General features: G+C 33.2%; 6 protein-coding genes across 26 annotated transcripts; 1 reads left to right on the plus strand and 5 right to left on the minus strand.

The window, feature by feature from the left end:
* The first annotated feature begins 5050 nt into the window (after nt 1-5050).
* Nucleotides 5051-14998, plus strand: LOC100798576 (protein RIK). Of its 6 annotated transcripts, XM_041018392.1 has the most exons (14): nt 5054-5401; nt 5737-5959; nt 7888-7989; nt 8076-8110; nt 8197-8272; nt 8631-8762; nt 8844-8921; nt 10002-10095; nt 10203-10320; nt 11484-11692; nt 11876-11881; nt 11984-12123; nt 14291-14519; nt 14666-14998. In XM_041018392.1, the coding sequence occupies exons 1-14, from the start codon at nt 5322-5324 to the stop codon at nt 14788-14790; spliced, it is 1647 nt and encodes a 548-aa protein (XP_040874326.1). In that variant the 5' UTR covers nt 5054-5321; the 3' UTR covers nt 14791-14998. The 6 variants fall into 6 exon arrangements, with proteins under 6 accessions (XP_040874325.1, XP_040874326.1, XP_006585772.1 ...); XM_006585709.4 differs by having other exon boundaries at nt 11484-11881; XM_006585710.4 differs by having other exon boundaries at nt 11876-12123.
* Nucleotides 14999-17998: 3000 nt separating this feature from the next.
* LOC100818300 (glycine-rich RNA-binding protein 4, mitochondrial) lies at nt 17999-22174 on the minus strand. Of its 15 annotated transcripts, none has more exons than XM_041018401.1 (7): nt 21317-22174; nt 20882-21038; nt 20264-20354; nt 19943-20087; nt 19803-19871; nt 19240-19346; nt 17999-18585 (listed from the first exon to the last, which is right to left on the minus strand). In XM_041018401.1, exons 3-7 carry the CDS (start codon nt 20264-20266, stop codon nt 18160-18162), a joined length of 750 nt encoding a protein of 249 aa, XP_040874335.1. In that variant the 5' UTR covers nt 20267-20354; nt 20882-21038; nt 21317-22174; the 3' UTR covers nt 17999-18159. The 15 variants fall into 15 exon arrangements, with proteins under 15 accessions (XP_040874335.1, XP_040874330.1, XP_040874336.1 ...); XM_041018396.1 differs by having other exon boundaries at nt 20264-20368; XM_041018402.1 differs by having other exon boundaries at nt 20264-20392.
* A 3658-nt stretch (nt 22175-25832) lies between these two features.
* On the minus strand, nt 25833-28630 carry LOC100799102 (exocyst complex component EXO70E2). Its single transcript, XM_006585715.3, has 2 exons — nt 28363-28630; nt 25833-28200 (listed from the first exon to the last, which is right to left on the minus strand). Exon 2 carries the CDS (start codon nt 28016-28018, stop codon nt 25973-25975), a length of 2046 nt encoding a protein of 681 aa, XP_006585778.1. The 5' UTR covers nt 28019-28200; nt 28363-28630; the 3' UTR covers nt 25833-25972.
* Nucleotides 28631-32878: 4248 nt separating this feature from the next.
* LOC100799618 (serine carboxypeptidase-like 25) lies at nt 32879-39912 on the minus strand. 2 transcript variants are annotated; one of them, XM_006585716.3, is made up of 9 exons: nt 39753-39912; nt 39386-39675; nt 37481-37684; nt 36623-36798; nt 35699-35995; nt 35045-35175; nt 34825-34920; nt 34306-34411; nt 32879-33239 (listed from the first exon to the last, which is right to left on the minus strand). In XM_006585716.3, exons 2-9 carry the CDS (start codon nt 39645-39647, stop codon nt 33096-33098), a joined length of 1416 nt encoding a protein of 471 aa, XP_006585779.1. In that variant the 5' UTR covers nt 39648-39675; nt 39753-39912; the 3' UTR covers nt 32879-33095. The 2 variants fall into 2 exon arrangements, with proteins under 2 accessions (XP_006585779.1, XP_006585780.1); XM_006585717.4 differs by having other exon boundaries at nt 39386-39672; nt 39753-39833.
* Nucleotides 39913-60561: 20649 nt separating this feature from the next.
* Nucleotides 60562-62767, minus strand: LOC100818841 (probable endo-1,3(4)-beta-glucanase ARB_01444). The gene has a single exon (XM_003531807.5). It carries the CDS (start codon nt 62704-62706, stop codon nt 60748-60750), a length of 1959 nt encoding a protein of 652 aa, XP_003531855.1. The 5' UTR covers nt 62707-62767; the 3' UTR covers nt 60562-60747.
* A 3715-nt stretch (nt 62768-66482) lies between these two features.
* Nucleotides 66483-68650, minus strand: LOC100819378 (probable endo-1,3(4)-beta-glucanase ARB_01444). Its single transcript, XM_003531808.4, has one exon. It carries the CDS (start codon nt 68555-68557, stop codon nt 66584-66586), a length of 1974 nt encoding a protein of 657 aa, XP_003531856.1. The 5' UTR covers nt 68558-68650; the 3' UTR covers nt 66483-66583.
* Between the last annotated feature and the right edge of the window lie 3439 nt (nt 68651-72089).

Consider the following 72089-nt stretch of genomic DNA (forward strand, 5'->3'; position numbering starts at 1 on the left):
TTTTCCTAATTTATGCTTTAAAATGACAGGTTTTGTAAGATGTATTATTTATGTGGTAATAAATTTTTTATAGAAAATAATTACTTATTTTCATAGAAATAAAAAAAAATCTGAAATAAGTATAAGTTTAATACTTTAGTATAAATATTATTAAGGATTTAAATATGTTCTTATCCTTCAAAATGTATCATATTTGATATTAGTCCATGGAAGAAAAAAAATCTTTGAATTTCATCACAAAAATTTAGAAATACTAGTGACATGGGAAAATATATGTAGGAAGAATGAAGAGGGTGGGCTACGGGTTAAGAATGTAAGGACTTTTTAATTTGGCGTTACTAGAAAATAAAGGTGGTTAATGAAGGGAAAATGACAAATTTAATTTCTAATATAGAGTAATCAAGTGTAAGTATGAGATGAAAGATGGAAGACAGAAAAATAAAGGCATAGGGTGCTTTAGGTGGTGGATAAACATAAACTTTATGGAGGAGGATTGCTACTTACATCAAAGTTAGCTATCGAACAATATTCGTAGAAAGGTAAGGGAGACAAGGTTATGTAAAAGGTTCATATAATTATAAATGATTTAGGTGGTTGACAATATGGGATAAGAGTATGGAAATAAAGATGGTTGTTTTAGTGATAACAAAAGCTATTGGGTGAGTTGGAAGTCACATTAAAGAATACATTTTTTAGAGAATGGGAGGAGCATGGGTGGGAGCAAAAAGTAGAGAAATCAAGTATTTTTTCAATCAAGTCAACATATTAAGTAATTGTGTTTAAACTCAAGGAACATGCATAGGAGTTTTTCAACATGCCGTGGGTGAAAAGTGTACCTCCAAAAGGTACAAATAGTTATATGGAAGCTTCATTTGGATATAATATCATCCCTTCAAAACCATGGACAAGGAAAATGTAATTGACCATAGTTAAGAAGGAATGTGATAAAGAAGTAGAATGTTCAACACATTTGTTTTTTGAATGTGTAGTCTCAGCTAAAATATGGATGACATGTTTTAGTTGGTGAGGAATTACCATAGTTCTACATAAGGATGTACATACAAAAATCCTACAATTTTATAGGGTTTCTTAGATTGTGAAGGGGCAAGAAAATGTATTTGAAAGTCAAAGTGGTTGGCTTGTAATTCCTTTTTTTTTTACATCAAGTGTTATATATGAGGAATAGCTAATTGAGATAATCAAGATCCATTTTTGGTGATGGAATAATGCTAATGGTGGGTTGAATTATCATCTCTTTGGTTGAATGGTGGGTCCTAAATCATGCTCGGGGATTAAATGAAAACATATGGATTGACAAGATTTATTGAACAAATCATGTCTGACAGACAACTATGACACCTTACCACAACGTACAGTGTGACATTAGCACGTTCAACAAAAAGTATAAGTTTTTATTGGTCTATTTGGTACAAATGACACTATTTCACTCTAGTTCACTTTGATTTTTTTACCAATTCAATGGTTTCAATATTGAGTCAAAGACATATCCAATCGAAAAATTAAATCAAGTTCGCTATAGGGTAAAATTTTGATCAAACTGATTAAATTAGTCAGTTTGAGTTAAGTTTCAAAACATTACTTTTATGGAATAAAATAATATATCTATTGAATAAAATAACTTCATTCTTTCTTTTGTTATTAATAATTGTTGGCTAGGAATTTCTATTTTGATGCAAAGCTAGTTTTTAGCCAAGATTTTTTTTATCGGCTTTTAGTCAAAATTGTATTACAAGGATTTTAAACATACCAATCACATTAACAAGTGATGTGAATTTGCATTTAGGGTTGAGTTCAAATTCTTTCTTTCTTTCCTCATTTGTGCTTTTACATGACTATCAAGAGAAAAAGAACGAAAACATATGAATTAAGAAGGCAATGGTAGGAAAGTTAGCAACTTAGTATATGTAATCTACCAAATAATATTTTTTAAGGGACACCAAAGAATGTTTTAATAACACTGAAGTACATATTAATTATCATCAAAACGGAGGAGTTAGTGATTATAACATGTGTAAAAAAACAAAAATAAATTTATAATGACAACATTTGTAAGAATTAAAAAATACATAACTAGTTTATAAATAAAAACTATGACAACAATATTTGTAAAATCCAAAAAATTGAATTACCTTACGAGTAGTGAAACATTAGTGTATCTTCTAAAATGTAGCACATTTGCCAATCACCATTTACCCTTTATAATATATAAGGACATCCATGATAAATTTTTATAGAGTAAATTACACAAACTTTTCTTGATATTTAAATTTATTACACTTGATATCCCTCTGTCTTAAAACATTACTTTTAGTCCTATCTCTGTAATAGCTTTTGATATTTTTTTAAAAGAGTAAATTACACCTACACCTCCTGTATTTTTCTCAAATTGCACCTGATACCCTTTATTTTTTATATTACTTTTACCCCCATTTAATCAACGTCGTTAACTAATGTCATTTGAAATATGTGAGTAGACGAAATTGTCCTAACATCTTTGTTACACTTGCACCCCTGTGTCTTTCTCAAACTACACCCAATACCTCTTCATTTTTTTTACATTACTTTTACCCCCCTTCTGTTAACATTGCTAACTAATCTCAATTGAAATATGTGAGCAGACGAAATTGTCCTAACATCTTTGTTAAATACTCAATAACAAATTAACAATTGACCCTGTGAGTAGACCTTTCTTAAGGCAATAAATTGTTTTCCTATAACATTAGACTCTTACTTTATTGTTGCTAACATTTGGAGAAGAAGCAGCTTTTGATTGAGACATTATATCAAACATCTAGCCATCAAAAATAAATATTTCAAAGAAAGCAGTTAAAAACACAAATGCAAGAGCAAAACACTAAAATTTGAAGCAAATGATCATATCCAATCAATGAGCATTATTGGTAACACATCCAACACAAATGCAACAGCCAAACGACCCAACACGCACAAAAAAATTGAACTAAAAGAAGAAGAAGAAGAAGAAGGAAGGATGTTAGCACATGCGTATCAATAAGGTGGGTTCACGTCCAACAAAAAGTTGGGTTCATATCCAATTAGAGGAAAAAGAAAAAGAAGGAAGAATGTTAAAATATTTTCAGGTTGAAAATAGTGTCATGTTTTTTATGAAGTTAAGAGGAAAAAAATGAAGGTATTTTAGACATGAATTTTCATTAAAAGTCATGTGACCAACATGTGTCTACCTTCTATTAAATTATTAAACAATGTTTAGGAGGGAGGGAGTCTAAGTGTAATATGAGCTAAACAATTAAGGAGTTTTTTGTTGGGTACAAAAAAGAAGGGGTGTCAAGTGTAATTTGGAAAAAGCACAGGAGATTGCGACTGTGAGAAAAAATATAAGGGTATTTTAGACAAAAATTTTAATTAAAAGTCATGATACCAATATGTGTCTATTTTCTGTTAAATTACTAAATGGTGTTTAGGAGGGAATGGGTCTGGGTGTAATGTGAACTAAACAATTCAGGGGTTTTTTGTAGGGTGCAAAAAATGAGGAATTTCGGGTGCAATTTGAAAAAAACATAGGGGGTGTGAGTATAATTTACTCTTTTTAATAAAGGAAAACAAATAAAATTAAACTTTATGGTAATCTGAATTTGCCCCTCTCAATTAGCATGGTCAGATTAAGTTTAATCCTTCTCCATTGCACCTCACTCCCATCGTCATCTCTAACCTCATGAATCAGCAGCGGCGATGGAGATGGAGATGGAGATGGAGATGGATGCTAGTTTTGCGACTATGGAGCGAAGGCGGTGAGATCGGAAGAGAGAAGCGTTGTATCTAAAGAGCGGAAGCACCTATGCAAGAAGGAGATGAGATATGAAGAGAGAGGTGTTAGATCTGAAGAACCGCCATGGACGCACGTTGTAATCAAATTGAAAACAAATTGCCCAAATCCTTGTTTGCAAGCAAAAATATTAAATGTGGTTGATATTTATGCAAAAATGTTATCTAATGTGAAGTTCATTCTAGAGAAGCGGTTGAAGACACATTGAAGGTTCTGGAGATGATGATTGCTATGGAAACACAATTTGTCTTTGAGGTCGAAGACACATTCAAGGCCCTTGCTTGAGTAGTTTGGGACCTAGTACAAAATATTTGGATGCTCGTTATGATCCTTTGGATAAATTTACATTCATCTTGGTCATAGTTGTTTTTAGTTGGTTCATATAAAATTATGGAAATTTCTTGATTTAATTCATTTGATTCTATGTTAGTTTGTGCTGAAGAGTTTTATTATAGTTTGATACTTTTATTTAAAGATCTTGATGTGTAATTATTTGATTTGAAGTGGAAAATTGTGATTAAAAGCAAAAATTTGAGGTGTTGATAAATTTGAAATTCATAGAATGCTTGGTGTTCTTGAAGTGTTCTTCAAGTTATGAAAATAATCCTATGTGTGAACGTTAATTTTGTTTCTCAAGAAACCAATGTTATGTCAAATAAAAGAGATGATGACATTTTTGAAAAAAAAAGTTCATGTGCCAATAACATGACCTTTTCCCTTAACATCTTTTATATCTAACATGCTTAAGGGAACCTAGTGTAACAAACAAAAAAATTAAGAATTTTTTTTTTTTGTAAGATTCTAATATGAAAGGACATCTAGTGTAATAATTGTAAACCTCAAAAGTAATATGTATAATTTACTCATTTTTTATCATTTTGTTTATTTTCTTATTAGTACATTATAGTGTAAAGTCATGTTATTTAAGGAGAAAATGACAATAGAAAATTAAAATTTTTGTTGTCTAATCTTCAATTATGGACTAAAATTATACATTAGTATAATGTACTAATAAAATGAAGATCAGATTAAAGTTACAATTTTTTAAAAAAATTTATGAACTAAAATTAAAAATTAAAATAACATGTCAGAAATTACAATTTAGTCAAGAAAAAATGAATGTACATGGAGAAGGACTTGCCGATTAATTTGATTTTTTTCTTCATAAAAAAACAAATGTTACAACAAAATTCATTAAAAAAATAATACTCCATAATTGCACAACTCATCTTTTACTATAGGAGTACGAAACAGACGACGACGGTTTAATCTCTGCATTGTGTCGTTTAACCCATCTTCCGTAACGCATCCGTACGACTTTGGGCGTTAGGCACAAAACCCCGTTTCACCGACCAATCACGTTCGTTCCAACCTACCGACGCTCGCGTGAATCCTTTTTCGTTTTCGGGTATCGAAAACGAAGAAGAAGCATAGAGAACCAAAACGCGACGCAATTGCACTTTTTCTTCTTCTTTCGCAGCTCAGAATCGCTCAAACAATGACAGAGGATAGCAGCGTTAGGGTTTCTTCTTCCGACAAAACCTCCGCGGCCAACGATGCTTCGCAGACGCGGCAGAGGTAAAGTCTCCTTCACTGTAATGCCTTCCTTTTCGTGTTTTTTGCAAATTAAGTGAAATTGGTTTGAATTTTGTTTGGTGTCGATTCTATTGATTTATTTATAGTTCTCCTTTGTTTTTATTTGGTGCATGGAATTGTGATTATTTGTTTGGTGTAGTGCTTGAGATTTTAGAATTAGGGTTACATTGGCATCCGAGCTGAATGGTGTTGTGTGATCCATGTAGCTGATCTCAGCTATTGGAACAAGAAGTTGTTGTTGGTTTATTGATATGTGATGGAAATGCTAAACAAATTTGTCTCTGACGGATTTGGTGTGTGTTTTGGTTTCTGTGTAGAAAGAAGAGAAAGTGGGATCAACCGGCGGAGTCATTGATGCCAGTTGGGATGGCAGTTCCTGGAGCACTCCCTTTGAGCAATGCCGTGTCTCTTGGAGGGGTTGCATTTCCTGCCATGGCTCCGATGATCTCCGGAGCTCTTTTGAGGAATCCTCTGGCAGCTTCTTCTCAGCTTCCGCAACACACAGTTGCAGCTGCTGTTGCCGCACAAAAATTGAATCAAGTGAGTGTGGGATTTCTAATCTCTTATGATGTTTATCATATTTGTCGGTGCCCTTTCTTGATTAAACTGCTATGCCAATATTTTATTTTTTTGGTTTTGGGGAAGTTGAGTGTGTAGTTGTTAAATGAAATTTTATCCTAGGATTTGTAATATGGGAATGGTAGGGAGATCTTTGAAGGTGCAATAAACACAATAAAGGGGGATAGAAAAACCAAATCCTTGGTCCAATTAAAAGCAATATTGCAGCATAGAAATTTATAGTGAAAAGTTACAAATATGCAGAAACAAGGATCTGTCTGATGTTTAATTTTCCAGTATTAATAAGACTATGGGTGTGTTTGGGTTACAGTTCCAGTGAAGTTTACCCACACTTTTTCCGATCCATCAGTGTTGTTGCTTCTCTGTTTTGTGCTTTGGAAAGTGAAAACAGATGTTTAGTGCCTTTGAAATGGCAATCACACACTATATGGAAGTCCAAGTAAAGTGCAAGCAGAGATTACCTGAACCTGATTAGTAAGTTATATAAGCAAAATATTTTGGGGGGAGGGGGTTGGAGTTGGAATATAAGTAATACTTATTAGTTAGTTATAACAGTCAGCCATTAGAGAGAGGACAAAAAACCTGGCAAAACAGTGGAGTGCTAGGAATCTTATTTTCCTCCTGGGTTTTTAGATACCCACTGAAGCAAATTTGCATAAACAGAACTAAAATGAAGATACGTTGCAAAGATGTAAACAGAAACAAAATGATAAACAAGAGTTTGAGCATTCAAATATATATTGGTTTTGCCGAAAATGAGCCTACATCTAGTCTCCAGTTGAAAACCAGAGATTTTACTGAAGCTGAGTTGTATTTCTTCAACCTTACTCTTTCCATTTTAGAATAAGTTATTTCAAAGAAAACTCTCACATTTTTTTTTCTTTGAATAATGTATTTTATTATACAGATGAGAGCCACTTTGTTTCTGTTCTGATGCGACAATGTTTTTCCCTTCCGAGCTCTGATAACATGGTATAATCTAAATATATGGTGAAGAGAGTATTTCTCAGAGAATTCTCCACATTTCTTCAATTCATGTTTTGCACTATTTGGTGATCAAAATCACTTATAAATAGTTATGTAATGCCATTAAGTGCAGTAGAACACCTTTTTCACTGGACATTGTACACCCTTGTCCATGCATGTGGAACTTTGTGTCACAGGGACTGTGTACTAATATTATGGAATTGATGAGAAGACTATTGAGCTTAGCTCTACTGAGTTACACTTAAAGTGATCTTCTCTAGACTTAATCCTCTTGGAACTTGCTCTATCACGAGTTCTTGATGTCAAAACTTTAGAAATTCTGCAAATTTAATTTTGCAGTTTGATAATAACATGATTTGGTTGATCTTGAAACTTTTTAGGCTGGTTCTATTTAAGATCAAATATATTTTCAAATTATAAGTTTTTAGCTTGTACCCATTATCGCAATTTTTAATTTAGCCTGATTCATTTGTACTTCTCAGAGTCAATGCTCATACATAGGTTTTCAGAGTGGGTTTTGGGATGTGGGGTGAAATCAGTGACTATATTTTTGTCCTTTGTTATCATCAATATACTATCTCATTGATTATATATATATATTATTTCATTTTATGTGATAGTGTATGTTTTGAGAAATGCGTGTTCTGCGCATGTCACACACTCATATGTATTCTATTCTTTTTCTTCTAGTTTCCTTAGAATAATTGCTTAAGAGTAGATGGATGCTGTATAACCTGTCTAATTAGTAAGCTTTTATCTACCTAGATATTTTGCAGTATGCTTATGATGCCTTTTTCCACTACACTTTACATTTTTTTTATTATGGATTGCTTTTGTATATGTTAAATAATATTTCAAATTTCAAGTTCCATATCTTAATTGTGAGATGAATTTTCTTGTAGCAAAAGATCCAAGATGAATTAATAATTGCTCGAGAAATTGTCATAAATGATGCAGAGTCTTCTGTTCGCTACAAGTTGACAAAACGCCAGACACAAGAGGAGGTGAATTATGTACAATCAGTTCTACAATCTATTAACATCAAACTCTTAATTTTTATCTTTAATGATGGATCTTCTTCTTCATGCAGATCCAGAGGTGCACTGGTGCCATAGTTATAACTAGGTTTGTTGGTCATTTAAGGATTTATAAAATCCTTTTGGTGTTTTCTATACTCCTGTATGTAATGTATATCCTGAATTTTTCCATAGGGGGAAGTATCGGCTACCTAATGCGCCACATGATGGAGGGAAGCCGCTGTATCTTCACATCTCTGCAGGAGCTCATGTAAAAGCTGCTGCTTGATTTCATATAGCATGATGATTGGGTTAAATAATTGAATTTCATTAGATATTTTGTGTAATTCTTTGTTTTGATACTAAGTAAACAGTTATTACTTTATAGATTGGAAAGCTTTGAGAAGTCAAAAGAAAAATAATGTCTAATCAAAGGAATTAATGAAATGTCATATGAAAGGGATTGATGGATGTTTGTAACTGAAAATGTTTTCTTATTCTTTAAAAAAGAAGCACATGGCTTGTTTTCTGTCATCACTCATGACACAGTAATACACAAATGATAGTGTTTGTTTTTGGTGAATTATGTAATTTAGTTTTGCTTTTGGTGACATCAAATTTTATTGCAGATAAAAGAGACAGCAGAACGGATTTTAGCTGTTGATCGTGCTGCTGCAATGATTGAAGAAATGCTTAAACAGGAGCAAAATTCACAGTCAATTTCTTCCGCCTCACCTTCTGCTTTGGTTAATATACTGAAGGTAGACATTCATTTATTACTAGCTTATGCACATTGTTGTGATGTGTTAAATGTTAACAACCAAAATTTCTTACTGTATCAGATGCTGAGTACATGCGTGTTTTTGGGCTTTGATGCTGATCCTTCTTTGAACATTGTTGCTCGTATACGTGGACCAAATGTAAGCCCTTCCCTACCCAATTGATTTATCTAGTCACTCTTGGAGGTTGGGTTCATCTATGACCTGATGTGGTTTAGTCTGCCACATTTTATTAGACAATTGCCACAGTCTAGAAGTTTTTTTTGGTCTCTTTTGATTGTGATGTGACCCCTTGGTCATCTGCTGTTTTTGTTTTCATACTATTCTAGTCTTTCACTCACTAGGATTACCTGTGTCTTTGTTCTCAACTTATGATTTGATGGTGCGAAAATACTTGGGTGTTACTAGGAGTACTGATTTTCCAAGAGTTGATTAAGCAATAAAAGGGAGGACTGGGGAGACTGGAGGAGTGTTGTTACAGTTTATGGTTACATGAGAAATACTAGGAACACACTCTTTTAAACACACCCTCTTTTATTTGTTGAAATTTATTGAAAATGACTAAATTTTGTGTGTCTCACATCATATTTAATGATTCTCTCTCTTGATTTTGTAGTTTCAATAATTTTTAACCAATTAGAGAGTGTGTTTCTAGCACTTCTCATGTTTACATATGGCATTGTAATACTTGTTAGGTGCTGAAAGTGATATTCAGATGGATGGAATTGGAAAATGGTTCTTCTGATGACTTTTGAAGCACATTTTGTATGTGAATACTTTAATCCAAGAGACTGGGGTGAAAGTATGTCCACACATACACTCAATCACAAGTCACAAGAACAAATGATGCTTATCAAATATTTCTTTACGAGAATAAAAAAATAGATACTGAACATTCTCTGATTCATGCCGAACACATCAATCATCAATGAGTAAAACAATATTTATCCCCCCCCCCCCCCCCCCCCCCCCCCCCCCCAAAAAAAAAAACATCTGGACTTGTGCTAAATTGTAGTCTCATCCTACACTTCAGAAATACTTAGCCTGCCTAGGCTAGTATTTTTTTCTTCAATATCGTGCATCACTAATTTTTATTTGTATTTGCTGGATATAATTTTTCTGAAGTTGAGATAATCTAATGTTTCAAGCTTTCTCTGACATCTCCATACGATTGGGAGAAATTGTTTTGGTGTTGGTGGTGGTTTGGATTTGAACGTGCAGGACCAGTATATAAATCACATTATGAATGAAACAGGAGCAACAGTTGTACTGAGAGGACGTGGTTCAGGAAACAATGAATGCTTGAATGGAGAAGGTACCTTTTCATTTCTGTGATCTGGACTTGTTCAGGGCATGATATTTCAGCATAGCTTATGTTTTAATTGTATATGTTTTTTAATCTAGTTATGTTTTTGCTTGCAGATGGACAGCAGCCCCTGCATCTGTTTTTGTCTAGTAACAATGCGAAAAGTCTTGAAGATGCTAAGCTTTTGGCTGAAAATCTTTTGGATACAATCTGTACGGAGTGTGGTGCTTTAAGGTATTTATTTTTATACTAATAGGGGAATGGGATCTGTGGCCAGATGTTTCTCCTCCAGAGTGGAAAATTTCTGAAATTCTGTGCCCTCGTCAGATTTTAGCCCTTGCCGAGAAGAAATTATTTTTTTTCTTTCTAAAAATTCCTAATTTCTTGCATTTGATCATTCATGGAGCATGACACCTACCTTTTGATAATTCAAATTCACAACATACTATTTTCAACATGCAACATACCTTTTTCATTCTTGGATTATTTTTAGCACTTGTGCATTTGCTGTGAACTATTGGTGTATTACTTTGGTTCTATTGAGGAAAAGGGGGCCTAAATAGTAAATTTTTCTCTGTCTGTCCTGGAAAACCATAGACCCTCTTTTTAAAATAAGGGGTTTGACCTCATTTTAAGCTAGATTAGAAAGATATTGATCAGAGACTCAGATGCCTGGTTGTGCACCTGGTGCCTGACAAGAGGTCCTCGCCTCTGTAAACAATTGCTGCTTTAAGGTGCTCTTAGTAATTTGAAAAAATTGATATACTTTAGGATGAGACATAAGTAGAAAATGAATATTCTAGGTTTTGCACAAGTCCTTACTATGAGGGCTAGCCTAACCCTGTATACCCTAGAGGCTAGAGTTGAGTTTCAGGTTGTCACCTAGGAGCTTTTGCCCTCCATTCAGTCCATGCCAGAATCTCATCTAGGGTTGCATAGATTTTTTGTCATGAATGTAGGTTCTCTCTTCCTGCTGCTGTCTTTTTCACTGTCACAGTCACTGTTATAATTATCTTGCTGTCACTATTATTTTGTTTACAATTTGAGTACTTTGGGGTTGCAGGTATTCTTTAATATAGCTGTGCACTTTAATTTGGCAATTTAACTCTGGATTTCGTTGGATGATTCATATATTAAATTTCAAAGTTTTGCTTTATATTGAAATTTAGTTTTAATTTTTTGTGGAACTGAGATTTAGTTTAAGTGGGCAGTTTGTGGGTGGGAAGTTGAGGTCTGATACATCTGATTTGTAGTAGAGCGAATTTCCCCTGCCTTCTGCCATTTCAATGCTTTAAACTACTGTTGTTTGATTATATTTATTGTTGGTACGGTGATAAACTATTTTATGTTGGATTCATATAAGTTTTAGGGAATAACTTATGATTTAACTGTCATAGGGTTTCATCATGTAAGGTTTATAGTGCTGTTCCACCTCCACAGCAGGTATACACTGCTGTTCCACCTCCCCAGCAGGTTTATAGCGGCCCTTCTTTGTTGAAGCAGATTCCTACTGCCATTTCACCCCCACAACAAGTTTATAGCGCTGTTCCACCCCCACAGCAGTTGTTGACTGGAGTTCAGAGTTCTGGAATTGACCTAGAGGCAGGTACTAGCCTAACCTCTAGTTCAATGTCAGCAGCTGGGGTCTTGACACCGGTTCCTCCAGCTTCCTTGGTTGGAGTGACTGGTGTCACTGGTTCCCTCACTTTAGGGACTCCATCACAATCTATAGGACATTTAAGCTCTGGGCCTCAAGCAAACATGATTGGTTATACTCCTCCCCCTTTAGTATCAGGTGGTACTAGCTATATTGGATATGGTGGATTATATCCTCAAGCTACCCCTTTGCAACAAGTTGCCCTTGCCTTGAGACACTCACCTCCTGTCACATCTACAGATGCTCCCACAACATCAGCATCAAATGGAGAATCCAGGCCAACCTCAAGCTCTGATCTTGAAAAGGAGAAACGGCCGCCTCAGAGACGAAAATTTCAAGAATTGCCAGTTGGTTCAAAAGGCACAACAAAACTCAATCAGGTCATTGTATTGTCATTGATAAATTCTTTAAATACATCATTGCATACATCAAGGGAAATATCATTCAAGTCCCTTCATTTAATTGTAGTTTCTAGTAAGCTTGCAAATGAATGAAGGGCTTGGTTTATGGAAATTTAGATTTATTTCTACCTATGCTCTTTGGATTATGATACACTCTTTGAAATTTGAATATTTTATAAAGCATCAAAGCTGGAGTTACCTGCCATCAGGGCTGTAAATGAGGAGCACCATAAAAAATCATTGTCATTCCAAATTGGAGAAATAATTTTTAAGAATCTTGATTTCACTTAAAATAATAGCATACTTTCTAAACAACACAAAACCATCCCAGAAACTCCATTTTTTTTCAAAACCTTAGTTGAGTTGACACCAACTCCTAACATTTTTATGCAGAGGGTTAGACTGCCTTTTTGTCAGTTATATGTAGACAGGTTTGTGGTATGATTATTGTCTCCAAATTGACTAATTTGATAGCAATTAATCCCCCCACTGGTGGGATAGAACTATAGAAGTACTATTTTGTTGATTTTGCCCTTTCACTATTTTTCCTATCTTCTGGGTCTTCTGATTGCAGCATAGGGAATGATTCTTATACTTACATGACGCATGCATTTTGTATGTTCACTTCCAGTTGTATCTTGTATGTTTAGATAAACTTTTGCTATTTGACAAAGAAAAAATGAAATAAATTTAACCACTTGTGGATACTTATCTGGAACAGGGAGCCTTGTTCTTTTATTGTTTTCCTTTGGCTAAAATGTAACTTTTGTTCCTCTATTTTTCCAAATTTGTAATTTTAGTCCTATTTTTTAATTGAGACATTTTGTCTCCCACTTTTAAAAAATCCTTAATTTTAGTTCCCTATTTTTTAATTGAGACATTTTGTTCCCCACTTTTTAATAATCTGCGATTTTAGTCCTCTTTTTCAATTTCAGACTTGACTATGTACCTTTTTAAATAAATTAAGCTTGTTAGTAATTAAATAATTAAAAAAAAATTATCATGTAGATAATAAATAGACACGTGTCTGTTAAGGTTTACAAAGTATATATATCAATGTTTGAAATTAACCACAAAAACTAAAATTGTGAATTTTTTTAAAAGTGGGGGACGTCTTAATTAAAAAATGGGGGACTAAAATGGAAAACTTTTTAAAATGGGGGATGAAATGTCTCAATTAAAAAATAGGAGGACTAAAATCACAAATTTGAAAAAATAAAGGGACGAAAATTACATTTTAGCCTTTTCTTTTTAACTACATTTGTAGCTTTCTATCGATACTTTACCCTCCAGAACTGAATTCTTATAACTTTCTTGAACAAAGAAAAATTAAGTGCAAAACTTTTCTCTCAAACACTGTTGATCTGTGGCTCTGTTCTGATTTAAATATGTTATCTTGTGCTGACTGTTAATGCTTAATATTCCAGGTATTTTCTCTGACCTTCTATGAAGCTAAAAGCCTGACACTGGACCTGTCTGTTGGGCCATTGGTTTGTATGTTTGACAGGGTTTTCAGTTTTGGAGGAGTAGGAGGGTGCTTGTGGCTTCACAGCATATGCCCTGTCCAATCCAAGATGTTATTCTGATATTTTCTTTCATTGGTAAAATTGCTGCAATATATTTTGTGGCATGCTTTTCAGCCATGCCCTCCTCTAGTCCTGCATATATGGACTGTCAATTTCCTGAAGAAAAGGGTTTACCATACCAGCACCAAATTGATGCCAATTCGTTAAATTGAAAAAAAGACAGTTAGAGATAGGAGAAAATATAAAACTAGAACATGAGATATCATAGCAAGGTATAATAAAAAAGGAATAAAATAAAAATTGTTTGTATGGGCAAAGTAAATTAAAAAAGCTCTTTCCCTTGATTGGTTATCCTTTGAAGAGACACTCTTAGAACATCTTACACCACCATTAATTCTTTTATGCTACCAATCAACCCATTGCTCACTAAAATATCCAGTTGTGTGCAAGATTTTTTATCATGATATTTTACATCAATGCTACATTTGGTATTGCTTTTATCATTTGCAGTTCAGTCTTAATTTGACTTTGTAGTTTGGCATGTTGGAACAATTAGTAAAGTATCTGATTCAAAAGTTGTGTTTGGGTTTTTGTTTTCTCCCACTCTAACTCAATTGCAGGGATTGCAACCTCTAAAACCTTATGAACAATCTGACGGTCTGGTTGTGAGGAATATATTAACAATGCCTGCCCCTAAGAAGTTGGTCCCGCCATCATCCAATGGAATGCCACCTCCTCTACTGAGAACCATGCCCCCACCACCTCCGCCTAAATTTTCTGATCCATTTGAAGTTAAAGTACACAACAAGAACAAGACTTTGCTTAAGACAAAATCTGATGCAGTTCCTGGTTAGAATTAAGCCTGCTTTTACTATATTTGGGTCAATGTTCTCTCTATGGAACATTTATCTTTTGTTTTGTCTGACCCTGTAATTTAACTTACAATGCCATCTTTTGTTAAACATCTTTATACTGTTTTTATGTATTTATTTCAGATACATTGGTCAACCTAATGGAATATGGAGAGGAGGATGATGATGATATAGACGATTCTAGTGAGGAATCACTTCCTCATGACACCCGAGCAACTGGGGTTCAAAAGCCTTTCTGGGCTTTATGAGCTACAAAGTGCATATTGGACGTAGATATGTAAATATTTATTTTTTGGGTTGGAACTAGTTCTTGCTGGTTACATACTCTTCTTCCCCGGGGTGGAATGGGAAGCCCTTAGCATGATTTTTGGAGTGAAATAGTTGGTTTAGTAGCATTTTAAAGGTTGTAATTGCTCATTCTCATATGCTTCGCGAGAGTAGATTTGTATGTTGTAATTTTTTGTCCCTATTTGAGTATGCATGTACACTGGTAGTCTCTTTTCAGTGGTTTAGTAGGCCGCTAAAGTAACGATGCTGTGATAAGGAACTGTTTTTTCCTTCTTCCCCCCATTTTTATAGTCAGAACCCTGTTAATTGTTCATCCTGGGCCCCTGGCTGAGTGAAACTAAGCTTCCATGTTAGATTGAACAAGCAATTGCAAAGCTTGTATTATTATTATTATTATTATTTTTTTTTTTTTACGTGGGTTACCTACCATCTTCATACATATCCGCACCCGGTTCAACGATTTAAAAACACAAGTTGTATTGGATGTGATATAAATTGCTCAAAATTCTGTGTATAATCTAAATTTAAGTCATGTGGCAGTGATATATATTTTTTTTTTAATTTGATTTTAACATTAGTGTGGCTGCTCATCTAATGGTCACGAAATCAAAGTTACTGTCAAAGAAATGGTCAGCGGTAGGAATTGAGTTAAATTTACACTGGTGCCAACTGAAGCACCTAGAGCAACAAAGAAGCCAATTCCCCTTGACAATAAATTAAAGCTTAAAAATTAAAAGATAAAATATGCTTTTGGTCCTCCAACTTTTTAATTCTTGGTTTCTGTCCTTTAACTTTTCAAAGATTAGTCTTTCTCTTTATACTTTTTTTTCATCCAATATTTTGGTCCTTGTCATCTATTTTGATTGTTAGTGATGATGTGTTACTATTTTTATTATTATTTTAATGTGAATCTTTTTTGACAGTTAAAAAGATAGAAATTGTTAAGATAACTTTTTTTAGAAACATCCTAAACATATTTTTTTTGGGGGGCGGGGGGGCGGGGGTGGGTTAGCGGCCAGATTTTGATATGTCCCAAAATTAGATTCAAGCTCAAAACACGCACACTTGTGGACGGGTGGTGGTGGCGGTGGCGGCGCATGTAAACAGTGATGTAGGGGGAAGGGTTGCACGCAATTACAGTGGTGTAAGGAAAGGGGCCGTGCACATTTACGGAGGTGGTAGTGTCTTGTGCGGCACAGTGGTTGGGTTTGGTGGCTGAGGACATGAAGGTGGTGGTGGCTTGGGTTGCATCACTTTGTGTCAAAGATGACATTGTCGTCACTTTGGTTGGAGCACCTCAAGAGAAACAAATTATATACCACAAAGACAGAAACTTGGAGATTCACTTGGTTCTGAAACCGCAAGAGGTTCAGTTGTTGATGTTGGGGTCAAATTCGTTGATGAAGGATTGGAAGGTGTTCCAACACGATGAGGGATCTAGTGCAAAATGGAGAGGAAGAAGGGGGCGTGAAGTGGAGTGAGAGAGGAAGAAAGGTGCGTTGTGCAATGGTGTGTAACTTTTATGTGATGGTAGTCAAAACACATCTTGTCCCTTACAACATCCATTCTCATGAGATCTATAGATCTTAAGTGGCAATTCAATGGAGATGAAAATTTTTGGAGATGTTTTGTTTCTAGGTTTGATGTTCATAGATCAAGAATTTTTTATGCCTAAGCAAGCAATTTCTGGCGGCTAAAAACCTTCAAAATAGAAAACTTAATAAAATAATATCAAACTTAATGTCACGTCATTACATAACGACTAAAATAGATAATAAGGACTAAAATATATGACGAAAAAAAGATAAGGATGAAGACCAATCTTCAAAAAATTGGAGGACCAAAAGCATGAAAAGTTGAACCAAAAATATATTTGTCCAAAATTAAATCACATCCTTAGAGGTGATAGCAAGTGGGTCATTTTGAGAAATAACATATAGAAATTGTCTTTAGGCTACCAATGATCTTTCTAGTTAGAGCAACTTAGTATTAGGTCTTGAGCTCAAGATCTGTTATTCACTAGATCTCCCAATAAAGGAGTTAGACATCTCTCTAGCATAGAGAATGAGTTCTTGTACAAGAAACCAGATCTACACATTGTTAAAGAAACAATTCTTTTTACTCTCTCTCCCTAACAACAAAACAACAAAATGCAGGAGGAGAACAGAGACAAAAAAAAATAGGACAAAAGGAGATGAAGAAGAAGAAAGCAAAATATAGACAAAAAATAAAAAATAAAAAATAGACATACTAGCAAGGGGGTGTCGTGGTGGAGGGGAAGGGGGAAGGGGGGCTCACGGTTGAGGATAAGGCGGAAGGGAAGGAGGCCATGATAGAGGAAGAGAAGAAAAAAGAAAGAGAAGAAGAAAGTCACGACAGAGGGGAAGGAGGCCGCGACGGAGGAAGAAGAAAGAAGAAAAAAGAAAGAAAGTAGTGTATGAAGAGAGACCGAGGAGAAAAAAAAAAGGCAACTGAAAGGAAAGGGAGGGGAGAAAAAATTAATTACTTAATTAATTATATTTAATTTAACAAATATTTAAAAATGAAGTTGATGTGAAACCTATAAAAAATCATCTAAGATTCCAAAATGAGATCTATCACTAAAGAAAAAATGAGAAATTTTAAGAAATCTTTAATCCTACATGACACACTAGGATCCATAAAAAGTTATCTAATATATTAATTTGAGATCTACCACTAAAGTTACTCTTAGAACTATCTAAATCCCGACGTATTAACATTGAGTATATTGATGCCTTCTAATGTTTTGTTCTTGATCATATATTTCCTTTATAAGAAAAAAAAAACTGATTTTACACTTATTGTCATTATTGTCATAAAGGGATAATGAAATAACATCATAAGACCTTAATGGCTTTGAAAACTATTTTAGGTCGTCCTTGTTGATACGTGAATTCGTGCTACCACAAATGGAGCTAGTTAGCATTGCTATAGCCATTGCTGCCACAGCCCACAAGTTTCATTCGTGTAGTTATCATCATCTCCATTCTGCTAACAATCGACTAAACTCCATCGAATAGGTACCAGCTTGAATAAACTGTCGTCCAAACTCTTGCTTTCCATTATTAAAACATGTCAATTTGACTATATATATCATTCCAGGTGTTGAATGGTTGAAAACTAAAATCATTCTAAATGGAGTTCAACTAGAAAAATCTTATTTTACATCAGTCGTTGAGCTGACAAACTATCAAGTTCAAGCCAATGAACATATGAAAATCAAGAGGGTGAAAAAGAAATTGGAAACACGTTTGTTTATCATAAACTCCAGAAGAAGTAACTTGCTCTAGGCAAGGTGAAAATTCTCATCAGCGGTTCTGAGCGTAGTCAGTAGGTTCATCATTGTTCTCCCTCACATTGTCTTCAAGTGGCTCAATGAATTCATCATTGTCTGCACCTGTTGCGTCATTTTGGTTGCTGCTGAATTCACCGCTAGCTGAGCCAAAAACTCCACCAGAATTTTCATTGAATTGGTAATTACCAGCATTAGCACCACTAGTGTAACTAGTTTCAGCATTGCCATCACTATAGCTGCTTGTAACATTATAATTGCCACTTCCATAGTTTCCACCCCTATTGTAGCCATCGCTGCCACTGTTATATCCACCTCCATAGTTTCCACCCCTATTGTAGCCATCGCTGCCACCACTGCCCCTATATCCACCATCACCACCAAACCCTGGACGTGACCTTTCTGTAGCATAATTCACCCGTATCCTGCGACCATGAAGATCCTGCAACAACACTATTATTAGAGATGTTAAAGAAACATTGCCTACTTTCTAAAATTTGCAGACATCAGCAAGATTAACCTACTGAAGAATTGTATCCTTATTCTTTCTTTCCTTATTTAAATAGACAAGATTAAATTTTAATTGGTAAAATATTTTAGTAAATCTTTATACAATTCAAAATTTCAAATTATCAATCTAGGTTTTGAAATCCAATTTCAGTGTAAAATTTTTAAAACCGACTCTTGGAATAAATAATTTTTTTAATAAAGAATAGTTAGTGAAAAGCATTCTTGATAACAATACTATTATGTAGGTAACAATAGCACAAGTTATTTACACTGAAGTTCAAGAAGCCTTAACCGTTTCAGAATAAATGCTTTTGAGTTTGAAGCTTAATTTCTGAATCTGAACTCTCAAGCCACTTGCATATGCACCAAAATTTATCACCTTGGCATTCAACATGTCTGTCTTACCTCGGCCAAATAACAGCAATTGCTTACTCCAGGTATGCACACAAGGTTTTTTTACTACTTTTTTATATAATATGAAGACAACTTTATAATTTTTTCATATATGAGGATATAACATCATGCTTACCATGTGAAAGTGTCATGAAAGTCAATTTCAAAAGTTAGCCCAGAAAACAGATAATACCTGACCATCCATGCCCTGAATGGCAGAAGATGCATCCTCACTTGTTGCAAAAGTTATGAAGCCAAAACCTCTTGACCTGCCAGTTTCACGATCCATAATGACCTTGACTGGTAAAATATCCAAAACAAACAGTTTCAGCTTCATATTATGAAATATGAATGCTTGGCAGCCAATTTTTTTAATTCTTCTAAATTTGATTGGCACTTGCCAGTCAGTCACAAAATGCTGCTGGTGGATTATTAAACCACTCTATCATCACCAACAACTACAATTGTGAAATTAATTTTAAAAGGAACAAAGTAAAGTACAGCCACAAAAGAAACAGCGACACAAGTACACAACTATAAAATGAGTAACCTCTATTTTATCAAAACAAAAAATGATAACCACTCTAACAAACTATATACATAGTGAGCATCATATGGGATTCTTTGGCTCACTTTGTGGAATTTGGGGAAAAAAGTTCACAATTAGATTTTTCTTATTTTCTTTTTAGTATGATATTATTACCTTTACCTGAAAAAAAAAGAAAAAAAAAGGAGACTGAGTAAGTAAGAAAATACCATCTATTACTTCTCCATAGCGAGCAAAAGACTCTCGCAAACTCATATCATCAGTGCTGTAAGAAATACCTGCAATGAAAATTGAAAATTTGAAGCTATGTTCAATTCTGAAAAAATTTCAGCATGATCAGCTAAAGTACCTCCGACAAAAAGCTTTGCAGATGACATGGATCTAATTGCTTGGAAAAGTGATGGGGTAGACACTGAAAAATCTTGATTGATGTGCTTGACAGCAGAATTCTTGACCAGATTTCCAATTTTATTTAAGAACGCCATTGCTGAAACCTATAAAAGCATGACAAAGCAAAAAGTCCATACATTATATTAATTGTTCAATGTAACCTGTGCTCTTCTGCATACAGAAGTTCCACCCCCGGTCACATTCTTACACATTATAAAGAATCATTTATACAATTGCAATCTAATTTCAAATTAGCTACAGCACAAAAATTAAAAGTCACCATTAAAGGTTTTGGACTTGTGGTTGAACTCCACTCTCCACAGCATCAAGTCTGAGGGGGGGTGTCTGGTTCATTCCACTTGGTAGACAGACTAGAGATCAAATCCTAGGTGAGAAAAAAGCATCCTCGCTTCATAGCAGCGATGATCTCACAGTAGTCATAGATTCATGAATAAATTCTTACACATCATCATTGGAAGCAATTCATTCCAATTTAAAATTACAAACTTATGATAGCCTCTTGCACTCAAAATTTAGCTACAATAGAATGACACTGCTTCAGCAAAACTCTATTTATGCTTAATATATGTTCATATGTGCAATATATATGCCAAAAAATTCTAAGCAAAAAAGCCCACAAGCCAGAAAGGCATAAAAAAGTAATCAGAAACAAAATTGAGAATACTCACTTGTATTTTAAACAAAAAGAACTCTTGCGGACCTTAAAAATCAAATCTTTCACAGGATAAATAATAACCAAGGAGAAAAAACATCCAACCGCTACAAAGCCAATAACAAGAGGTTGCGAGGAAAAAAAAAACGAACCAAAGAAGCTTTCAGAGAACAACAGTGAAATTATGATGGAAATAAGAAAATTGAAAGGAAGTTGAGATCTCACCGTCTTTGAAAAGCACTGGTGGTTCTGTTCTGTTCTTCTGAGGTGTGTGCAGAGACTGAGAATGTGAAGATGCTAAAATCTAAAACCCTTGAAAATCCACGCTGACCTAAATTAAGGCTTTGGCTATGCAAATTGACACGTGGCTACTCAGGTGATGCTGCTGCATAGTAACACTAAACCTTTTAGATTTTTTATTTAATTAAGTTTTTCTTAATGGTCGTTTTCAAAAACCTAACTACCATTCATTTTTTGCATTTTATTTTATTATCTGCGGTAAGATAATATCCACTAAATGATGATATAGTAAATAAAATATCACGTCATTATATTTAGTCACTAATCACATAACACAATCCTCTTCACATCATTCATTTTTGTTTAGTTTTTAATTTTTAAAAAATAATATTAGCATTTGCGAAGGAGATTCTCCAACACCTTAAGGCAAATTGGGTTGTCATCCACAGCAAGAACACGCATACCCACAGGAAAATGATCACAACCCCCATCTTCCCTTTGGTTTTCCACACTCATATCGAGCCAACAGAGGCAAAAGCAACACACCCAGATGAGAAAACAAGGTTCTTGTGCAGAGACCAAACCTCAGAGACCCAAAAGCTTTAATTTTGAAAACGGGAACTTTGTTCTCTAGGCCTCTCTTTCACCAACAACAAAAACTGGCAAGAAAGAAAAGGTGGAAGAAAAAAATGTGGAACTGGAACAAGGTTGTACGAGTAATCCAACTGAACCCTATTCCTTCTCTCTGCATAACTCTGAAAGTGCTCCAGGGAGAAATCGGTCGAGAAATCGTGCTCCACGTCGCAAATCTACTCCTCCAACTCCCGCTCCACTCAGTCGTGGGGCAAATCTACCTTTGCAGTGAATGCGCGCGGTGTCTTTGTGTGCGCCAGGGTGGCCGTGAATCGCCTCAAGCGCAGCGGCGGAGGGCGAATCATTCTGCTCATGACGTTGTAGGTGGTGGTGCTGAGGCCGGGCTTTAGTGCGTACACGATCTTGAAGGCCGCGGTGAGAGAAGGGGAGGCTCTTCCGAAAAAGTTCATTAGGGTTTCAATATGGAAGCATATCCCAAATGCTTGTTGTGCATTATTTTGATTTGGGTTTGAATTTGGAAAGTTTCGAGTGAATTCTTTTATGTTGTTGGTTTGAAGACGGGGAACAGGATGGAAATAAAGATAGTGGCGGTTTTTAACCACCGTTATCTTCAATTCAAAACAAAAATTAATGAAGCGGATAGACTTGTATTAATGATTAAGTTGAATGATAGATATTTTTGTTTGTCACGTGGATGCAGTTTGATGACAAATATTAAAATAAAACAATTTTTTAAATATATGAGAAAAAAGATGAATGTTATGTAATTATTTTTAAAGAAATATTATATTATAGGTAGGTATGAAAAACTTAATTAAGTTTAGATTTTTTATTCAAGATTTTATTTTTAACTAGCTATATTGAGTTCAATAGACATAAAAAAGTTAGTAATTATTTTAATATAATTTTTAAAATAATTTATTTATTTATAGCAAAAAAATCAAACAATTATATATATATATATTCAAATAATTTTAAAATATAAATTATGCATTAAATAAAAAATAAATATTAACAAAAGTACACGTGCACTATATGAATATTTATTTGTTTTATATCACTATCCAATTTTATGTTATCTATATGATAAGTTTATTCACTTTTATAACAAATATTTTATTTATAACATTCATGAATTTTGTATGATAATTTATAATTATAAATCCTAATAAGTCCTGAAATAGAGGTATTAAACATTGTATAAAGTTTATGGATAATTTTTATTGAAATAAAATTAGAAATGAAAATTATTTTTAATAATCATAATTAATATAGATAGATAGATTATAATAGAATAAACAAGAATTTTAGTCTTATATCTACAATTTTTTTAGGGTTGATTACTTAATTTTTTTTTACTTTAGTCTGTTAAATTATTTTTGTTAGATTAAATGTGTCCTTTTGTTATGTTAGTTTATAAAATTAACTTGGCCAACTTGACCACACTCTGAGAGATGCCACACCAAATAGATGTCTGTTACATTAACCAAAATTAACTGTTAGTGTCAAAAGCTGAGAAAAACACATCTCATAAGAATACTTAGCAAATTAAAACAACAAATGTAGATGAGGGTTTGTGTTTTAGCTATTATAATTCAAATAAATTAATTAATACGGGCTAGAGTATTCACCAAAAGTTAGGTCCAGTATAGGTTTGTAATTTGAATCCCAATCTCAAAAATGGCAGGGGTTTTAGATGCACTATAGTCTTGCGTTAGTATCTGTTTTTTGAAAGGAGATCTCTTCTTGTTAGCAACATAATGACTCCTATACAGTTCTTCACTAGCCCCGTTTGACTGAATGGTGCTGTACTTAATCTATTTGACTGCAATAGTATATAATTTGTTTTAAAATGTGGAAGATATCTCAACCCCAAAAGCATACATTTTTATACCCCATATGTAGTTGTCTAATGTTGGTAACTAAATATTAATACAACTTTGCTTGTCTATTAAGTTTATTTTAAAAGTGACTTGTCCCGGTTTCAATTCCCATTTCTATTCAACAGAGAAATTCTTAAAAAATCAGTGATGCATCATTTTGACATGGATAAGTAAAATCCATTACACGAGAATAGAGATTGTAACATTGTAGATGTTGAAGTTTCATTTTGACTCATTCCCATGCCAGCAACATTAGTATTTATTTTCCCCTAAAGTCTACGTAGTTGAAATACTCATCTAGTCTTATGAATTATGATACTGAGGTTGATTGAGACTCAAACCCGTAGAGTTAATTAGGATATGTTGTGACCTAATCAGTGACACGAATGAAAATGCCCACTATCCGTGATGAAGGACAATTGATTGTTTGTTGCCACTTAGTGGGTAGAAGAATTAACGAATTGAAGGTTGGTTTTCATTTTCAACAACTTGGGGCACTGCTTGAGGAAGTGATCCAATGAAGATCTACGACGTGACATGTTTTTGTTGACTGCTTGCCTTCAATGCCTTACAAATAGTTAAAGATTCAATGTACATATCTCTACACCCCAATTCACGACCTAATAATTTCTTCCAATTCACGTTATTGTTGCTCCATGTGTTTTTATTTCTTAGTTATTTACTTCAGGTCTTTGTCTATAAAGTTTTAGTTTGTTTGGTTGAATATTTAATCACATCCTTATTAATACTGTGGCCCCAATTCACGTTATTGATTTTTATATTTTTTTTATGCACAGTGTAAAATCTTGGTATATGGTGATTTAGTTAGAATTTCAAAATTATTATCATCAAGGGTGTTGATTGACTGATGCTATATTGTTCTAGTTTAACTCAGAAGGATGCTTGTGAACTGTGATCTTTATAAAAAGAATTTCAAAATTATTATTTAACTTAACAAAAAAAAATTACAAAAACAATTTTTTTATTTAATTGGTGGCCATAAATTTGGTGTCAGTGAATGTTCAAGATTCAGCCACATATAATTTATTTGGGGTGAAGGACCATGGTTGGAATTGCAGTACCTATTAAGAATTTCTTGAAGCTTTAAAAAATAACTTTGAACACAGATCACATTCATCAAATATCTACACAATACATATTAGAAAAAGGGATTTCAAGGTATAGTTTTTGGTCAAAGGGTGAGGAAATGTCATTATTCAAAAGAACAGCCACATCTCTTGTCTTCAAACAGAACTTATTGCCACTTAGCAGATACAGATATAATAACGTGTCAACATGCTCCTGCAGCCATGTTAAACTTAAAATAAGGCCAACCAATGAGGACCTTAAACATTTTTCATTTGTTCATTCATTCTCATTCAAAACCCCTTTTTCTTTAAACATTTTCCACGATAGAAGAAACTAGAAAGAGTAATTTTTGTTTGAGGCAACCCCTTGGTGGGTGCTCCGTAACGGTCTATTACTTTATTCCTTTATGTTTTTTGGGGGTATGATGGTGGGCAAGGGGTCTTATATTATCTTCATAATAACTCACATGGCATGAAAAAAAAGTGTTAGGTCCAAATTCAATTTCCCATTTAAAATATTGACCAATATTGCTGACTATTGGCCAATGGCCAATTCAGGACCCTCCAAAGATTTCAAGTTGCTCAAGGAAGTGTCTCTTTCAGTTTAATAGAGTGAGTTACACTTCCAGGAGGGAAAGACCAAGTGCTCGTCACCAATTTGTTAATAAGCAGTGTTTGACCCTTTAAACTTTTCTTAAAAATAAAAGTCCCTCTAATTAGTCTATGCAAAAATTCTCATTTTAGAATTCATTAAAAAAATACTTCTTTCATTTTTAAGATTTAATTCTAAAATTATTTGTCCCATCTCCTTTGAAGAAGAAAGTCTCAATATATTACACTTGAAAAAATGATGGCACTGCAATAGGTAACTAATTCTATTTGCAGGCCGTTTGGTGAATGCATCTGGCTTGATAACCTCAAGTTGACTTCAAATTTCTCATTTCCAGACAATTTCATCAGCTACAGGTCAAATTTATAATATCTTTATTGCCTTATCAAGAGCCATTTCGAATACTATTTCTAGATTTTGACCACTATAGATTTCTTTGATGACCATTCACTGGGTCAAAATGCTTACCGGTTATTTAACTTGGTTTATGGTCCTACTCACATATGCCTCCAATATAACTTCAAGTTCTATCAAGTTATAACCGTGCTAACTGCTAAGGTGTCGTAGGAATTGAATTACAAGAGAATTAGAATATAATAGAACCATGTTTTTCGTTAAGGCCAATAATGACCATACCCTTTAGATTTATTGCATGTGTTGAACACATAAACCTTAAAGAGAAAGAAAACAGAATATCCTATTACTCCTATTTTGGAAACAAGTTTAAGTAAATCAAAAGAATACATTGCAAAAGGGCAGCATAACTCTGAAACTCTTACAATCATTTAATATAATACATACTAAGTGGGACAATAAGGTTTTGACATGGACCCTAACCTGTTTATGAACACATACAACAAACCAGTGTTAAGAGAACAGCATTATTCTTGCCCATCTGCTATCACCTCCTATGAGGATTTTGCAACCACTTTTGAGATCCTTCAAAGAAATCCAAAAGGTAGTTTTCTAAATCATCAGCACTGTACTTAATGATTTTGTCACTTATGTGACTATTGTGCCTTCCGACAAACGTCCTATAAGCTTGGATTACTTTGAGGGATATAGAAATCCGCAAATCTTCACGAAGCTGAATATCTGGGATAATCCAAGCTGTCTGGATCCTGTAAACATCCTCAAAGCCAAGGTAGAAGCTTCGTAGCCTCTCTTTAAGAAGACTTTTTGAGACCGAATTTGTACCCGGAACATGAATTCCCTCATCCTTAAGCAAGTTGAGAATGGGACTCCAACTAGCTCTCTCATATTTCATTGCATGCTGCTGAAACTTCCAATTGCACTTTCGAATCCATTCATCTCCATGTATGAGCCTGAGTTCAGACCCCTTAACCTTTTCAGCCATATAATGCAGGTTGTTCATTAAGAACAAGTGCTGCAAGGAGACTTCTTTGTATAACTTGGACTTCTCCTCGAGGTTGCTTTCCAAGATTGAAGCAATTGATCGGAAGTGAAGGGCCATTGAGGAAACTCTACCTGGAGATCCCTGGCTTCTGCTATCTTCCTCTGTACCAGGGCTCATGTCAGGTGACAGCGAAATGGCATCCTCGTCTTGGTCCTTCAGAAGCAGATTGAGTATGTCACTGTAGTCAGTAAGGGTTCTAAGATAATTCATAACATATTTGGTCAAAGGATGTATCCCACCACCTACAAAAGGAGTTGATGATACATTTGTTGCAATGGCATTTTCAAATTCAAGAAATGTCACCCTCACACAATCACCTAATCTCTTCAGAACCTCATGACATTCAATTTTAACCGAGGAACCAACCTCATCTGAATACAAAGCATCAATGTCTGGCATAAGGTCTTGTAGAACCTCATACATGTCAAGAACACGAAACAATTTCTCAGGTTGGTGAGGCCCAATGGACATGGCTTCACCGAAATTCAGAAGCTGCAATATCGAAGCCTTAGATGCATCGACAAAACAAGATAGACCAACAGGCTCACCCTCCCCAAAAAGCTGGTCACTGAGCCACCTCTCACTTGCAAGATACACCCTAACAAAAATTTTCACAGCCCAAATCCATCTTTTGATTTTTGAGTTCAGAGTACCCCACTCCATTTTCAAGACGTCCTCGATGCTGAGCCTTTCCATTTCAAGAATGAAGAGGCACTCATCTAAGGCATCCCTCCGGACAATAATATAAGCATTGGAGCATTCCTGAACATAATTAGAAGCAAAAAGCAAGTTTGCAATACACCTGAGATCCGGGATCACGGCTGGATGAACCAAATAAATGATATGCTCCTCAGAAGCTCTGCTGACACTATCTCTTTGAAGTGATTCCTCAACTGATTCATCACCTAAAGAGACTATGGAGTTCTCATCAACAGCATCTTCCTCGCTGGAGCGAAAAGAGACGTACTCAGGCTCAAAAGGTTGCCTGTTCTGGATAAGCAAGTTCCTGAATTCTTCTTCAAGCCGCGCCATAGCTGTTTGAAGAACACTATACGCCCTCTGCATAAACTTGTACTCTTGATCCTCTTTCTTCAAATTCAAACTTTCCAACTTCTCAATCAACCGGCGGGCTTCGTTAGCAGCATTCAGATACTCAGATGCTTCCTCAGGTCCCAAATCCCAAATCATGGACTGATCTTCCTCCCATCTCATAATTTTCTCCTGAATCACATTAAGCTTTTCTTCAATAGCACTAATACCCTCATCATCATCATCATCCTCATCATAAAGATCACCACCGCCATCACAATTATCACCATCATCCTTCCCTTGCCCTTGTTTCCCCTCCTCCTTCTCACTAGGTACGGACATGGAGGACAATCTAGTGCCAAGATCTGCCAGAATTTTCTTGGCATCACTAGTAAGGGTCTTATTTGGCCCCAGTGCCTTCACAATATGCCTTACCGCAGCAATCAAATTCTCCTCCCTTTCCAGCTCCCCAATCACAGGCTCAGACTCCTCTACAGCCATTGAGAAAAAAACCAAACTTCAACAAACAATAATCAACAAAACAAGTTCAATCCTTTTCAACTCCACAATCAACCTCAACACTTCCTTCTCCACAATCCTCCAATACACTCTTCAATAATTTAAACACCAACCAAATTCAACACCAAAAGTTCATATAGGTAAGAAGAGAAACCTCCTTTTGCCTGCACAAAACCCCCAAAACAAAATTAATTGTTATAATAGAAACAGAGCTAAACCCACTAAACAGCCATCAAAATACACATATTCAAACCCCCAGATGAATAATGAACAATAACAAGAGGATAATTATAATAACAAAAAAAGGGAACACATAAAAACTTTACCTTTACTTCCGTGACATGAGGAACACCCCACAGAAATCTGAGTGAAGAAGAAGCAGAAGAACTGAATGATGTGCAAGATCTGGAAGGACAGCAGAAGCATCAAAAGCACTGAACGCTAAAAATGGATGGAGAAAGTGAAGGAGAAGAAAGAGCTCTTTTTGGACCTTTAAAACAGACAAATCTATCTATATATATAGTATAATAATAATAATGCTAATATGAAAAATAATGGCGTGGCTGCGATTTCTATGACCAATCTCAAACTCGTTTTCTGGCTACAGCTTGTTGCTAACAATAACAATATATCCTTAAAAAATTGAAAATTTTCGTACTGGTCCTTGTTCTGTTTGGTTTGTACGACTTTCACTTTTTCTTGTTTAATATTTTTTCCTTACATTATTGGATTCCCTGTACTTTTTTAATATAATATTCTTTTTCTTGGATCAGTGTCTTTTAACTCATTAATTTTACTCGTAATTGTTGTTAATTTTTTTTATATATTATAAAAATTAAACATGAATTCTCACACTAATATAATATATACTTTGGAAAAGCATAACTGATTTAGATAAGCTGTTTTATTGTGTACGCAAATGACAATTAGAGTTATTATACATTAAAAATTAACATATTAAAAGTAATATATAAATTAAATCATTTATCAATATAGAATTACTTATTTTAAGAATCAACACAGCTTAAAAAAGTTATCTGGATGCACCAGTAAGATACTAACCTAGTATTATTCTATTATTGACTAAATATTATTCTCTTCATTTTTCATATTTTTTTATTGACTAACTATTTTTAACTTTTTTAAATCAATATATATTTTGAAATAAATTAAACATCTCAAAGAAACATGTAATATGAATTGGAGGAACTATTTTTATAAATATATTCATATTTATTAAGCTTTATTTTTTGGGGCAGCAATTTTATAAAATTTGTTCACATGATATATCTAAATCAACTCAACAGGTTGATGCATGAATTTCTTCTACTACTGTTGTGCTTTTTGACTTCTTAGACCCTTGTCTTTTTCTTCGGGGAGTTTTTCTTCCTTCACCACTGGCAACTTTTGGTTAGGTTAGTTCATAATAAATATTTTTTCACCAGATTTGGATAACTTTCTTTATAATAAAGAAAAGGAGTGTCTATTTTTTTACACGGATTTATTAGATTCGTGCAAGAGTGTGTCAGTCTTTTACACGCAGACGTACACTGGTAACCATATACTATCTCCAAACATCACAGTACACTATAGTATTTTTTTTTAAAAAAGAAAAAGTTATAAATATATTATTTTTGATTATTTTCACTCCTTAGAAAGGGAATTTAGAAGTGTTGAAACAACAGTGTATGTGATGGAGAATAATTTGGACGGCACGAATTTAATAATATACATAGACAATAAAGAAGGTAGCATTATTTTTCGTTAAAGTATAAACCGTGAATCACAAAATTATTTGATATATCTGGGCTCCAATGCTGCTTTATCGGATTCCTTTTCCTAATAATTTCCTTGTCCACTTTTCTTTAAAAAAAAAAGAAAAAAAAGAAGACAACACTCCCTTTCCATATATCGCCTGATTCATTGTCGCAGAAAATAAGCACAGAATGACCTTTGATTCACACCAAAGTAAAAAAGAAAGACCTTTGGTCAATGTGATTTTAAAGTCCTACAATTAGAAGTTGGACATTAATTTGTGGTGTTGATATTGCTGGATTACTGGATAGCACTAAACGACACAACCCAAAATCTACTCTAAATGAACAGTGGTGCATGCATACTCATAAAATAGTGACAAATATCATAGTTTTTTTTAAAAAGACCCCATGTTTAATGATAAACTTAAAAACTATAAATTGGCTTCTCTCAATTCTTTTGACTCTTCACTAACGAGTTGGCAACCATCACTTTCTTAATTTTCATTTAGAATGAGAAAATAGAAATTAGTAGTACCTAATTTCCTTCAACGGTAATCAATTATGTAAGGGTATTTAGCTATTTTTTCTTTTATTGACTCTATAGCATTGCTTTAAATTTTAACAATTTATGAAAGCTCTAGATTGCTAAGTGGGAGATTTTTTTTTTCTCCAAAAGATAATAGTACGCATATTTGCCTATATTAATGATTTGGTTTGTTGTCTATCACCATGTGTTCAGATTAAACAAAAAAAAGGTTCAATTAAATATTTATTCTATAAAATGTCGTTAGATAAGAGATTCTTATTTTAATAAACATATATAGGGTTTAGCAAAAGCTAATAGAGGTACTTATCAAAGAAATTTGTTGACATCAAATTAATTTAAACCCTGCAAGCAAATTGTCTGAACTATTTGTTAGCAGAATACTTTTGGCAAAGGGAATATTTATTTTTGTAATTTGTTCGTTCCAGTCACCTTTTGACCATCATTAATTGACTTTAATTTTTCTTTCATTAACTTTGCTGGTATTAGCCTGTTTGTATAACATTTTAACTGTTACGTCTTGATATTTGAGGCAGTGTTTTCTTAAAGTAAATCATTAAAAGCCTAGTCAAACAGACGATTATGGTTGGTATGATTTGGTTATATTAATGTGCAATCACATAATTTGGAAAATCAAAAGTAAAAACTCGTAAATCAAAGTCCTTTTATGAAAGAATGATAAAAAAAAACTCTTTTTATAAAGATAATTAATATAACAAGTGTATTTTGCATATTAACATATGTCAATGACAATAAGTAATAAAGTTATATTTAAATTTTTTGAAATAGAAGAAGATTGCAATAAGCTCTCACCATAATACGTTGATATTAAAAAAATTAATGTCAGTTTGATTCATTATATTAGATTAATTATCTTAAAATTTTAAAATTAACAAAATGCTAAGGTTTTTAACCTAAAATTTTTAAAAAAAGACAAATAATATATTTTAAAACATAAAATACTAAAATTAAACTTTTAAAACTTAATACAATAAGATAAAACAACTGGAAAAACATAATAACTAAAAGTCACATTAAATCAATAAATAATAAATAAAACAATAGCTTTAGAAGCACCTTTCTAGATTCTTGACATAATTTCTATACAATGCATTGAAGCAATAGAATTCGAAAGTTGACCCGACATTTATGGTATAAATTTTACATTATCTTTTATAGTCAAAGTGAGTACGAACAAGAAACGTAAAAAGGATCTAGCTGCCAAAGATTGAATGGAAACTTTATACGAGTAGCATAAAGTTAAAACGTGTGGCACTAGTGACCAATATTAGGTACCTCACTTTCGCAAAAATACGAAATGATGCAAGGAATATATTGTAAAGTCCCCCTTGTGTCAAACAAGGTATGCTAACATATTGTTTTATTATCTAAAGGCAGGTGTAGGGCCATAGTAATGTTCTGATAAGAGAACGTAGCAATAAGCAAAATATAAGAGAGAAATTATCAAATCTTTAATTGGGTGAGGTTCCCACAATATCGGAGCATTGATCCTTAATCCCATTGGTTTGAATCCCTCTTTCATCCAACTCAAAGGATGGTTGCTTATCCACGGAGCTGAATTCTACCAACAGCAATTACGACCCTCCAAACAACTCTTGATTATGTATATACTTCTTGGCAATTTTAAAATTTATTTAAATTTAAACATATTTTTATAATATGCAAAACATTCTTTGATTTATTACAATTGCAATGATGTAGTGGTAAAATTTCATGTAATTACGTTATTGTTTCCTATACTTCAGTTATATTTCGAAGAACTCATTTCGAAAGTATTTTACATTTGAAATAAACTTTTCAAAATATAATGAGAAGGGTAGAAAAAAATAGTAAAAGTGCAAGAAGCAACAACGTAGGTAAAAAAAAGAAGTTAAGATTCAAGATTTCCACTTTGTTTTGATATGAAAGTGGTGTTGTATTTATAATCTAATATATTTTTTTTTTATTTTAAGTAAAGAAATGAGGATTTTCTTCAATCATAGTTTTAGTTTTTATAAATTTTATAGTTATTTTTAGGTCAGTCTAACTTTTCAATCCACCCTTAAAGAAATTAAAGAAACTAGATTGCATTTTTCAGCTCATATCAGAAGTAGGCAAACTGGGCCAAAATAGATTGACAGGACTAGTTTTGGGGTGTTGCTAGGTGCACTCAGTATTATTGCAGTGCACCCAGCACTTAAGGTGAAATAACAAAAATATCCTTAAAGTCATTTAAGTTGATCCGTAGAAATTTTACGAATCAATTTGATCCGTAAGTTTTTTACAAATCAAGTTGATCCGTATTGTTCTATAAATGACTTATGGATCAAATTGATCCGTATCAACTTGATTCGTATGATCACTCTCACACACACCTATCACAAATAAAAAAAAATGCAGGAACAATTTTAGTATTTAAAAAAAATACTGGGTGCACAAGATATTTGATCTTCCCGTCTTATTAATGAATATAATAAAAAATATTAACCAAAAGATGCAATAAAAAGGAAAAAAGGAGAGGAAAAAAATGCACATTTGAGATTTTAGAATGGACACTTTCTTTTTCCACCAACCCGTTTTGTTAATTTGTTGACAACGAAAAATGTCATAAAATTTGTTCGGAACAATAACAAGGCAATAGAAATTAGCACCACCTCTAGGCTTTTACACTTGTTTCCCTCTTTTTTAATTTCCTTTGTCATTCTTTTTTTTTCACCTCAGTTTTCCTTTTTCTTAACACCATCTTCTATTTGGTTTTCTAGGACTTTGGAAGAGGCTTTCCTGTAAGGAATGATGTGAATAACTGAAGGGCTGCTCTTGGCTTGAATAGTGGCACTTCATGACCTGCTCCTCTCACTGTCGCGAATGTTACCCCTTCGTACACCTCTGTCCACCCTCCAACCTTCATGACCACACAAATTCCCTTAATCTTAAAAACCCAAAATTGAATTTTCCATTTCCATATACAATGTACTCTTATATTATATATAGGGGAAATTACAATTATCTCATGATGTCTTCTTAAGAGTGTTGGGTAGAAGGGAAAAAGAGAGAAATGGAAACAAAATAGGATGAGTTCTACATCTTTTACACTCTATTTAATTTAAATATTTTTTCTGTATTTTCATTTTCTATTTTTACCATCTCAACCAAACACACTCATACTCTCTTGTTTTTTTAAAAAAAAACATTCACCTCCCCTAAATATAATCAAAGGAGTGAGTGTCTCTTGACTAAATAAGTATGTCGCATTATTAAATACTGTAATACAAAGGTGAGTGTCTATTTGAAAATTAGAGAAGAGACTTATGTCAGTGTCAAAAGTAAATGTAATTTCTCCTTATATATATCCACATCTAGTACCATTTAAGGACCCTATTTTACATATAGTAATTACCTCAACATGATTGCATCTTTTTTTATGTGGCCAAGAAGTAGGTCCGCTCCACAAGGGTGAATAAAAATTAAGTAGGGGCAGGCAGCTTATGTATGATAAATCGAAGGTAGGAGTAGGATATTAGGGACTTTTACACTTTAAGCAAGTTCAACGTTTGGCATCAGGTGAAGATTGATTTTGAATCAACATAGACCAGAAATGTTTAACCACTGAAAATCAAAGGATTAATTTAAAGAGTAAGGAGTGCAAGAGTCCTATCCTATCAAGGTTGGGAGCGGGCCAATCGACAACTGCTAACCTATCAAGAGTCCTATATCATAATTAAGCTCCATTATCCATTCTAATAAAATTTCTAATTTTATGTTTATGTATATATAAAAAATTTATTTATGTGCCGAAGTGTCCGATTAGTGACTCAGTAGCTCTATTATAAACCCTAGCTAGCTAGATAGCTAATAATATAGCATTAAAACTATCCAAGACACACGGCAACAGCAACTAATCAGTGACTAACTAATACTAATATATACTTAGATATGGGAGAGGAAGAACAATTTTCAAATGCACTCACCTGGTTTTTGACATACCAAGGATACCATGGTATTTTAGTTGACAACTTAAGCTGTGCAAGGGCATATCTTGTTGCTGTGACAGGCACCACTGAGTCCACGTCCCCACTGTTATAGCCAAAAGTGTCAAACATAATTAATATGCATCTTCCCATTAATCATTGACTTGGATCCTTTCTAGCCAGCTGCACTATCTCGTGTGAGAGAAAACGAGACATGGGGAGATACTAGTAGGATTTGCTACAAAATTTAGACGCAATTCTTTACATGCTTTTCATACTGTTCTCTAATTAAAAAATTAAAATTAAGAGCTTCATTTCAATATCTTATCCCGACTTATAAGATAAACTTTTACTATGTAGATTATTAAAGTGAAATTCTAGCTTTAACTAAATTAAAGAACAATATTTACTAAAAGTCTAGAAGTATTTAAGAAATTGCATGTTTTTTTCTAGATGGTGCAGCTAGAAGAGAGAAACACAAGGGTGGAGAGCTATAAATTAATGCATTTCAAAACCAACCTGAACACCCAAACTCTTATTCCGTGAGCTATCAACTCTCTATAAATTGGAAGAACAGATACATCTGTATCATTCCAGTTCCGATTCAAAACCTCACTGCATCAAATGAAAACCAACATTATCATCAATTAATCAACTTTTTGTACATGACTCTCATAACTCATTTTGCAATTAAAACATGGGATTCAACCCTTCATACTCTACAGCAACATAAACTAACCTGCAAGCAGTCCACCTATATGGAATGCCAGTTTTGTTAGCATGGAGTGCTTTCTGAACATCAGGCCTGTTGTAGTAAATCTCGGCATACTTTTCCGTACATGGATCATAACCAGACCAATGCCTAAAAGCCTGAACATAAATAAATTTTCCATAAGCTCATATGAATTAACAAGATTATCTGTCATATACATAGCAAAAATATCATGAGAAAAATTTAATGTCAATATTCAATCTTACATAAATAACCAATATTAATTAACTTCTATCTTATATAAAACTGCCGATGTCTTCATGCATACTTATTTTTTTTAAAAACGAATACATTACTATGTCACAATATTTTATTTATATTTAAATTTGTAGGTTTCTAATATACCCTCATGTACATTTTTTATGGCGATTAAGATATTTTTTGGTAGAGAGACAAAGACTAATCCCTAAGATAGTTATTTAAGGGATTAACCTCTTTTAACCTGTTTTTCTATACATTCTTAAGAGACATGCTATTTGCAACCAATATCACACTATGATGTTGCTGTCATGTACATTTTTTTTTAATACTAAGATGTGCCTTCTTAAAAGATAAGACAAGACATAATTATAAAAATTTAATTACAGTGGCAGATAGCAGTGTTGGATGAAAATTAAATACCACATGGGGTCGGTGAGGTAACCGCATGGTGCGGCGGGTGGCAGAGCCACTACCACTACTACTACCATCAGAGTTGTTGCATGGAGGATCATAGATGTTGTACTGATCAATGTTACCAAACTCTTGATCCATGGCATAGCTATACACAGACTCACACTCATCAGATTCCTTCTGCCTGTGAAAATCACATCTACTCATTAGTTGCCGGAAAGTCTGGTCGGAGATCATAGCATGGCTCCACCAATACGTCACTGTGCCCAAGTTATCATAGTAGTTGTCTGTCACTGCATTTCCTACCTGCATTGCATTATTAATATTAACAAAACTTCACCATCAATATTCCACCCCTTCTTATAACAACATCTATATAATCTTATCTTAAAATGTCAAGATATTACATTTTAAGTTGTTAAAAGTTGTAATTTACTCTTGGGTCTTGCTAATCATTCAGTGTCCTAAGAGTATTAATTAAAGAATTAAAAGGATAAATCTTTTTGTTGAGATACATAAAGTTACACTATCCTTTGTTTTTGTCCTCTTCTATAATTTTTATATTAAAATTAATTATTTTAATTCTTTAACCAATGCTTTTAGAGATACTAGTTAACATTTGTCTTTATCTTATAAAGTCCCCGGACAAACAAATAAAGGCAAGTTAAAATATACATAAGCATTCAGAAATTAAAAGCAATTAGTATAAATTTTTTGGAAGATACAACCTCCTATGTAAGTTCACATTCTCCTATTAGACTTGTACTTCAAACAAAAATATTTATTACTACACATTTGTAATTTGATGTAATAAATATTTTTTTTCCTTTTTAAGAACCTACCACTTTTATATGCATGCTTAAAATGAATCTTATTATGTACTGAAAAAGCTGTTTATGATTATAAATGCAAAAAAGAGAGTGGAGTGTTTACCATGATTCCTTTGAGATTGATGGGGTGCTTGGTTTTTGCATTGTAGGTCATGATTTCCTTGGCTAATTGAGGAACATAATGACCTGCATAGCTCTCTCCAGTGATATAGAGCTCCCGAGTTTTGTAACGAGGGAATCGTTCTAGCCATTGGATAACAAATTCCAGAGAATCTTGAGCTGAACAGTGAATTGAACACATAAGCATACAAGTATAGGATTCATTAGTCATTAATTAGAAAAATGATTAGTTACACATGTACCTACAGCAAAAAAAAAAAAGAATGAAGAAAATGATTCCAACCATATTGCAATTGAATACATGAAAAGACATTTAAGAAAAACAACAAAAATAAATGATTTGGTAAATATCACTATTCTTTTATTGAGACAACAACATTTTGTTGCTAATTGAATCAAATGGATAAAAATAAAATTGAACTCTAGCCTCTAGGTGTTATTTTCAGCTGAATCACGTTTTGGAAGTTTCAATTACGATCACGAGAAATTTTTGTACTGAAGCGAGTGCTACAATCAAGTACAGCTTGTTTAAAGAGGTACGTGGTTGGTCAATACATAAATAATTATGTGATGAACGTGGACCACCAAAATTGGTCCATCGTTATCAATTGGTAATTATGTTTGGGGACACATATCAACTCATCATAATAATAATGTTAGAAGAAGTAATTGATTTTGGTGAACCGCGTCCATTCAGCTGCTCAATTTTATCACCAATTTTAATATGCTCATCTTTATTATTTTCCATGGCCTACCAAAAAAAATCATCACCAACAAAGATATATATGAACCGTGAAGGGTGGTGGCAATTAATGTGGATGGGAGAGTTGTGGGGCCCTACCGGTGCGGCGGTCACCGGTGTCGAGGAGGTCGGAGGAGCGGTTGGTATAGGAGAAGCCGACGCCGGCCGGAGCTTCCAAGAACAAGAGGTTGGCCACTGAGTTCCATGAGAACTTGTTTTTGTATAGACCAGAAGCTGTTTTGTTTATTCTAAATGGGCCAATCTCTTCAGATGCTCCATATGCCACTGATGAACATCCTGGACCTAATTTACCACAAAAGATTATTGCACGCTAAATTAGAAAAAATGGATTAAAAGTCAAAACCTAGTAAGATAAATAAATTGAATAAAGTATAAAGTAATGTTTAAAAAAACTTGGTTAGCCTATTTAGGGTTAAAAATATAAAATGCAATACTTTAAAAAGATAAAAAAGTAAAATATTTATTTAAAGAATATGGTAAAAGAAATTAGAAATTGTTCATTCTGAATTCTTTTAAGTGTACTTCCAAGTCAGGATGGTGATTAAGAAACAAAATGAAAAAGTTAATTTTATAGAATCTTTTCATTATAAAGTGCTATTTAATGCATTTCTACTAATCATTAGTACTAATACACTTCTAATGTAGTAATGTTCAATAAAATATTTTTAGTGATTAGTAGCGGTTGCTTAATAACAAGACCCATGTTTTTATTACTAGAAAATTTTCTTTTATACATTTCAAATATTGTTCAGTCGTTTTCAAAAAATGATTTAAAGTGAGTTTAATTAAAGTTCAACTAAATGCTTAGATAGGTAGATATAGATGTGCACTCTGCTACACACAGTATAGGGTTGTATTGATGGTGTGCCAATGCCAGCTGACAAGTTGAATAACAGAACCTTAAATAATGGCTCTGAGGCTACTTAATCATCAATGAGGCTGGTTTTTAGTTGCTTTCAGGCATTAAGTGTCATGCGTGTGTATGCGTGCGTGTATGAGAAAAGAAAATAAAAACAAGAAAAAAGGAGAGAGAAATCGAGACCAGAAATTCACTGTGGCCTTGTGCGTGTATGTTGCTTTGCACCATTCATCGTTAGTTAGGTCATCATTCCAAGCTATCCATCGCCATTTGCCAACCTACTCATGTGGGCTCTACAAACACTTTCTTTTGTTTCTTTCACGGTACAAAAATTCAATGCATTTCTACATCCAATTTATTTTTTCAATTTTTCATTTTCTCTCCCCTAATTAAATTAAATATAATGACACACTGTAATGTAAGTGTAACCCCCCCAAAAAAATCAACCACAAAACTGGCTTAATTAATTAGGCCACTTTGAAAATATAAATAAAAAATAAGCAACACGGAAAAGAATAAATGTTTTTATTCAATTTCAAGTCAAACTAATAGCGTTGCCAATAGGCGGTATTTAAGGAAAACGAAATGAAACGTCTCATTAATTAAAGATGCACAGAAAAATATTTAAGAGGTTCTAAAAAAGATAGTATGTGTACATCTTGTTGACTGGTGTATGTCGGTAGCAAAATAGTATTAGCTGTATTTTTCATCGTTTCTTAGCGTTACTAAAAGCATATGGATTAAAATGCCAAATGAGGAAAAAAAGAAATCCATATCACTAATCTAAGGCCTATACAACAGTTTATTAAAAAAAAATCGATATAACAGTGTCTTTAGGATATGTTATAGACTATTAAAAAATAATGAATTTGCATACAACTGCTCTCACTTAATCAAAATGCTAAAGTGACTATGGTATGTGAGTGAGAGAAGAAGAAATTATTAGATAGTTATGAATGATCATGTATTTATGACTTTAATTAACCTTTATGTAAGACATGTGTTAAGTTTAATTTATAAAAAAGTAAAATATTTAATTATGTGTTATGTGGAGATTAGTTGAGATCATAATGATTTTGGAGGTTATAATAATTTATGAGATAAGAGTGGTTAGAAGTTCTAACCTCCATTAAGCCAAATGACCAAAGGTTTGGTGAGAGGATTTTGGGCAGCTTCAGCGAGCCAGTAAAAGAGAGCTCTACCAGCAACCTTGTTGACAGTAACATAGCCAGAAAATTGCTTAAATGATACTTTTGGCTGACCAGGGAGTTTCAAAATCCTATCAGCAGCTTCTTCTCCTCCTTCTTTTGCTTTAGCAAACCTGGCTCCAACTAAGAACATGAGCAACAAAATCACCACTCGAGCAAAGATCTGTCTTTGCTTCATGACTTGGTGGTATTGGTGATCTTAACTACTGAAAATGAAGAAAAAAGATTATGAGTATGACCAAAGTGGTATATGGCTTAAGAGAAAAGAGAAAATATGTCTCACTTGTTGGTTGTCAATGAGAGTGAAAGGTGTTAGGCGTGAGTGTACTCTTTGGGGGATTAAATAGGAGAGAGAGCAAGAGGGATAGGGGGGAGTTATTATGAGTGTCATAAACAATTTTGGCTCTTTAGCTACAAACCAATTTTTTGTTCAAAAATACTATTTTGACCCTATTTTGTGTAGCTGCCATACTAGTTTTGGTTTCTCTTACTTTCAAAGTATGTTGATATAGAAACTGTAGAAGAAAAAAATGGCGTTTGAAAAGGTGTCAGTTGGTTACACCTAGTTGAGGTCAGGTAAGACTTTGGAGTTTCAAACTTTGAATAAAATAATTTTAAATGTGAAAAAAGAAAATTATCAATAATTTAAGCTTAATCAGGGGACTAAAAATGGTGAGAGTAAAAATATAATTAAATCATAATTTAAAGGGTCTTACTAAGATGTTAAAAATTTAAAATAGTATTATTCTTTTTCACTTCAAAATAAATATTACATTTGAAAAAATTATTCCAAAATAAATATAGCATCATATTAACTTTTCAATTTAATTAATGTATATTTTTTTCCACTAATACTTCCAATAAGTTTCATTTTAGTTTTTTAACATAATATAAATACTACTTTTTCATTTAATAAGATTAATTTTATAAAATTATTATTTATTTTCATTTATTTATTAACTTTTTTTAATCCGTGTAAAATACATATACGCGATACTTATTTTGAAAAAGAGAGGGTAATATTAATATCATTATTCTTTAAATTGACAATACAAATGCATTGGAAATCAAATTATAGTAAATAGTATGTATCAATGGCAATTCTAAATGAAAATTTTCATTTTTTATAACCTTCAAAAGTGTCTATTGGTTAGCATTGGAGTATTTAGTATATCTAAAAAAGGGGCAGAGTTTTGTTTTTCTTTGAGAAAGAAAAAAAGCCTTGTATTATGCGCAATCACATTGACCATTAGGAAAAGATTGAAAGGAGGAGTTTGTATTAAATAGCCACAAATTCAAGCTGGGATGAATGATTTTGATGGGTTCCTTAAAATCTTATATAGCTGGCTCACATGGTCATTACTCTTAGCATGACCGCGAAACTGTCGCTTTGATCCGCCATTAATTAAGCACAAGAACTTTGACTAGGCCTTCATGTTTTTTTCTTGGCTCTATCTATTCCTATTAAATCTAGTTTGCTTCAATCTGGCCTTTGTTCACAAAAGTTATAAAATATCTAATTTATCTTGTACAATTACTTATTATTGAACACATTATGATTCTTTTTTTGTCACATTGTGTTCTAGACTTTGCAGTACGTAGTTCATAATTAGAGTTTTTTGGGCTCATGATTTTGGAGGTCTCCAATTATTGTCGTCATTGTAGACGTAGATGAACAATTGGTAGCCCAAGAACATCATCAAGCATTTGCAAGTTTAAAAAAAATTCAAAAGGAAGGCTCAGTCATCAGTTTTAAATGCTCTTGCACTATTCTGCCAATTACCAATACATGCTCATAGGCCAGAGCTTATTTAAAACAACTGGATGTCATTTACATTTTCTGAATCGAAAAGTGACTTTTCATTTTACCAATTTCATCAAACATCCAATTAACTAGAATGGGGAAAAAGAAATAAGAATATTATTTTACACCATACCAACAACAACGAGTGCCAATTGTATATATCCTTAACCACAAGAGAAGGGGGAAAATAGAAGAAAAGAAATAAGTACAATGATAAAAGAAGAGAAAAATAGAAAAGCGATGAAAAAAGTGTACTAGTATAAAGTAGGTTGTGAAAAAAAAAATTGAAAGGAATAAAATTTCATTAGCATCCATAATTTATAAATATAAGAGAATAACCCAATTCAAAAACTGGTCTATTAAATGCAAGAGTCTCATATCCATAGGTTGCGAATCACATTAAATTTCGTATTTTACTACTCAAGATGAGATTCATCACTTCCTTTGAGAGTGACTACTTGATCTTAGCATGCACCTTTCCAAAACATTGTAAGCTTCTCTCACCTATCACTATAAGTATAGATAATGTAGTCTAATTTCTCAATGAAAACATTAGTAATTGTTATGACTTTGCATAAAAAGAGTCTAATTTGAAAGACTAATCCATTTTAAGAGAGAATACCATGATAAAAATATCACATTAAACTTCTTACTTTAGTTAAATGGAAGACTAACAATTTAGCTGTGATTAGAGATAGTGCTTTTTATTTAAAAATATTAAAACTAGAAGTTTACCCACTCAGGCGCTAAGGTTGTGTTAGATATGAATGAAAATAATAATATGCAAAAAAAAATATAATATTTTCTAAATATGTTCGTAACGAAATTTAATTAAAAAGATGTATCAACTTTTTTTATAAAAAAAAATACTTATTTTGTAGTAAGAGTATTACATGTCAATTATTTATAAACTTAAAGAAAATAAATCAATAAATAACGTAATTTCATGTTAAAGAAATCTTGGCGCTCCAAAGTTCATACAAACTATATCAAATAAAATATGGTGAAAAAATATTCATTAATTTAATTTTTAGATAAATAAATAAAACCTGTATTGCAATGTTACATTGTTCTAAAACATCTATAATCCTAAAATTAATAGTAATATAAAGTGGAGACCCAAACTTTTCATGCAGTATCATCATCATAACCTTATAGAGACTAATATACAAGTGTGACATTTAGCCTAAACACAAACAAGACAAACAGACGAGGAGAAAGATACATCTCATAATTAATTTAAAATATTAAAGAAGTCATAAAGATATAAGACACATTTTTATAAACAATTGCATTCCACAACACAAGCATGTTTCATCCAAATCAAACATTCCACACACAATTCACACATGAAATGCGATGCAGATTAGACATGTAGACTTGTATGCATGTGTACCATTTTGGAAAACATTATGAATGTAGTCCGATAGTTCATGTATTTGACGAATTATCACACAATGGGCAGCCCAACATTATCACTCTCACCGAGATGACACCACTGCCGACACGTTAGGGTGTTTTGACCTTGCAAGGATACTTTAACACATGTGATGAACATGAACTTAAAGGAGATTCCAAATCGTTGCACCCTAAGGTTAGAGTTATACGTCAACTCATTCATGACCTCCATAGTTAAGTTCATAAATGTCCTTCACTTCAAAACATATATGCACAATATGATGCACGATTCATAGACAATATGCACATGATTTATTTTCAAATTTCCTTAGAGATTTCTATCTCGCGGGGATAGGTTCTCCTAACATTTTTTGCAACACATACGCCTACCATGTCATATTACTTTCACATATACTTGTGGACATCATGCATTCAGTCATAATATTGATCATGGGCACATTCACTCATGTACAGAGCAATATCATCACATCACTTTATTCATCAAATCATAAGTATAAACACCATGCATCATACTACCACTCATTATGATATCAATATTACATACTCATTTTTCCTTCTACGTTACTATGTCCTTCATAGAGTACAATAATCATGTTTAGAGTTGTACTAATCCTATTAAGTTGGTTATTATCTCGTTAGAAAGATAAGACACTTATCTACAACTCTATGTTGACCTCAAAATCCTTTTCAATCATTTAGAAACCAAAAATTAGGAGATATACAAACTGACTAAATAATTTTGACAACTTAACCTTTACCCACTAAAATGAAACATCTGGAGTTATATAAATCTGTTTTGAGTGAAATCAAATCCCTTAACTAGATAATATTCAGGTATACAACTCTTATGAAGAACAAAAAGTCTAATTCTATCATTTAGTACACGTTTTGGTGTCATAAGTTAAAATTTTCTATTAGAAAATCAACATGTGCGTCCAACGTCAATTATTAAATTCAATTTCAAAAACATCAAAATGAAAAAACATCAAAACATACAACAATCAAATTCACCCAAATCATAACAAAACAAAGTGCTTTAAGGTATTCACAACCCATCCAAGAAAATAAATTTGTTATAATTATAAACCTAAGATCATACAATTTACTCGTGATTCATTACTACTCATACAAAAAAAAAAGATAACTCACTCCCCCTAACCTCAAATGAAACAATTCCTCAACAAAGAAATGGAAGATGATCTTGTGACCACTCCCAAGAATGCATTGACCCAATAGTTTCATTCACCACAATTTCAACGACAACTATTACTATGACAAAAACTTGGTTGTGGTTTAAAACACAATCTCAAGCCGTCTAAATTTTTTGAGTTTGAAAACTCAAAGGAAAATATAAAAATATTGACTGAGGGGCTCCGCGCCTAATGCTAAGCCTACTTAATTCTTTGGTGCATACAAGGCTTGTTAGTCTCCTCTATATATAGGGGAAAAAAGGGGTTCATGAAGTTATTTTGTCCAATATGAGACTTTGAACAGTTTTCATGATCAAGTAACCTACTTTGGAGTTGATTTTCTCTAAGATAGAAGTTGATTTTGATTTTTAAGGTATATGAACGAATTGTAGCTTTTTAGCAAGCTTTTCAACTGCACAAAAAATACCTCAAACGGACAATTATAACTCAAGATAAGACATGGTCTATTTAAGGTTGTCATTATAAAACTAACATTAGAATTAGACAACTTTTCAAGCATTTTAACTATAAGAAATTAACAACAACAACAACAATATACATAAAATACACACGTGTATAAGAATATATACACTATGGCAACACAAATACATGGTTAGGACAAAATCAATAATATAAAATAATAATAACAAATATTTATAAAAAATATAATAAAAGAATCTTAATAAGAGCTTTTCTTATGATCATATATTTTTAGTACTCAAAATTTGGAGTGTTAGTATGTTTACAACTTTGTTTCCTTGTTGTTCTTGCAAATATTAAACTATAATCAATCAACAAAAACGTTTTTTTTCTTCATCTTATGGAATATTCATCTTATGAAAAAATAGAAGAGAATCATAGAAGAGTTAGAAAAAATAGTAAATATAAAAAATTATGAAAAAAGTAAAGCATATTTAAATTTTACGCAGTGAAAATAATTAAGTTAAATAAATAAAAATTCCTTTCCTTCGTAGTTTTTCTTGTCTTTATTTCATGGACTTCGCAAAAAAAAAATAAAATGATACTATCAAACCGCATATGTTACCCGTTTCTGGGATTTTAAGAAGACAACAACGTTTACAATATGTTACATTTTAATACCACAGTGTTATGCATAATTTTTTTTAGAGGGATTGAAGAATCTTTTATGTTAAATTTTTATACCGCAGTGTTATGCATAAATTTTGTATCTGTTTATCTTTATTAATGAGTATTTAAAGACTTATTTAATATTTATGAGAGATGTTAAATTTGTATATACAAAAGTATATATTTACCTCAAGTATTTAAGGTGTTAAATATGTTTATAAAAAAAATACATATTTACCTCAAGTATTTAAGGTTTTAAATGTAAGATTTTTTTATTTATTTATGAAAGATGTTATACATTATACACATTTTCTTTATAAACAGTAGTCGGGTATATTTTAAAAAACAAAATTGTAAGATTAGAAGTAGTGATCTTTGTATAATAGAGCATACTCATACATATTTACATTAAAGTATTTCAGGTGCTTTTCTTTTTGTTTTTTTTTTTACAATTTTTAGAAAAAGAAAAATATCTTATCTTATAGTCGTGATATTTAATTTTTTCAGTTAAATAAACAAGCGTAAATTTCTAAAAATGTATTTGTACTACATGAACAAATTTGTATAATACTACGCAATAAAATAAATATAATTATAAAAAAATAAAATAATTTACGCATCAGAATAGTTTTATATTGTCATTTAATCATAAAACCCATCATATATAATAAATTTATTAAATTTTATAATAATTATTATATTAATAATAATTTATAATTGATTGAAAGTATAAAATTATTTTAAATTATGATTATATGTGTTGATGTGAATAGAAGTTAAGAAGTTAGTGGTAGTTTCTTGTAAATAGGAGTTATGTGGAGTAGTTATATGGAGTAGTTATGTGGATTAGTTTTAAATATATTGTAACTGCAATAGTCTATATATTGTAACTTTGTAATTGCAATAGTTGAATTTGAAGATTAAGAAAAAGAACATTCTCTCTAAAACTTGTATGTCATTGTTCTTTTTAACAATTGGTATCAGAGCTCCATTGTAGGGGCCTGATATTGAGTGCATGTGAGGAAAACAGTGAGTGTGTGAGGAAAACAGTGAGTGTGAGTCAAGAAAGAAACTGTAATTTTTCTTTCTTTTGAGTAGAACGAGTTGAGAAGAATGGCAGAAGGTGGGAGTAGCAGTTTCGTGCAGCCTGCAATTCCAAGGTTTAATGGTCATTATGATCATTGGGCAATGTTGATGGAGAATTTTCTCCGCTCCAAAGAATATTGGGATCTCATTGAGAATGGGATATTGATGGTGGCAGATGGAATAGAGCCTACGGAGGCACAATGCAAATTGATCGAGGAGCAGAAGTTGAAGGACTTAAAGGTAAAGAATTACCTTTTTCAGGCAATAGATCGTGAAGTCCTTGAAACAATCCTCAAGAGGGACACGACAAAAAATATATGGGATTCAATGAAGCAAAAATTTCAAGGTTCAACCAGGGTCAAAAGGGATCAACTGCAAGCTTTACGCAAAGATTTTGAGATTCTTCAAATGAAGGAAGGAGAAACAGTGAATGCATATTTTTCTCATACTTTAACCATAGCCAACAAAATGAAGGCTCATGGTGAAAGTATGAGTGAAACAGTCATTACTGCAAAGATTTTGAGATCAATGATCTCAAAATTTGATTATGTGGTATGCTCAATTGAAGAATCCAACAACTTAGACATGATGACTATTTATGAGTTGCAAAGTAGTCTTCTTGTTCATGAGCAGAGGATGAGAAGTCGTGGAGAAGAAGAGCAGGTTTTGAAGATCTCCCACGAAGACAAAGCAAGTAGAGGAAGAGGTAGAGGTAGAGGTAATGGTTCATTCAGAGGAGGTCGAGGAATGGGAAGGCAATCATTCAATAAAGCTGTTATTGAATGTTTCAAATGTCACAAGTTAGGACACTATCAATATGAATGTCCTGATTGGGAGAAAAATGCCAATTATGTTGAATTAGAGAAGGAAAAAGATGAAGAATTGTTATTAATGGCTTATGTTGAATTGGAGCAAGACAAAATGGAAGAAGTGTGGTTCCTTGACTCCGGTTGCAACAATCATATGACTGGAAATAAGGAGTGGTTCTCAAAACTGGATGAAAGCTTTAGCCAAACTGTAAAACTTGGCAATAATACCAGAATGGCTGTTGTGGGAAAAGGTATCATTCGTATGCAAGCGAATGGATTTACTCAGGCAATTTCTGGTGTCTATTATGTTCTTGAACTTAAGAATAATCTATTGAGCATAGGGCAACTTCAAGAAAAAGGCTTAACTATTTTGATTCAACATGGGAAGTGTAGGGTATATCATTCTGAGAAAGGATTAATTATGCAGTCAGATATGAGTGGAAATAGAATGTTTTCTATGTTGGCTACCATGATACCAAAAGCTTCTTCGTGTTTCCAAATTGTATCAGAAAATGAATCTCATATTTGGCATTGCCGGTTTGGTCACTTAGGCTATAACGGATTGAGGACACTTTTTTATAAGAAGATGGTAATTGGGTTGCCTTCGGTCAAGATTCCAAAGAAGATATGCATAGAATGTTTAACTGGAAAGCAACACAGAAACTCTATGCCTAAGAAGAGTTTATGGAGAGCATCAAACAAGTTACAACTTGTGCATGCAGACATATGCAGGCCTATTAAACCAGAATCAAATAGCAACAAGAGGTACATCCTAAGTTTTATTGATGATTTCACTCGTAAAACTTGGATTTATTTCTTACATGAAAAATCAGAAGCTTTTTCCATGTTTAAAAATTTTAAAGCTCATGTTAAAAAGGAGATTGGTGCATATATTGCTTCTTTGAGAACAGATAGAGGTGGTGAATTTACCTCAAATGAGTTTGTAGAATTTTGCAAAAATCAAGGCATTAGTAGACAATTGATTGCAGCATATACTCCTCAACAAAACGGAGTTGCAGAGAGGAAAAATAGAACGATAATGAACATGGTGCGTTCTATGTTAGTTGAGAAGCAAGTTCCTAAAATGTTTTGGCCCGAAGCTATAAAATGGAGTGTGCATATCCTCAATATATGTCCTACTGTGGCTGTGCAGAACAAAACTCCAGAAGAGGCATGGAGCAATGTGAAGCCAATGGTTGATTATTTTCGAGTTTTTGGGTGTGTAGCTCATGCACATGTCCCAGACCAGAAGAGAAGCAAATTAGATGAAAAAAGCAAGAAATGTGTTTTCTTGGGAGTAAGTGATGAATCAAAGGCATACAGATTATATGATCCAATTTCCAAGAAAATCATCATTAGCAAGGATGTGATTTTTCAAGAAGATGAATGCTGGAATTGGGGCTAAAGCAATGAAGAATGCAGATCAGATGTTTTAAAGTGGAACGATGATGGTGATGAGAATAACATGGAAGAAGGAATAGAAAACAATGAAGAAGAAGGTAACATTGAAGGAGAAGGCAGTGATGTTGATACAAGAAACTCAAGTGAAACTGCTGTTTCTTCTAGTGAATCAATTGAAAATGATTCACCAATTTTGAATGAAGGGAGGTAAGAGGACCACCATCCTCGGCAATAAACTATGTAACAGGTGAAGGTTTGTCAGATGAAGATGGTCTGAATGCTATGATAATGCTCACTGAAGATGACCCACTTACATTTGAACAAGCTGTCAAGTGTAAGAAGTGGAGGGATGCAATGATAGCAGAGATAGAGTCAATAGAAAAGAACAAGACTTGGGAGTTAACTATTCTACCGAAAGGGGTGAAGCCAATTGGAGTTAAGTGGGTTTTCAAAACCAAACTTAATGAGAAAGGAGAGGTAGACAAGTACAAAGCAAGGCTAGTGGTGAAGGGGTATGCACAATAGTATGGAGTTAATTATACTGAAGTTTTTGCTCTAGTTGCTAGACTTGACACCATTCGATTAATACTTGCTTTGGCAGCACAAAACAATTGGGATGTTTTTCAACTAGATGTAAAGAGTGCATTTCTTCACGGTGAACTCAATGAAGAAATCTTTGTGCAACAACCATTGGGATATGAGAAGAAAGGTGAAGAAGGCAAAGTTTACAAGCTAAGAAAGGCATTGTATGGCTTGAAGCAAGCACCAAGGGCGTGGTATAGCAAGATAGAGGCTTACTTTGTTCGAGAAGGCTTTGAAAGGTGTTTATGTGAACACACACTGTTCACAAAGTCGAAGGAAGTAGGTAAAATTTTAATAGTAAGTCTTTATGTTGATGATTTAATATATACTGGAAATGATAAAAGTATGTATGATGATTTTAAGAATTCCATGATGTTGGAATTTGACATGACTGATTTGGGGAGGATGAGATATTTTCTCGGGATTGAAGTAATACAAAGTTTAGATGAGATTTTTGTGTGTCAAAGAAAGTATGCTCATGAAATTCTAGGAAGGTTTGGAATGGATAAAAGCAATCCAGTGAAGAATCCTATTGTTTCAGGCACGAAATTGTCAAAGGATGAAGCAGGAACCAAAGTTGATGAAACTTTGTTCAAACAGGTAGTTGGCAGTCTGATGTACTTGACTGCAACTCGACCTGATTTGATGTATGGAGTGAGTCTTATTAGTAGATTCATGTCTTGCCCAACTGAATCTCATTGGCTTGCAGCAAAAAGAATATTAAGGTATTTGAAAGGTACAACTGAGCTTGGAATTTTCTACAAAAAGGATGGTTGCACAAATCTGGTGGCTTACACCGACAGTGATTTTGCTGGTGATTTGGATGATCGTAGGAGCACTTCTGGCTTTGCATTCTTACTTGGTTCTGGAGCAGTTTCATGGTCTTCTAAAAAACAGCCTGTAGTGACATTGTCTACTACTAAGACTGAGTACATAGCTATTGCGTTTTGTGTCTGTCAGTGTATTTGGTTGAGAAGAGTTTTAGAGAAACTTGGCCATAAGGAGAAAAATAGTACTTTGATTCAATGTGACAATAATTCTACTATACAACTATCAAAGAATTCTGTTTTTCATGGCAGAAGCAAACATATTGATATAAGGTTTCATTTTCTTAGAGATTTGACCAGAGACAAAATTGTGGAGTTGAGTTACTGTAATTCTCAAGAACAAGTTGCAGACATAATGACAAAACCTCTCAAGTTAGAACAATTCTTGAAATTACGGAGTATGCTGGGAATGGTTGATGCGTCAGTTATAAACTAAATGTTTGTTTTTCTTTTTAGTTTAAAGGAGGGAATGTTGATGTGAATAGAAGTTAGTGGTAGTTTCTTGTAAATAGGAGTTATGTGGAGTAGTTATATGGAGTAGTTATATGGAGTAATTTTAAATATATTGTATCTGCAATAGTCTATATATTGTAACTTTTTAACTGCAGTAGTTGAATTTGAAGATTAAGAAAAAGAACATTCTCTCTACAACTTGTATGTCATTGTTCTTTTTAACAATATGATCATGAAAATCTTATAAAAAATAATTGGACTATTCTTTTGAACTATTTAAGATAGAAATTACATTACATAATATGAAAATGATAAATCCTAAAATTCTATAGCTTCAATTCAGAGGAGAAGAGAACGATCATGCACACTCGCATGTTCCTTATTTTGTTAGTAGTTAAACTACAAAATATATGATCAAATAACTAATAAGACAATTTCCATTTTCGTGAAACTGGAGAATTATTATGCCTAGCAAACGAATATTGTCCTTTTTTTTTCTAATTAGAGGCAAGAAATTAAGATTAACAGAAAAAGAAAAAAGGACATTATACATTATCTACTGTGTCTCTTGACGTGCACGCGAGGGGTGGGGATTGAATTCTGAAAATGGAATGGTGTGATTGTTGTGGCCGCTAACGTGATAAATGATAATGGCTCTTTTGAATCTGTGTTGCCAAGCTGCCCTACAACTACAAGCAGGTTGGTTGGTTGCAAATGTGTGATTAACACTGAGTATGAATTGCAATTTGCTTACTTTTTTTTATCTGCTTCTAGGATTTAATAATTTCTGACTTGTTTTAATTTTAAATTTTTAGAATTGAAGTCTCATCTATTAACATAGGTATTTTTTTTAAAAGATTTGATTTGGTCTTTTTAAGAGATTAATCCAACGTAAAAATTTATATAAAAAGTTATTTTATGATTTTTTAAAAAATAAAAAAATTACCTCAGATAGTAAATAGTCTGACGAGTGTAAACTGGCATGTAAATTAGTGAGATTAAATCATTAGATATACTAATTTTTAAACTAATATAGTTTATAGGAGTTTAATTACTGTAGGTGTAAATTTTTTATATTAAAAACTAATTATAATGAATTATATATGACTATTATGGTAATTATATATGATAAGACTCAATTTTTGTAAAGATTTGATATTTTATGACTGGTTAATAATTTGCAAGAGAAATTTTTTTACAAGAACGAAAAATAAAAAAATATATTTTGAATAGTAAAATAATATTTTAAATAATAAAAAAATATTATCTAAAATATTTAAAGAAAAAAAATATTTTACAAGAAATAAAATAAAAAAGTTACAAAAACGAAAATAAAAATACTACATTTTAAGAATGAAAAATGTATTTAATTTTTATATTTTTAGAGAAAAAATTAGTTTTATCTTATTATTTAATTACAAATCACCACATAAAAAATTATCATAATATTTATCTTAAAAATTATATAATAATAAATTATAATTAAATGATAATATAAATTAATTTATATTAATATAATTATTAAGCTCATATTTTATTATATAAATTTAATATCTCTAGTAAGAGTCATGCAATTACAATTGTTTTTTTTTTGAGGGACAGACAGAGCAAGTAGGGGATGAAAAGCAAGTGGATGGAGTAATTGGAACTTGAGCTTTGTATAGGGACATAGTTAGACACCATAATCAACCTCGCTCGCTCGTACCTAAATTCAAAGGCATTGATTGAAGACTCAGTAGGCTATTTGTTGTCACTGTCACGTCTCATGGTCAATGGCTCAATGCTCATCTTCTCCCTCCCTCAAGACCCGCACGGAACTTGATTTATGGCCCTTCCACCCATTTTTAAATCTCATGTGAAATCAATTCCTCCACTCAAATTATGAAGTATATAGTCTGACAAGTGACAACTTATTTATTAATTTAATATAAATAAGCTATCATACATCTTATCCTAACTATAAGTTGACATCTTCTGAAATTTAATACCATGCCAGGTGTTATCATAAGGAACCGAAGTCAACCTTAGTCATATATGCTAATTATCATACATCTTATCACAACTAATTCAATCACAAGCTGTTAGATATATAAAAGTAGAAATGATAGAGTATATATGTATTAAGATTTTTTATTTTTAATAATGATGACATATTAAGTTAATACTTACAAGACAAGCCTTTGCTTTCTGAAATTTATTTTTACGTATATTTGGATTTAGATAACTTTGCACGGTGCTATAACTTGTCACTGAATTTGTGCTGTTTGTATATATGTATCTCTTGCCTCATACGTTTCCATGTTACTTTACCGAGTATCCGCTCAAAAAGTTTTGATGTGTTATGGTTCTGACTTCTGAATGAGAAAGTTCTGAAAGTAGTACCATCAGATTGTACAGTAATTATGCTACACACGTGTCCTTTGAAGTGGGTCAGTCTCGTGAGCGCAATGGACTAGCTTGTAGCTTCAACTGAGATTATTATGCTATCAGATTGTCATTTGTTATATATTTTAATTTTTAAATAATGTCACTCTATTTAAATTTGGTGTAAACTAATAGTAAAAAATAATAAATAACTTTTGCAAAGTAAAAAGTTATTTAAAAAAACAGAAAGCTAAAGCACCTGATCATATCCTGCAAAATTCAGACTAATATGTAAATTTACCCATTATTATCATCCAATAATACAATGAATAATGGATCGTTAATTAGTAGGCGTTGCTCCCTTTTCTAACCCAAAAAATTCAAAGTTGTTTGCATGTGTTTTCTTTTAATTAAGAAACATATTTAATTAAAAATATGCTTAAAATTATAGTTTTTTTTTTAATTTTTAAACTAATAAAAAATCTAATTTTATATTAAGCTAAAAAAATCTTCTTAATTAGAAAACCTAAAAAATTCGAAATTATAAAAATATTTATATAACATAAAAAAAGCCATCATTAGTTAATAATAGTATATAGGTGCCGAGTAATAATGAGTTTTTGAGTGATTATGTATTCTGTGTTCCTTGAAATTTTTAGTTTTCTTAAAAGATGACTTCTCACTTATATATTTTTATATGAAACTAGTTTTTTTCGATAAGTTTTAACTGATGATTTAAAAAATCAATGTTCAAATCACTGTTCAACAAGGGAAAAAAGCAAAATCAAATACTATATAAGTGTGTTTGTACAACCTTTGTCTGAACGTAGCACGGCACGTGCATGGTTACAGAAAGTTTTTGCAGCTGAGATTAAACTTAACAAGCATGAATCCCAAGCACGAACCAGACACCAGACAAATTTTTTACCTTCTCATCGTTCATTCGCGATGGGAAAGGTATTTGGTCATAGACAAAAAACAATGATGATTAATTAGTTGTCTTAGTCACGTGATCAAACACATAACGGTAGAAAAAGGGAAGTAGCTACTTGGTTCTCACGGGCCACGGAGTAAAAATTCTAGTAAAACTTAATAGAAATCACAGTTTACTTCTAGTACTATTAGCTTAGAACAAAAAGAATTCTAGTACTATTAAAAAAATTCTGTTGGTTAAAGTTCACACACTATTAACTTGAACAAAAAAACAAACTTAAAAAATTTACTGTAAGTTGAAAAAAAAATTCTTCGGTGAATATTTTGACATATTTTGAGTACGTTGTGGAATTTGAGTTCGAGGTTGTAGAGGTGACAGATATGCCTGTCTGGGTAATTATAAGGTAGCAGAAGGCTTTGATAATTTGATTCTTTTGGTTAGAAACAAAGTTAGGGTACTAGAAATCAATTTTATGCCTGAGAAGGCTTTTATATATTTCACATGTGGTCATGGCCACTTAATGTGATGAAAGTTTAGTGAATGTGGCTAGGGATGAAAAATACTTATACAACAGTGGAAAGTGTGGAGTATGTGCTGAGGAGTGGAGTGATGTGGGCTTAGTACAGTGCAGTAAGGTGAAAGACAAACAGTATTGCCTCTGCTGGGACCTCTCTGGCCTGCAGAGTTAGTGTTGTGTGAAATAGTTTGGTGAACAAAAAGTTTTTTTTTTCTTGCTAGATAATTGTGTTCTATACACAGTTTATTTGATGACAGAATTTTTTTCTCTGCTGGAGTATTTGATGACATACTTTAAGCTAATTTATAATTTTTTAAAATTAATTATTTGAAGTTTCCTCTTTAATAACTTTTTAGCATTTTCCAATTAATTATTTTGTTTGAGTTGTTATTTTCAGTAGCTCAATACCGACTCGAGGAGTCCAATGAACTACATGAGCAGGTGGAGTTTTTCCTATAAATTTTTTGAATCGGACGTTGCTTTTTAAGAATGCAGCCAATTTAAGTGGCATATACAATTATTATTAGATTTTAGATGCTTGTCGAATGAGTGTAACTTTGTTGGCATCATATCTTAGTTTGTTGGGGAGAACATCTGTTCTATTATCTCAACATATACTGATATAGAGTGAGACGATAAATTTTAAATGTAATTTAATCTTGAACAGATGATTAATCTCAGACGGTTTAAAGAGTCGAAAATTATAAAAATATATTATAATTCCATTAAGAATTTAAATATCCTAATAGTTAAAAAATTTTAAATCCTTTTACAGAGTCAAAATATTATAGTTTTTCGCATATCAAAATGTTAAATCAGTTTGGACTTTTTCGCATTTGAGTCTTTTGGGTCCACAAACTAAATTTGGGTTGATGTGCCTTGGGCACCTCTGCTTTTAAGGAACACCCCAATAAAAAGGTGGCTGATGCTAGATGCACCCAATAATATTTTTTAAATATGTCAAAATTGTTTATGTGTTTCTTCGCATTTGTATTAGGTGTGCGTGAGGATGGTCCGTAAATCGTACAGATCAAGTTAATCTGTAAGATTAATACGAATAAAATTGATTCATATGTTGATATTAAGCATACAAATCAAGTTGATCCGTAAAAGACTTACGGACTGTAAGGTTTCTATGGATCAACTTGATCCGTAAACCTTTTACGGATCAACTTAAAAGGCTTACGGATCAGGGATATTTCTGTTGGAAATAAGACTTTTTATGTTTAGGAAAAATGTTTAGGAATATTGGAGACTTTGAATAGAAACTTGATAGGAAGGAGAATTCTTTATGGAGGAGAGAACTTTGTATTTTTGCTTGATACAAATGTGTAGGATTACATATCTATTTATACTACTCTAAGGAGAACTCTAGACACACTAATTCTAGAGAGTTCTCAACTCTAGAGATCCAAAGAATATTCTAGAGAATATTACAACCATAAGAAATATCTAGACACTCCAAACACTACAAGAATTCTCTAGAAACATGACCCATAATTACTTAAGCCCAAAATAACTAAGTCCAAGGAACCAAATAATTAATTTAGGCCCAAATCAAGTTTATATTTCAACATCCCCCCTTAAACTTGATTTGTGACTCCAAGCATACTCCTTAGCTTCACGAAAGTTTCCAACTTGAGTGGCTTTGTGAAAATGTCGGCAGCTTGATCTTGAGACATCACATACTTCAACTTTACCTCCTTCTTCTCAATGCATTCTCTTATGAAGTGGTAACGGGTGTCAATGTGCTTACTTCTTTCATGAAAGACTGGATTCTTTGCCAAAGCGAGTGCTGATTTATTGTCAATACATATTTCCGTAGGTTCTTCTTGTGGCATTTTTAACTCTTTCAACAAGTTCCTTAGCCAAATTGCATGACAAACACATGATGTGGCAGCGACATACTCGGCTTCACAAGTTGATAGTGTGACTATTGGTTGCTTCTTTGACATCCAAGTGAAACCAGTATCTCCCATAAAGAACACAAAACTAGTAGTGCTCTTTCTATCATCCAAGTCTCCACTCCAATCGCTATCACTATAGCCAACAATGTTATAATTGTCAGAAGAGTAATAGTGCAAGTCAAAGTTTGTTGTACCTTTGATGTATCGAAGGATTCTCTTTGCCGCCTTGAAGTGAGTTGTGGTTGGAGCTTCCATGTAGCGACTTACTACTCCTACAACATAGAGAATATCCGGCCTTGTACATGTCAAGTAACGTAAACTTCCAACCAAACTTTTGTAAAGAGTTGGATCAACATTCTCTCCTTTTTCATGCTTGCTCAACTTGCTGCCACATTCCATCGGGGTGCCAACTGGATTGGCGTCATCCATCTTGAACTTCTTAAGGACTTCTTTGGCATAGCCTTCTTGGGTGATGAAAATTCCTTTGTCTTCTTGTTTTACTTCGATGCCGAGATAATATGCCATGAGCCCCATATCCGTCATCTCAAATTCATTTGACATATCTTTCTTGAACTCTTTGAACATGCTTGGATTGTTCCCTGTAAAGATTAAGTCATCTACATACAAACACACAATCAAAATATCACCACTTTGCGCTTTGATATAGAGTGCATGCTCATATGGACACTTGATGAAGTTCTTGTCTTGAAAGTACTTGTCGATTCGAACATTCCAAGCTCTCGGTGCTTGCTTGAGACCGTACAACGCCTTCTTCAACTTCAAGACTTTTCCTTCTTGCCCTTTTACTTCATAGCCCAGTGGTTGCTCAATATAGACTTCTTCTTCGAGAAAACCATTCAAGAAGGCTGACTTCACATCCATTTGATAGATCTTCCATTTATTTTGGGCTGCCAAAGAAATGATCAGTCTAATAGTTTCAAGACGAGCAACAGGAGCAAATACCTCATCATAGTCAATTCCTTGTCTTTGACTATAGCCTTTAGCCACCAATCTTGCTTTGTATCTCTCCACATCTCCTTTAGCATTCTTCTTTGCCTTGTACACCCATCTTACTTCGATTGCTTAGTGTCCTCGTGGAAGTGTAGTAAGTTGCCACGTATCATTCTTCGTGATTGACTTGATTTCTTCGTCCATGGCGTCTTTCCACTTTATGTTTTCCGCCGCTTCTTGATAGCTTAGAGGCTCACAATCACCAAAAAGACAAAAGAGGTTAATGTTGTTTAGGTTTTTGGTTACCTCATAAATCTCTTCAATGCTCCTTAGTCGCGGTGTCCTCTCACTTGAACTTGTTTCATCCAGCCTTGGTGTCAGTGAGGCAGGTGGTGTAATATGCTCCTCTATGATTGGTTGTTCAATTTCATCATCTTCTTCAAAATAAGGAAGAAAATCATACTTATCTTCTTGAACACTCCAATCCCAACAATTTTCTTCGTCGAACTCCACGTCGCGACTCATGACGATCTTTCTACTATTTGGATTATAGAGCTTGTACCCCTTGGATCTTGAGTCGTAACCCACAAACACGTACTTCTCACTTTTATCATTGAGCTTTGTCCTCTTTTCGTCTGGAACATGGGTATAGGCAATGCTTCCAAACACTTTGAGGTGAGAGATCCCGGGCTTCCTTCCACTCCATGCTTCTTGTGGTGTCTTCTCATGCACGCTTCTTGTTGGGGAACGGTTTGTTAGGTAAACTGCACATGCCACTGCTTCAGCCCAAAACTCCTTCGACATCTTCTTGCTCTTGAGCATGCTTCGCACCATTTTAAGTATGGTCCGGTTCTTTCTCTCTGCTACTCCATTTTGTTGTGGCGATCTTGGCACTGTCAGTGGGCGACGGATTCCATGGTCTTCACAATATTTGTTGAACTTATTTGAAGTGAACTCTCCTCCTCGATCAGATCTCATGGCCTTGATGGAAATACCACTTTCTTTCTCCACGAGGGCTTTGAACTTCTTAAAGTTTTCAAACACTTCTGATTTCTCCTTCAAGAAATAAACCCAGATTTTCCTGGAATAATCATCAATAAAGAGGAGAAAGTACTTATTCTTACCAAATGAATTGGGTTTGATTGTCCACAGACATCGGTGTGTATGAGCTCTAGCGGCTTTGTTGCTCTTGTTGTTGATTCCTTTGGAAAACTTTTACGAAATTGCTTCCCAATTAGACATCCTTCGCAAAGTTGGTCTGGGTGGTTAATGCTAGGCAAGCCTCTCACCATCTCCTTCTTCGCTAAACGTTCTAGACCGTCGAAGTTGAGGTGCCCGAATCGTAGATGCCATAGCCACGAAGAGTCGGTATAGCAAGCCTTGAGACACTTTGCACATCATTTTGAATGTTCAAGAGGAACATTCTATTCTTTGACATAGGCACCTTAGCAATCAAGTTATGTCTACAATCTCTCAAGAAAAGACTACGTTCTTTCAAATGGATGTCATAGCCTTTCTCTAATAATTGTCCCAAGCTCAAAATATTATTCTTCATGTTAGGCACATAGTAGACATTGGATATGAATTGATGACTCCCATTCTTCAAACGTATGAGAATTTTACCTTTGCCTTTGACTGGTATCTTTGAGTCGTCTCCAAATGAGACATCGCCAGTTGCCGCTTCATTGATCTCCACGAACATGCTTTGATCGCCGCACATGTGGTTGCTTGCGCCGGTGTCGAGGTACCACTTGTTTCTTTTCTCTTCAAATTTGTTTTGGCACGTGAGTAGCAAAGTTTCTTCTTCTCCGCCTTTTTCTTCTACAAAGTTAGCTTTCTCTTCAACCTTCTTCGAGAATCTACACTCGGATGCGTAGTGACCAATCTTGTTGCAATTGAAGCACTTGATTTGTGATTTGTCATACCTCGACCATGAATTTCCTCTTCCACGATCTCTTGTTACTTGTGGATTCCAACTTCTTTCTCCATTGTTGAATTTTTTGGAGTGGTTGTTGAAACCACCTCTTCCTTCTCCTCCATGTCCTCGTCCACGTCCACGATCTTGGCTGCGACCTCGTCCTCTTTGGCTCTTGTAATTTGCATAGTTTGCTTCCTTTACGTTGAGTTGTAGTAGTTGCTTCGTAGCCTCCTTTTGTTTAATTTTTCTCTTTTGTTTTTCTTCGCATGCTTGTAAGGAACCCATGAGTTGCTCAATAGTCATGGTCTTTAAATCCTTGTTTTCTTCAATGTTGGTAACAATGAAGTCAAAACTTGGATTTAAAGTTCGAAGTATTTTTTCCATGACCTTCACCTCATCAACATCTTCACCATTTCTTTTAAGTTGATTGACTACGGCCAATACTCGAGAAAAATAATCAGAAATTGACTCGGACTCCTCCATAAACAAACGCTCAAAGTCACCTCTAAGAGTTTGAAGACAAATCTTTTTTACCTGCTCAACTCCTTTGTTGCAAGTTTGAAGCTTATCCCATGCTTCTTTGACCGTCGTTGCGTTGGATATCTTCTCAAATGTATCTTCATCCATCGATTGATAAATGAGAAAGAGAGCTTTCTTGTCTCTCTTTCTTGACTCCTTCAACGTCTCCTTTACACCTTGGCTTAGCGAGGCTTCATCTTGCTCCTCGAAACCATTCTCTACGATATCCCACACATCTTGAGCTCCTAGTAGCGCCTTCATCTTGATACTCCAATTATCATAGTTGTTCTTTGTGAGCATCGGTATTTGGAAAGGAAAACCTCCATTCGCCATCTTTTGAGGATCTTGAAGCTCTGATACCACTTTGTTGGAAATAAGACTTTTTATGTTTAGGAAAAGTGTTTAGGAATATTGGAGACTTTGAATAGAAACTTGATAGGAAGGAGAATTCTTTATAGATGAGAGAACTTTGTATTTTTGCTTGATACAAATGTGTAGGATTACATCTCTATTTATACTACTCTAAGGAGAACTCTAGACACACTAATTTTAGAGGGTTCTCAACTCTAGAGATCCAAAGAGTATTCTAGAGAATATTACAACCATAAGAAATATCTAGACACTCCAAACATTACAAGAATTCTCTAGAAACATGACCCATAATTACTTAAGCCCAAAATAACTAAGTCCAAGGAACCAAATAATTAATTTAGGCCCAAATCAAGTTTATATTTCAACATCCCCTTAAACTTGATTTGTGACTCCAAGCATACTCATTAGCTTCACGAATTGGATAGCTCATGAATTTTTTTCCCCGTAGGTCTAAATGAAAAGAAGGAGTCCTACAACACTTGCGTGCTTCCAAGGCCCTTATATATATTTGATAAAGGTGAAGCTTACATGTATATAAGTATGGATTTTGATTTTCTGGTTCTCTTTTGCTTTTTCTTACCCTTTATAAAGTTGACATATTATCAAACACTGCTATCTACATAAAGCGTGTTGTTGTGTGGTTTGTGTAGCATTCATTTCTGCCTATTAAATTTTGAACCTTGAAAACTCTGTATTGCCAAAATAATACATTCCTCTTTAAAAGCATGAAGCATTACGAAAATGAAACCACACCTACTGAGATAGTTTTCTACCTTTCTTGTGAACTTGAACATCATTCCTTGACTTGATTCCCAAAGCTCAGACAGCAAGCTGCCAAACTTGGCTCTAACACTACTTATGAACACCAAACACAAACAAGTGAACTATGCTGTGTTCGAAACACTTAAAAATTATAGGAACCCTAACTTCTAGTGCACTAAAAATTATGGTAAACCACAAATTTTATTAAATTCTTAAAAAATCCCCAAAACACATTTCACATAACTGATATATGAGATACAGAATTTCGTAAATGACTGCAAATTACAGCATTGATAATTAGTCAAATTGAAACATCATACATTTTTTGGATTCGGCTCAATTTATCTAGTCCAGAAACTTGTGTGCAACACTCCTCATCTGCTGTGAATCCACCACAAGAGATTACTCAACGAGTTCCCATCATCAAAACCTTTCAACTTTCTAATATTTTCCAATGCTGTTTCCTTATCATAAATTCCTTGCAAGGCATAGGTCATTCCCTTCCACCCTTCACTAGTCAAAGAGGGCATTGTCCATTCCACAAGCTCCTTCACATAATCAGCATCAGAGAACAAAGTCTCAGTAACAGGAGACAATGGTAGCACTTGAATTCCAAGCCTACACTCTCTACACGTAGCAGGGCCCCACCATAGGGCACTATCTCTCTTGTTAGCCCACAGAACACCCACTATTTTGTTCTCTTTTGCAAATTCTTCTTCGTACAAGTTGCCTTCTGCTTTCACGTGCCACCAAGTTTGTGCAGCAAGAATTTCCAAAGCCAGTAGTGTTGATCCAATGGCAACAAGATTTGAGTCACCATATGCTAAACCTACCAATGCCGCTGAATAGTACGCATTCACAGCCTCACTTGTACTTTCTTGATTCCTTCCATCTGCGAATTCAGTCACTCCTGAAGCCCAAGAGTGTAAGTTGTAAAGGTCAAAACACCTTAGACGTGGATAACGAGAGTTATATTTTTGGCCCAAGTTCATAAAATCTGTGACAAGTGAATAAACTTGTGGATTGTATTTTTGTCCCCACTCAGGATCAATCTTTGCAAGGACCGCAATTCCATAAAGGAAGTATCCCAAATGATAATGGTGATCATTGTACACTCCAAACCCAAAATCAGCTGTTGAATCCGTTGACCCCAGTTTGGTGACAAGTCCACCCCATTTATTTTCGTATAGAAATCCATTCCCTTGTAAAGTTCCATCCAACCAAGGCTCAATAGACTCCTTAAGAAACTTCTTAATCGTGGGAACCACGTTAGAAAAAGAAACTTCTTCCGCTATCAACGCCAACCTTGCAGCCCTTCCAACACGCTTTCCATAAAAATAAGATGAACTTGTTCCTATTGATGAAGAATTCAGCTCTTGCACATCCTTAACAAGTGCCGAGACAATCTCATCATAAGAATCTTTTTCCATACCTTTGTTGGAATACCATGTCACAGGAATAGGATTGGTTTCCAACACCCATGAGTCTCCAACAACACCAACAAGATCACCATCAATGCTTCTATACTTAAAATCGTTCAGCACAGTAACTAGACCATTATAATTATTTGATAGAAGCTTAACATGAAGAGGGTGAGCTAGCATGAGCAAGTCCCCAGAACCTTCCTTTTGCCATTCATACACCACACGGAAAGGCTCTACGAGTGTTGCATTACCCGACAAAGGGTAACAAGTGCTGAACTTGTCAAGAATTGTTACGTAGTTGTGGTTAGGCAACACTGCCACACGAATGATGCCAGAAAATGGCTTGGATGTAACCTCTGAAGCATTATTATGGGTGAAATAGATTGGTGAGGAAGTGTATATGAGCCATGTTTGAGTGTTGTTAAGCTTAAGGGTGTATTTGGTGTTGTTGTCATCATTGGAAGACAAAGAGACTATGGTATGCACTGTTGTGATGGAAAGAGATGTTGGAGATGTCACAGAAACGGTTAGAAAAGGGCTTCCCCTTGAGAGAAAGAACCTTAGGTTGGAGGAGGGAATGTCCAAAGTGACACCAAGGTCACTGTATGATGAGATTACATGGTTTTGTGAGGTTGTTTGAGTTGAAGAGATGGTGATATCTGCCACAAAAGTCTGGTACAACACTGCAGTGGTGAAGAGGATCAGAAGAGGGTATGAAGCTGATAGTGAAGAGTTTGAGGTTTTGATGAGGTAAGGGTGAATGTACTCAGCTTGGGACCCGTTTGGAATAACGAAGTTTTGGAAGAAAGAGTTTGTGGGGAGTGGAGATGAAAGGAGGTTTGAGGAGAAATAGGTTGAAGGGTCTGAGAGGACTGTGGATTGTGTTTGAGGGAAAAGAAAAGAAGACATTGCTTCTTGTTTGTGGGGAAGTGAAGGTTGTGATTGCTCTTTGCAGTATTGTGTGGTGCCGGCCTAAGCCTCTTATATATATAAGAAAAGATAAGAGATTGTTTGGTACCAAAGGTTGCACTTTAGAACCAAGAGAAATGCTATAAATTTATTAATTAATAATTATTATAACCATGTCCGGTTGTAGCCCCTAAACATTCTTTATTACTATTAAATTAATTTCATTAAAAATAAAACAAATTGGGTTGGTCATATGTCTTACTCTACGAATTAGTACGGAAAAAATTAATCTACATTCCACTTATGGGGCGTATGAGTAGAAGAAAGAATGAGACAGAAAAAAAAAAAAAGAAAACATTAAATGTGATAAATAATATTGTAATTAATGTAATGGGAACTTAAGAAAGAAATTGAAAAAATATGAGGATCCAAACCTTGATTAGTTAAATTGCGGGAGGTTAACCCTTTTATTAGATCCAACTCTCATTAATGAGAAACTAGATGTATGATATTTATAAATATTATTTATGATTTTTATTATTTTTAATCAATTTTAGTTGGTGATAAAAATGTCCAAAAAAGAGTATGATAGTGAATGCATTATTGACCCTACGAGAGTAAACTATGATTTTCTTATAACTTAAAATTAGACATTTAATTTATATTTTTCCATTTTTATTTTGTACCACCTTAGTTTTTCTAAATTTTAATTTTTTGTATAGGGGTAAATTTTTATATATATATATATATATATATATATATATATATATATATATATATATATATATATATATATATATATATATATATATATATATATATATATATATATATTGGGATATATTTTTTTATAGTTTTCATTATAAAAATAATGTCATATTTTTTAAATGAGGAGGAATCAACTTATTCAAAGAGTAACTTTTTTAAAGTTACTTTTTATCCTCATCTTTCATTTTTTTTTAAATTTAATAGTTGTAATAAATAACTAATCTTAACCATTAGATTTCAATAAAATAAACAATAAAGACAAGAAATAACTATAAAAGAATTATTCTTGGAGTATGTGAATCTATCTTCTTTTTAAATAATTATTATTGTAATAATTATTATTGTAATTTTCTTTTTATGATGAAGATAATGACCATTTTCAATTTTTAGATAAATATTATAGTTTTCTTTTTATAGTCTTCATTGTTGAACTAATGTTATTTTTTTTCTCTTTTTAAATTGAGTATCATTCATTTTTATTCGTAATTTTCTTTTTATAATTTTTTATTGGTGTTTTAAATACTATAAATGATTATAATTACAATCAAATAGCTTTATTAGCCTTTTGATTATAATTAATTTGAGAAATAAAAGTTACTTATATATAAACCTTTGTTATTGAAATTGTAGAGCAAGCTTATTAACACAAATATAAGAGATACATGATTTTCAAACATAACAACAAATATTCTATTTTTTTATGATAACTCTATATATTTTCTTTATTTCTTCTTCTTCTTATTTTTGTCCTCTAGGCATTATGTTTGTGAGACACACTGCTCTTTTGACCTTCGATTGCACGTGTCTAGATAGGCTAACCGGTAAATCTTCAAAAATAAATTTAAATTTAGTTATAGCAATTTGTATACTTTTATTTAATTAAATTTATTTATAATGTGTTAAAATAGTGTTATATATTTTTTTTTGTTTAGAAAAATATTTTTTTGAAAGAAAATTGTTGAAAAAATCTGTGTAAGCCATAGATGATTTTTTTTTACTAAAAAAATTATAGATGATTTCCAAACATGTAAAAAAAATGTTTTAGTAAATTATTGATGTAAATAATTTTTTTGAATATATAATTATTTTATAAACAACTTAAAAATAAAAATTGCTAAAATTGAGGGAAAAAAATCTTTCAATTGATAGGTATAATTTTTTCTTTTATTTTTCATATTTGGCTCTCCTTTCCACCAATCCTGGGTCCGCCCCTGACTCTATGGTAATTATTTTTATATTAGATAAATCAATAAATGAAAGATAATTATTTTGAATTTCTTTGCTGCATGTTTGTTACACAGATTATATATATTTTATTGCATAATTAAGCTCCCTACGTTAGGAATGCAGAGCATGTGTCCATTTCCAAGGCACGTGAAATTCCAACGGTGGAACAAAACTTGTTCGTTGCATTGTGTATTAATTATTATTTTTTTCTTTTTAACTACCTTGTTAATGTTGAATATAACAGATGAAGTACTTTTTTGTTAATGGATTGCACGAGAAGTTATTCTTAGTCAATTCTACTCTATTAAAATATAACACACGACACAATACATATGTTATTATGTAAGTTTTGAAAAAAACTCTACATATATAATCGAATTTAAGTTATATCTAATTTGTTGAGAATATTTGGACATAAGTATTGATTGTAGACCTTATGTTAGCTTTAGGTTTGTTTTACTGTTCGTCTGGGGAACTACTTGTTCTCAATATATATATATACACACACGAGAACATTAGCATTAGATAGTAATATGCTAGTTAACTGGATGTGGCTTTTTTATTTCAAAAAAATTTAGGTAATTTGAATCTTGGAGCACATGAGTGTCAGAGTAGGTATCAAGCAGCAGAGACAGACCTAGCAAAAAAAAGTTAGCAGGACCAACTATAACTTAAATGATTTTATAATAAAATATTTACATTAAATATTTATTTTTAAAAAAACTCAAAACCTATTAAAGTAAATTTTGACAAATACTTGGTACAACTTAATATTAAGTTTGCTTTTACAAATTAGATTTGAGCTAACAAGACAAAAAGAATAAAAATAGGATAAGCGAAAAAATGAATAATAGTAATAAAAAAGAAAAATAGTTATTAATTAGTATGTCTTAAATTAAAGGCTGATACAAAAATATGTCTCAAAATTAAAGTTTTTTTTTTCTTTTTAGAAGAGTTGTCAATTTCATATGGTGCAAGTTTGTCTCATAGACAAAAATTAATTATAATTAACATTAATTTCTCAAAATAAATCAAAACCAAATCAATATAAAAGAAAGAATAATATTGTCATCTGTTTACAAATATAAATATTTATAACCTTTAAAATAAAAATAATATATTATAAAATAAAATGATATCAACAAAGGAAATAAGTAATATTGAACATTTTGTTTTAAAAAAGGAAAAAAGGTAATTATTTCAATGATAAAGACTATAAAAGAAAAATAGTATTTATAAAAAAAATATTTTGTCTAAAAAGAGAAAAAAATGTTATTATTTTTGTAATATATAATATAAAAAGAGAATAAAATATTTTGTCAAAAAATAGAATAAAATAGACCATTAATACTCAAATACTATACTTTATATAACATTAAAATATTATATTATATATTAAAGTATTAGAATTTCAAAAAACAGGGGTCAAGCCTTCAAGACCCCATAAATATGTTTTTTTTTCTAATATCAAATATTAAAGAGTACTTACAAAAATATTTACGATTATTTATTAATAAGATTTTCATAGATAATCGAATCACATCCTTTTTAAGATATCAACTTGTTCTTTATTGATTTAATAAACTTTTATTGCTGCATAAAGCGATTTGCATAAACGGTAAAAATCTTTATATGTGGTGGTCAAAATTGTGGTCCTAATTTAAAACCTTAGTTAAGCTGGAAACACTTAAAAATTATATATAGGACCTGAACCTCTAGTGCAATAGAACATATAGTAAAGAGCAAAGTCTATTAAATTCTTGAAAAATCCCAAAAACAAATTTAAACCATCATGATAAGATACAAAGTTACATAAACTATAACAATGAAACATGATATTTCCTGGACTTGGCACAAAACTTATGTGCATCCATCAGTCCGATCATCTGCTATGAATCCACCACAAGAGATTAGTGAATGAATTCCCATCATCAAAACCTTTTAACATTCTTATATTCTGCAATGCTGTTTTCCTATCATAAATTCCTTGCAAGGCATATGTCATTCCCTTCCACCCTTCTCTACGTGCAGAAGGCAGTGTCCATTCCACAAGCTCCTTGGCATAATCAGCATCAGAGAACAATGTCTCAGTAATAGGCAACAATGGTAGCACTTGGATTCCAAGCCTACACTCTCTACACTCAGCCCTGGCCCACCATAACTTACTATCCCTCTTGTTAGCCCACAAAATCCCCACTACCCTATTCTCTTTTGCAAATTCTTCTTCGTACAAGTTGTCTTTCTCTTTCACGTGCCACCAAGTTTGTGCAGCAAGAATTTCCAACGCCATTAACGTTGACCCAGTGGCAACAAGACTTGAGTCACCATATGCAAGACCCACCAACGCTGCAGAATAGTAAGCAGTCACAGCCTCACTTGTGCTTTCCTGATTCCTTCCATGTTCAAATTCAGTCAACCCTGCAGCCCAAGAGTGCAATTTGTAAAGGTCAAAATTCCTTAGACGTGGATAAAATCTGTTATAACTTGGCCCCAAGTTCATGAAATCTGTCACAAGTGAATAAACTTGTGGCTTGTACTTTTGTCCCCATTGAGGGTCAATCTTTGCAAGAACCGCAATTCCATAAAGGAAGTTCCCCAAATGGTAATGGTGATCATTGTAAATTCCAAAACCAAAATCAGCGGTTGAATCCGTTGACCCTAGTTTGGTTACAAGTCCACCCCATTTATTTTCATATTGAAAACCATTCCCTGGGAAAGTTCCATCCAACCAAGGCTCAATAGTCTCTTTCAGAAACTTCTTAACTGAAGGAATCACCTTGGGAAAAGACACTTCTTCTGCTATCAACGCAAACCTTGCAGCCCTTCCAACACGCTTCCCATAAAAATAAGATGAAATTATTGTTTCTATTGCTGAAGAATTCAGCCCTTGCACATCCGTAACAAGCGCTGAGACAATTTCATCATATGACTCTTTCTCCACACCTTTGTTAGAATACCATGTCACAGGAATAGGATTGGTTTCCATCACCCATGAGTCTCCAACAACACCAACAAGATCACCATCAATGCTTCTATACTTAAAATGACGAAGCACATTAACTTGACCATTATTAGTAGATGATAAAATCTTGACATGAAGAGGGTGAGCTAGCATTAGCAAGTTCCCAGAACCTTCCTTTAGCCATTCATACACCACACGGAAAGGCTTCTCGAGTGTTGCATTACCCGACAAAGGATAACAAGAGCTGAACTTGTCGAGAATTTTTACACACTTGGAGTTGGAATCAGGCAACACTGCTACACGAATTATGCCAGAAAATGGCTTGGATGTAACGTTGGAAGCAGCATCATGGTTCAAATAGATTGGGGAGGAGGTGTATATGAGCCATGCCTGAGTGTTGTTAAGCTTAAGGGTGTACTTAGTGTTTTTGTCATCATTGGCAGACAAAGAGACAATGGTGTGCACTGTTGTGATGGAGAGAGATGTTGGCTTTGTCACAGAAGCAGTTATAAAAGGGCTTCCTCTTGAGAGAAAGAACCTTAGGTTTGAAGAGGGAATGTCCAAAGTGACACCAAGGTCACTGTATGATGAGATTACACGGTTTTGTTGACGTGAGTGTGTTTGAGGGGAAGAGATAGTGATATCTGGCACAAAAGCTTGGTATAACACTGCTGTGGTGAAAAAGAGAAGAGGGTATGAGGCTGAGAGTGAGGAGTTTGAGGTTTTGATAAGGTAGGGGTGAATGTACTCAGGCTGTGTCCCATTTGGAATAACAAAGTTTTGGAAGAAAGAGTTTGTGGGGAGTGGAGAAGAAAGAAGGTTTGGTGAGAAGTAGGTTGAAGGGTCTGGGAGGACTGTGGATTGAGTTTGAGGGAAGAGAAAAGAAGAAGACATAGTTTGTTTGTGATTGGAGTTTTGAATGCACTTTCAATGTTGATGTGCGGTGCCGGCCTAAGCCTCTTATATAAGCAAAGATATGAAATTGTTCGGCATGAAAGTTGACTTTAGAACCAAGACAAATTCTACTTCCGGGTTCACCGATTTTTAATGTAAGGAAACGTTGGATGGACACTTCAATATGCCATTTAACACTTGAAAAAAAAGAAGAGAAAAATATAAATGATAATGTTTATGAATAGATAAAAAGAGAAGAGAAAAATGAAAGATATTAATGTAGTGTTTGAAGTCCAAGGATGTTTATGAATCATTATTTTAGATTTAAATATAAATATATCTTAACTAATTTATTGAGATTTTTTTTTCACACACTCTTTTTTTTACTTCTCTTAATGTTTAAGAGACTAAATTTATTTCTAGTATGTGAATACTCCCTCTGATTTACCATATTAGCTTAGGGCTTGTGTTACTATAGAAAGCATATTCAGCGGGGGAATGTTAGAGATGATTTTTATGATTGATTAAAATTTATTGAAAATAATAAATTTTAATGAGTTTTATATTTAAATCAAGAGAAAATATCATTAAATGATATATGAGACTCATTAAAATTTATAATTTTTAATAAATTTTAATAAACTAAAAATGGATAAGAAAGATAGTCAGAAGAATGAAATGTTACAAATATTTCTCTTATCCAATAATCTCTTTCTTGTTCATATTGATATAGAGACTTTTGTTTTATAGTGTAGGCTAAATGAGTTAATTTGAATTTATAAAATGTGTATTTGATTTTATGCTAAAAATATATATTTTAAATAGTCTTTTACATAGTTAGTTTTACTTTAAAAAATCAAAATTAATTGATTTTAAAATTAATTTTGAATTAAAATAATTATATATATATATATATTAATTTTATAGTTAAATTATTTTTATTATAATAAAAATATTTAAATATAAATTACATCACTTCAAAATCAATTTTAAATAAAATTAATTTTATAACACTTATCCAAATCCACACTAATTCAATATCTTCGTTTTCACTCTTAGCCCTGTTGGACAATGGCAAACTGAAGCCACAATTTATTCCCAAATTTCCTAACTGATTTTAAACAGTTTTGATTGTTATTCTTTTAACAAATATTTCCTTTGTTTTAATGCTCTTGATTAGCTATAAATCAAATAGCAAAACCTCCACTTTATTAGGAATTCTCTAACGGTCAATTTGTTAAATGTGTAGCTAATAATTATGATTTGTGGACAAGAAAAGAAAAAGATGTTTTTGTGGTTTTGCTATTAAAAAGAGGACTGTCATAGTCTTGCACAGGCTTGCACAGGCAGAAAATAATTTCCAATTCTTTTCTTATTATCTACTTCTAAAATTCTGGGCAATTGTTCTGTGATTTCCATAGCCTAAGGCCACGAGTGCACGTGTTCATAGGCTCGTTGTGTTAACCTTGGGGAGCAGTCGGCAAACTAGATTGCATCAAGGTCTAGCCGAATTTTGCTTTCAAGGCAGTGATTTTTCACGGCACAACAAACCTCCAATCTGTGTTATATGTTTCTGTTTTGTACTTATGACTTCTAGTTTTTCCAACAAATTTGAAAGCAAAACAAAATTATTTTTTCATTGCATCAAGTACTAAACAGAAATGGCTGGAAATCTATCAAAAATCATTCCGGATATGTCGAAAATAGAACCTCTAGACGGCTCAAATTATAGGAGATGGTCTAAAAAACTGTTAATTTTGTTTGAAGCCTTAGAGGTTGATTATGTGCTATTTGAAGATCCTCCCGCTAATGTCAACGCTTCTGAATCATCTACTCCTGAAACTCCTGCTACCCCTGTCGTCACACCGCTTCCTGCAGAAACCAAGAAAGCTGACGAAGAAGCAAAGAAGAAATATGAAAAGGACAACAAAACTGCTAGAGGTCATCTGCTAACTCATATGGCAGATAATCTGTTTGATCTTTTCATTAACCAAAAGTCTGCGAAAACAATATGGGACACTCTGCTGAAACGTTACGGCGATGACGATGCTGGAAGAAAGAAATATGTGGTAGGAAATTGGCTGCGTTTCCAAATGATGGATGACAAACCAATCATGGAGCAGATTCATGAGTATGAGAATCTAGTTGGTGATATACTAAATGAAGGAATGAAGATGTGTGAGATATTGCAGGCTAATGTGCTTCTAGAAAAATTTCCACCTTCGTGGAGTGACTACCACAACCAACAGAAACACAAGAAGAGGGACTTGTCACTTCAAGAATTAATAAATCATATGAAGACAGAGGAGGCCAACCGACTTAAAATAAGCATGTTTTACATTCTGTAAATTCAGTTAATGCTAATGTTGTTGAGTTTGCTGATCAATACAGGTCAAAAGGAAAAGAAAAATGATTTCAGAAAAAAGGACAAAAGAAAACACACACTAATATCAACAAAGGTGATAACAAGATTCAGAAAAGAAAGGGTGAGTGCTATGTTTGTGGCAAAACAGGTCATAAAGCCTATGAGTGAAAACTGAGGAAGGGACAACAATCTAACAACTCGAAACTTGCTGCACCACATGCTCCTCAAGCACATCTAGCAGAAAATGAAGAAGTGATAGCTGCTGTGGTAGTGGAAGCAAACATGGTCGACAACAAGGTGGACTGGATTCTAGATACCGGTGCTTCTAAACACCTATGCGCCAACAAAGAGCTTTTTCACCAAATTGAGGATGCTGATGACGGAGAATGTGTTTTCATGGGAAATTCAGCTACAGCTGGAGTGCTTGGTAAAGGAACGATTCTCCTTAAACTTACTTCTGGAAAAACATTATCTTTGAGTGATGTTTTGTATGTTCCCTCTCTGCGTAGGAACCTAATTTCTGGTAGTTGTCTAAATAGAGCTGGATTAAAATTGGTTTTTGAAGCTGACAAAGTAGTAATAACTAGAAATGATGAACGCTATGTTATTAAGTTCTGGTATGTCTACCCAAATGTGGGGGGAAGCCATTTTGTCGGCCTGTTATATACTAAATAGAGTTCCCCATAAACGACTAGATAAAACTCCCTATGAATTATGGAAAGGATTTGCGCCAAATTTAAATTTTTTTAATAGTATGGGGATGTCTTGCTAAGGTAGCTCTACCAGATTTCAAGAGGACTAATGTAGGTACCAAAACTTTTGATTGTGTGTTTATTGGATATGCTCAAAATAGTGCTGCTTATAGGTTCTTGCGTTTGAATGATAATTTTATTTGTGAATCTAGAAATGCAGAATTTTTTGAACAAGAATTTCCTTTAACAAAACATGTTAATGAATTGATTTCTTCTTGTAATACTACTTCAGTGCCTTTACATTTGCATACTTCTTCCTCTGTAACAAATGAACAAGTTAATGAACCTAGAAGAAGTAAAAGGAAGAGAATAGAAAGTAGTTTTGGACCAGATTTTGTTACTGCCTTCGTGGTTGAAAACAATGATGTCGATAAAATAAATGATGTTTTTGTATCTACTTTTCTCATTGAGGAAG

The sequence above is a fragment of the Glycine max genome, chromosome 8 (genome assembly GCF_000004515.6).
Source record: "Glycine max cultivar Williams 82 chromosome 8, Glycine_max_v4.0, whole genome shotgun sequence".
Lineage (NCBI taxonomy): Eukaryota > Viridiplantae > Streptophyta > Magnoliopsida > Fabales > Fabaceae > Glycine > Glycine max.

Bases quoted from the DNA above. Each gene is read 5' to 3' on its own strand.
- LOC100799102 (XM_006585715.3), bottom strand. From the start codon at position 28,018: ATGGCTGTAGAGGAGTCTGAGCCTGTGATTGGGGAGCTGGAAAGGGAG.
- LOC100798576 (XM_006585708.4), top strand. From the start codon at position 5,322: ATGACAGAGGATAGCAGCGTTAGGGTTTCTTCTTCCGACAAAACCTCC. The intron at 8,922-10,001 runs GTAAGCCCTTCC...TTGAACGTGCAG, and splicing joins CTCGTATACGTGGACCAAAT to GACCAGTATATAAATCACAT. The intron at 12,124-14,290 runs GTCATTGTATTG...ACTCAATTGCAG, and splicing joins GCACAACAAAACTCAATCAG to GGATTGCAACCTCTAAAACC.
- LOC100819378 (XM_003531808.4), bottom strand. From the start codon at position 68,557: ATGTCTTCTTCTTTTCTCTTCCCTCAAACTCAATCCACAGTCCTCCCA.
- LOC100818841 (XM_003531807.5), bottom strand. From the start codon at position 62,706: ATGTCTTCTTTTCTTTTCCCTCAAACACAATCCACAGTCCTCTCAGAC.
- LOC100818300 (XM_041018401.1), bottom strand. The intron at 19,347-19,802 runs GTATTTTCTTAC...ATATTTTACCAG, and splicing joins CTATGGAGAAGTAATAGATG to TCAAGGTCATTATGGATCGT. The intron at 18,586-19,239 runs GTATTATCTGTT...GTGTTGTTGCAG, and splicing joins TTCAGGGCATGGATGGTCAG to GATCTTCATGGTCGCAGGAT.
- LOC100799618 (XM_006585716.3), bottom strand. From the start codon at position 39,647: ATGAAGCAAAGACAGATCTTTGCTCGAGTGGTGATTTTGTTGCTCATG. The intron at 35,996-36,622 runs GTAAACACTCCA...AATGCAATGCAG, and splicing joins TCAATCTCAAAGGAATCATG to GTAGGAAATGCAGTGACAGA. The intron at 34,412-34,824 runs GTTGGTTTTGAA...TGGCTATAACAG, and splicing joins ATAAGAGTTTGGGTGTTCAG to TGGGGACGTGGACTCAGTGG.